This window comes from Phodopus roborovskii, unplaced genomic scaffold, assembly GCF_943737965.1.
Source record: "Phodopus roborovskii unplaced genomic scaffold, PHOROB, whole genome shotgun sequence".
Classification (NCBI taxonomy): domain Eukaryota; kingdom Metazoa; phylum Chordata; class Mammalia; order Rodentia; family Cricetidae; genus Phodopus; species Phodopus roborovskii.
In genome coordinates this window covers 23683747-23755835 of record NW_026126416.1, presented here as the reverse complement: position 1 = coordinate 23755835, position 72089 = coordinate 23683747, and the positions used below count along the sequence as shown (strand labels likewise).

Here is a 72089-nt window from a genome sequence, read left to right as displayed (position 1 = left end):
TGTCCAATCTCCCACTACCCTGAAGTGCCTTATGCAGCACTGACATCTGTGTGTGTGTGTGCTTACATGTATGTGAATGCATGTGCATGCATTGTGTGCTATGTGTGTGTGCTTGCGTGTATGTGAATGCATGTGCTGTGTGTGTGAGTGGGGGGGGTGAGAAAATGAACTGCAGTATCTTAAACAAAACCGTATCTAGACCAGCAAAGACAGAGAGCATGGCCACCTCTTTGTGATTCTTCTGAGCTTGACTTTAGCCACAACACTATAAATTAAAGAAATAAAGGCACTTTAAAAGAATTATTGGACTAGAAGGCTAATTCACTTTTGTTATAGCATGATTACAAATAAAGAGTAATTAATTAATAAGCACTAATGAAAAGAATGTGTTCTAAACTCAAGATTCCTGAGTTCTAATTTTTGCTACTTCCATTAGTAGCTTTGCTACTGCAAGGGCTGCTAAGTAGAAATAACTTGGATGCCCAGGATTCCAGGAAAAGCAGATTCCAGCAGTTCCTAGCATGGCAGTATAATTCCTCAAAAGGGTGAAGACAATAATTTCAAACCACTAATCTATTATCTATGATTCCTGGTCCTGTTGAGTCCCAGGGGGGAAAAAATCTTCATTCTGTATCAATTACAACTTCGACACTTCCGCTGGGTCTTAGAGATGACTCAGACCCAACAACATGGATGCTTAGGCTATCAGACTTGCTCTTCTCCAGGATTGTATCTGGGGAGCCACATGATTGAGTTAAGAATTATGTGATCTGTTTATAGAGATATTACCTGCTCTGATCCTTATCTGGTGGCATTTGATGGGTGCCTAGTTCTACCTTGCCTTCAGGTGATAATGTTAACTCCTAAGCCAGGAGGCTGTGGCTCCTTCCATGGACCTCTAGTTCTCAGTCTGCATGGTTTCTGTTGCAAACCCAGACCATTCTTAGTCAGCAGATATTTACATAGCATCTCTGTTTCCCCTTTCATGGCATGTGGGAATTTTTAAACTCCTACTTGCTGTGGACACACACATGCACATGATAGTCCTATGTACATAAATTGTTTATTGAGAGGATGAGGAGGCCCAGTGTGCTGGTACATGTCTGGAATCTCAACCCCTGGCAGGCCCAACAAGGAGGATCTTGAGTTAACATCAGCCTAGATGCATAACAAGACTTCTCAAGAGGATAAAGAGGACCCACAGATTCATAGATTCATCAGTAGCTCACAGCCTCCAAGTGATGTTCAGAACCTCAGAACTGGCCTGAAAATAAGAAACTAATAGCTGCTACTAGCCTTCCTGTCTCTGTTCCATCAATGCCAGTAGTACTGGAATCAATATCCTCTAATTACAGGCTTCTATATGGAATCCTGCTTACCTGAGCCTGATTTGACAAGTAAAAGTCAGCACCGGTGGTTCTACACACAAGAGAAGCTGAGTCCTAGCTTCAGTGTTCTAACATTGGGTAATGAGTCTAAGACTAGAAATGCATAACATCCAGCAAGAGTATTCAAGAAGGCTGGGCAGAGGCTGGGAGATGGCTCATTGGGTAAGAGCGCTTGCTTCTTGAGCACAGGAAGCTGAGTGTGAATCCCCAGCAGCCACTTGTAACCCCAGCATGGGAAGAGGTAAAGACTGACAGATCCTTGGAGCTCACTGGCCAACCAGCCTAGCTTAAATGGTGAACATCAAGTTCAGTGAGAAAGAGCTTATCTCAAGGCAATAAGAGAGAAAGTGATAGAGCAGGATACCAGATCTCTCTCTCTCTCTCTCTCTCTCTCTCTCTCTCTCTCTCTCTCTCTCTCTCTCTCTCTCTCTCTCTCAGGTTCAACAGCCTGCACCTTTCCCTGCTGAGCCATCACACCAGCCCAAAATATACATAGCCTAAGTATATTCACTAAACACATAATTATTGCCATTCCCTCCCACCTTTCCCCATCAACCCAAAAAAGGCAGCTACTACTCCATTTTTCCTAAATAAAAGTCCTCTGAAACTCTGCTATTTTCCTATCCCTGGGAATTTGGCCCAGAGAAGTGAAATCAGGCAAATAACTTGTCTATTTCTCCTCTTGGCCTCCTTTTCCCTTCCTACCATAATCAAAGATGGACTTCTCATCTAAGGTTGGTGGAAAGAACATTCATTAAATGGTATGTCCAAAGACCTCTGACTGTAGCTTATAGTTACATTCATCATTAAGTCTACTAAGCACATCTCTTGTTGTAGAATCTACTAAATCTTCTCTTGGCAGAGCCTACTTTTAAAGACAACATTGGCTTTGCCAAATGAAAACATGGAACCAAAGAGTCTATTCTGGGCAACTGTCCATTGTTATTGGTTCTCTTTTCCCTATCGCGAAGTTACTGAAATCTTTGACTTCCAAAGATAACCCTGTTAACAGGAGATTCTACTTTAAAAAAAAAAATACTTTAAAAAAAAAAAACAGTTTCCATCATGGAATGTATGAGCCAACATGAGCTAAGGAGAAGATTTAGAATCAGATAACATCTAGACACTGATAGAAAAGATGACACAGGCATTTTACGTTCCAATGAGTGACTCTTTCATGGAAACAGGAAAGTCTGTGTTAAATGGATTTGGGCAAGAATGAATAGATGGAAAGTGGATGAATCTATGAAAGATCATAGGAGTCTCCTAAGCATTCAAAAACATGAGCTTTGTAGCTACTATGGCTCCTTGAGGTTCACAATGATATTTGATAGCTGGAGAGATGGACAATCAGGCAATGCCTAGACACGGGATGGGGCAAAGCCACCTTTCTTCTCCTAACTTCTTCATAACTACCAACCCATACACAGGTCTTCTAAAGATGCTACAAGGTGGCTTGGCTTCCTTCCAGATGAACACCTCCCTCCCTAGGGTCTGAACTCTGGCTATCTCAATCACCCATCAGGGTCATGGCTCTCAGGACAAGGCAATAAAGAAATGACTTAAGGCTTCATAGTCTTTTATTAGTTATCCAGTGATTTCATCCAGTGCTGGTGAGATCAGTATCATCTTCATTTTATAGCTGGATTAGCAAAGATCCAGAGAGAGGATGGTCTACTACCAGACCAGTCTGGATGTGTTCTCTGACTCAGTGTCTTGTGAGGATGAGTCCCCAGGACAATTTAGGTGACTCTTGGCTGGAATACATATAGCAGCTGGCTAATCAGACTTTAGAGTCTTCTCATGAATAGCAACAGACCTATGGCTGCTAGAGCCTCAGAGCTAGGAAACAGAGCTCCCAGCACCCTGGGAGCATGCAGCGCTCCTTCAGGAAATAATGCCTTGGACTTTTCGGGAGTGATCTCATATTTAGCCTTACTTCCCATTCCTTGTGAGTTGGGTCAATGTGTCATTTTCTTTAGAGGGATGGCACTGGAGTCCCACAAGGGAACCAGGTTCTAGCCAGAAGTTCTAGAAATGTGTTGAGGGGCTAGAGAGATGGCTCAGCAGTTTGTCTGCTTTGTTTTGGTTTTTTATTGTATTGGGGTGGGCATTTTGCTTTTTACACATAGGTTTTTAAATGGAAGGCATAATTGAGGACAGCATTTCTATAAGAGAAGTCTCTACTCAGTTTTTTCCCCAATATTGCATTACATATAGATGCTAGAAAACTTCACTCATAAGAAAAAAAAAAAATCCGGGCCATGGTAGAGCTTGCCTTTAATACCAGCACTTGGGAGGAAGAGACGGGTGGAATTCAAGGCCAACCTGGTCTGCAAAGCAAGTTTCAGGACAGGCTCCAAAGCTATACAGAGAAACCCTGTCTCTAAAAACAAAACAAACAAACAAAATAAAGGCAAAAACCAAACACTTTGTTATAGAATTTAATAGTCTTAGGAATTTTAAGCTTTCTCTGAGGATAGGGCTTCCCAAAATTTAATATGTATGTTACTCATCCTATGAACTACTCAAATGAAGATTCTGGCTTAGCAGTTATATTAGGCAGCTTTCTGTTACTCTAACAAATACGTAAGAGAATGAACTTTTTTAAACAGAAAGGGACATTAGGACTCATGTTTGGGCCTTGCCCATCTATGATCAGTTGTTTTCCCTAGCTATAGGGATGCTACAAGGCGCCACATCACGCCAGGAGCACATGGCTGAACAAAGCCACTCACCTCAGGACTAGGACTGGTGAGGGCAAGAGAAGGAAAGAAGAGAGGCTGGGCCCTGTTACCTCCTGCCCTGAAAACCACCCACTAGACCCCACCTCTCCACCATCTCCCCACAGTGGGGACAAGCTCCATACATGGGCCTTTAGGGCACAAGAGTCAAGGGGTCTAAGACATGACCTGTATTCCTAACCAGCTGTCTGGAGACACGGAGACAGCTGGCTCAAGGACCACACACTAAAGAGTCACAGCCCAGCCTCTGACACCCAAGACAAGTCTGCATATCATGGACCTTGGAAATACTATATGGTCCAGTCTATAATTATCAAAACAACAGTAAACTTGGAAGTAAACTCAGGAAATTCTGAGTTTCTCTAAACTGGTTGCTTTGGTTAAGCATGTGAAGCCCCCATCGCTGGTCCAAGGGGAGGGCCTGTACAGGCTTCTTGGAAAAGCCATCTCTCATCTTCCATTGCCCATTAAGAAGTCTTTGTTACTCTCTTCTCAACAAGATGGAGGATTTTTGCACAAGCTGCTCTGAAGAATTGTAGAGTGGGATGTTGGGAGCAAATGGAAGGACTACACAATGGAGAGTCCTCGTACCAACCTGTAGCACGAATAATATAAACCCAGAGAGAAATACTGGAGCTGAAGCTGAGATCAGAGAAGCAAACAGCCAACCACTAGAGAGTTCTCCCCTCTGCCAATTCTCAGACCAAAGGGAGGATCCACCAAACTTCGGATTGCATCTGAAGACTGTGTGGTTGCTCACCAAACCTCAGACTCCTAGACTGCCATGTTCTCCTCTACGTGGATGGAAACTAACTGCCACATGAGACCTTTTGCTTCTTCCTTATATACCTCTCTACTGCTGGGATTAAAGGCGTGAGTTCTGTTACTCTTTTTGACTGAGTCACTGCCATGTATCCCAGGGTGGCCTTGAACTCAGAGATGAATCTGTCTCTGTCTCCTGAGTCCTGGTTCCACTACAGCACTTAAGATTAAATATTGATTTTGGAAATAGTTATTCAGTATCTTCATTCCATGGTGCTGTCAGGGGTGATATGGAGCTGCTGTCAACCCTATGTGAGGCAGACTGTTAACATGGAGAAACAAACGAACAAACAAACAAAAACAGTGAACATTAGATTTGTGCTATAAAAGATATTGAAGGCCAAGATCAAGGCTTTGAGGTAGACTCTAGGTGAGGACATGCGTGGAGCATTCAGAACAGGAGTGCTACATGAGAAATGGTGCTTTGAAAATCCGTGTGCACAGGAGAAAGAAAGCCAAGCACACCATGTACTGTTATCTTTCAAGTAATCTTTCTGAGAAATGGTATTTCTAATAATTCAAAACTAATTTCTACCTACTTCTGACCTTCATTTCCCCTCTTAACACCCAACTTGCTTTTTTTAATTTTGCAATGTACCTAGGACAATATTTCATATCAGTTTTTATCCACTGGTCTCCCTTTACTGAATGACTGTATTGCATTTTCTTGCATGAATACATCTGATGCAAAACAAAGGTATTTTCTCTTTCCATCATAATTAATGTTATATTAAATACCTTGTATGTAAGTGATCAAAATATATATCTGTCAGACAAATTCCTATATGTGAAATTGCTACTTGGAAGGATAGGGTCACTTGGGTCATTTTACTTACTAGTAGTTATTGTACTAATGAAACCTCTGGAGAGGTAGCTTAGCAGTTAAGAGAGCTTGCTGCTCTTCCAGCCGACCTGAATTCAATTCCCAGAACCAATTTCTGGGCAGCTCACAACTACCTGTAACTCCAGCTCCAAAGATTCTGAGGCCTTCTACTGTCTTCCAAAGGCACCTGCACTCACGTGGTACAAGCACATACACAGAGAGAGAGAGAGAGAGAGAGAGAGAGAGAGAGAGAGAGAGAGAGAGAGAGAGAGAGAGAGAGAGAGATCCTTGTCTTAAAAATACACAAAAACACATTTTTTTTTTAAAAAAAAATCCTACTTCTTTATAAGGACAGAAAACCAGGAACAACCTAAATTCCCACAACTAGGGAAGGGCTAGCTAAATCACATAAATAGACACAAGTGGACGCTAATACTGACGGTACCTGTCTGCAGCCTGGGCTTTCACAATGAGGAGGCCAGTATGTGATTAACTAAAAAGGTCATCTTACAAATAGCTTCTTTGTGCAATTAGGTTTATATGTTTGTGATGATATGTGTGCCTGTTTCGTCTATCTCCATATTACTTGAATTTTCTATGTGAATATGTGTTTCTTCATAGTAACAAGAATGATGAAACTGCTCTTAAAGTGTCTAGTTACTCCGTAAGCACGGATTCTAGCAAAGCATGCACCTGCTGTATGCTGGGTCTGTTCCAGGTGTTTGCACTGGGGTACTCTAAGCTGATCTCAGTCTTTGGCTACTGTTTCTCATCTCTAGCTTGATTATTTAGAACCAGAAAATGTTGGGATTGTAAAGTACAGCTTGGACCCTTATTTGACAAGTGAGGGCACCAAGGACAGAAAAAGGTAAATAATTTACTGAGGATTGCACAACCATTCGTCTCCAAAGTAACAGGCAAGCACTCTAAATCTGAGTGTGGATCCCTTCTGAACAGGCTAGTCATCTTAAATGCCTCGTCTCCTGGGAGACCTTGTCTTGGCAAACCCAGGATGAAACATAAAAGGGACCTGAGTTAGACTGTCATTAGTGGGGAGGAGCCTGACCCCGCCAGGCTGAAAAGCAGCTTCATTAGTGCTCGGACTTTGCCCAGGCAGCAGGCTGCAGGGCATTAACAGAGGAGCTTCCCTGGGCTAGCGCCAGGAGTCGGTTAATTATAAGGCAACATGGGCCTGAAAATGGCCCATTAAATGTGTTTGCATTGCACCAAGCAGAGCTCAAGCTCTTTGTCACTTTCCAAAAAGAAAAGAAAATGCTCTGACGTTTTATGCACTTTGCTGACTGCTCCAGTGATCTCTGGCATAGTCATGTCACATAGCACACGGACACACCGCTGTCACTTTACTCCTCCTTTAGCATCTCTCATGGACCCCACCCCTCCTGCCTTGGCTCAGCCCACACCAGAGCTCTCAGAGCTCAAGTCGTCCATCAAAGTGTTTCCCCTACAAAGAGAAACTTCCTAACCAGCTTCTATAAAAATAAAATCCCTATTTAATTGCATATAAAATTCTAGAGAGCTAGATATCAGGGTTCTGGGGTTCAGAATCTTTTAGCAAGAATGGCCCTAAAACTAATTCCATCAATTCTGTTTATAGATACAGAGATATCTTAAGGTTCTGGGAGAGGAGGAAGCTTGCCCAAAGCCACAGACATGCGAGGCTCAGGCTGGAGCCAGCTCAGAGAATTAGCAGATCCGCCTTGGCTTTTAATTATACAATAAGCTCTTTTCTTCTTATTTACATCCTCCTAAGAATCCATGTCATCAGCCCTCCTCCCAGCAGCTGAGCTGTGTTAAGGAAGCCTTGCAAGATGTTCAAAGTCAGGCAAAACTCTTCCCAGGTAGGCATACCAGATGTTCGCAACACTGTCTTCTCCCAGGAAGCTCAACACCCCCCCCCATAGAAGTAGGAATATTTGCACACATTGAAGGAGATGGATTCACTAGAGGAATGACCCATCTTCCAGGTTCCCAGTGGTGGGGAGAGAGCACAGTCTCTGCTACGAGAGTCCAGCTTCCAAAGCATTTGTCTCTGCCTATTGGTTATCTTAATAACCCCTTAGGAGCCCTAGTAACAAGGGAAGAGGGTATTCCCTTTGCTAAGACTCAAGGATGGAGAGGACCTGAGCCTCAGGGCAGGCTGTGTGGGTTCAAGGCTGTCCCTCCTGAACTCAGGGCTTCTCAGCAGAGGTACTGGATGTGTGCGGAGGTGTTGAGGGTGCAGCGTGCTGTGTGCTGCCCCTGTAAAATCACAGGCCCATGCCTCTGGACCTAGAGGGTAGCTGTTGTCCCAGGATTCTTCCCATCTTGCCTTGAGGAAATGAGATATCTTGGACTGAGCACTCTGGTCCAGACACTGAAGATTTTCTATCACATGCCTTCGGGTGACTCTGAGCTCCCAGATACTTCTGAGGGCTGTGAGTGGCAAGAATGGCTGACCATAGTAACCATTAGCTCCCTCGAATTCCGCTCCACTCCTCATTAATCTTGGGACCTTCCTGGGCCTGTTCCTCCTGTAGTCCAGCCCTCGCCTCCATGTTTCAAAGGCATCTTGGCTGAAGCCACACCCACACAGGACACCTTCTAGGTGCAAACCAAAGCAATTACTGGGTGATTATGTGTCTCATGAATGTCATTGCTGGGGTGAGGAGGCCACGCCTCTTCTGGGCTCTGACTTCGCTGCCAAGGAGTGCCCTCCGATGTTCTTTGTTAATGTAGATCTGACTGGAGATTCCAGTACACAATCCTGACAATCTACACACTGCTGCAGAGACGAAGAGTCCATCTCGCTGTTGCATGGCAGGTGAGTGGGCAGTGGCTGAGGACTCCAGGCTATGGGTGTCCCCAAGTGGAGCTTTCACACATGTGGGGAAGGGGGGTGCTGTTTGAGATGAAATTTTGGTCATTGTTTGTTAGAATTTTGGATTTGTTTAGTCCACAAGATACTCTCTCCTGGTCATGAAGAGATGGAAGAGCTAGCCCCAAACCATCCTGTGAATCATGGCCAAGGCTCAGCTAGAGTTAGACCTGCTCCATATGCTTTGATGAAGGAGACAGGAACTGAAAGGAGAGGGAAGGATTCACATCTACACACACACCAAACACACACATCTCACACACACACACACACACACACACACATCACACATCAAACATACACACACACACATCACATACATACACATACACACAACACACAAACATACATACACACCACCCCACACATACATACACACATACACACACACACCACACACACACACACACACCACACACATCACACACATACATACACATACACACAGCACACAAACATACACACACACCACCCCACACATACATACACACATACACACACACACACCACAACACACATCACACACACACATACACATCACATACATACACACAGCACACATACATACACACACACCACCCCACACATACATACATACACACACACACACACGTACACCACACACACACACACACACACACACTATGCAGATTCAGAGACATTCCTGGCCATACTTGGGGACCATGGGCCAGATGAGACATAGAAAGAACCTTCATGAGGAACCTCAAGAGCCACATCTTCTCCTAATTTGAACCTATGGACTTGAGGGAAAGAGCACTTCTCTCTGAGGTGAAAAGAATCATATGATCGTTGGCTGGGAGATTTGCCCTTCGTGCCTCATCTGAACCATGAGAGTTATAATACAAGCAACTTCACAGGCCTGCTGGGAAGGGATCCAGGGTGCTTCATGCTGCTGCACAATAGCTCGTGTGGGCCTGAAAGACAGTAGGGTCGGGAAATGTGTCCCCAAGGCACAGCTCCAACCCAGGGAAGAGGGACAGCAAACACTACTAGGTGCCGGGATCCAGTGGGACCAGTCAGAGGTCTCGAAGGGATGTTCCCAGTTTTACACCTGCTGTTTTCCACTCTTCAGTGCCATGGGAAGATCAACCAACTCTTTGTTGGATTCATTCTTTCAAATGCAGGTGACTTTTCCTTGTCATAGTTTAACTTCTTCACACTTCTTTGTGGTAGTGGATAACATTAGTGGACAACCATGCCTGCCTGGCTTCTAGATAGCTGCTGCTAAGTTGAGAATGCCTCACCATCTGTGCTGATGGAGAGAGAGCCGGCTTTGTTTCCCTCTAGGTTAGGTTTATTGCATTTTGTTTTGTTTTCATGATGTGTGCATACTCTTTCCCTAAACATTGGCTTAGCAAGAACAAATTTTATTCCTGGGGAAGGGCAAAGTCAATTATGGAGCTCCAGTGTCAGATTTGTAACTATTTTGATAGGTGACACTTGTAAAATATTGGGGTCAGGAGCTGGGGAGATGGTTTAGTGAGTAAAGGCTTGCTGTGCAAGCATAAAAGTCTGAGGTCAAATCCCCAAAAGGCATGTGAAGCCAGGCACAGTGGCATACATTTGTAATACAACATGGAGATGAGTATAGGAGAATCCCCAGAAGCTCACAGCCAGCCTGGGGTGCTCAGCAGTAGACAACAGAGACCCTGTCCCCAACTATTCAGAAGGTGAGGACTAGCATCTGAAGGTATTCTTTGACCTCCAACATAACAAATGAAAACATACAGGCACACATCACACACATACCCACAAATAAAATGAAATGTTGGAATCAGAGCTAATACGCTCCCGCCCCCAGCATATAAACTGAATGTTGTATTGAATTTAATTACCCATGCTTTCTGGGTCCCCCTAGCTTCCTTGGGATGTTCCCTCCTGGGAACATGGATAAATGAGGCACCAGAGTCTAATAGAGAACATGTCCATTACAAAAAAGACCCTCCCTCCTGTCCTGTTCAGACAGATATCACTAGTTGGTCCCAGAGCCCTTTCCCACAGAGCTTGGATATGATCAGTATTAGCAAATGCAATGAGACCCTTTAACCACCAACAAACTACAATAACCTTTCAGTTCTAAGAGATGGTGAAATATTCCATGTGGGATTGGCTCTTAGTAGCCATTGGTTGAAGTTGATGGGCCACTATCTACTTGTGTTAGAGACGCTGGCTTCCAAAAGAACCAGGAAGGAAAGGGAGATGAAGCAGTAACCCCAGGAAGGCCTTAGGCAACTCCCCAATAAATCATTTAGCTATGGAGCTCAGGTGCTCATGATGCATACTCAGGACAGAGTCATAATGGGGCCCATTAAAAAACAATTATACTGAGGCCCGGGTCTGGAAGATGCAACCAACTTCAGTGGATTTTTGTGCTCAGTCTCATTAGGTACTATGTCAGGCTGGGACAAAGAATTGTCCCTTAGTTCTGTGGTGTCACTGCGGTGTGGAAGAAGAAAAGTGTGAAAATCTGGATAGGTGTGGAGACCATGGCAGGGAGCAAGTGAATGGGACACAGCTTTCTATACATAGGGCTTCTCGTTCTGCTGACCTTTAGAGGCAGCTGGTAAATACAGAAGCTAGAAGGGGGAATGAGGTTGGCAGGGACAGGAATGGGGGTGAGGGCCAAATTGAGAGTAACCTGAAGTGCAATGGGCTGTTTCTAGAACTCTTGTCTCTGGAGCTAGAGAAATGACATGTTGACACTTTTGCAATAGAAGTCCCTTGCCCACTGTGAGTCTTAGTGTCTCCATAGCAACAGAACTAATTGAATAGGATGAGCTGAAAATTGTTTCAAGGCTGGCAGGGCAGTAACTTCAGCCAGGGCTGAAAAGGGGATAGTGAAATGAAAACCAGTGTGCATGCCTGGTGGAGTAGGAGGCCAACGGGAAGGGAAGTGCTTTGGAAAGGAGGTGACAGTTTAAAACCCCCATCTACTGAGTCCCCAACTGTGGATCCGGAACTAAGTGCCCCGTTCACAGGGACACCATCCTCTCTGGCTGGAGCCTGTTGCTCTCCACTGTTTATTAATGGCTTCCCCTTCCACTCTCAAAATCTCCTTGTCTAACTGGTACAGTTGGTCATTGCCTCCCTTACTCAATGCTTCTCAAACCATAGGAGGAAAGCTCTATAACCACCACTTCCCAGGGAAGGGCATCTGAACCTCAGAGAGGCCCAACAGTTTTCACGGGCCCACAAAGGCAGTAAGCACATGAGTCAGAATGGCTTTAATTGGCAGAACACTGGCATGGCAGCCAGGAGGTATTGTATAAATACTGATGATTGTAACATGATTAACAACATATTTGCTGAGTTCCTAGTATGTGTCAGGTGATGTTCTGAATAGTGCGTGTTATGTCATTTAACCCTCTAATACTCAGTAACAGGACTTATCAATGAACTGCTCCCACCAGGAGACTGAGCTTCAGAGAGCTTCACTCACACAGCCCGCAAGGAATACAACCTACACTGGTACTCAGCTGTGTACCTCTGAGGCTATGTTCATAGTGCCTGACCAGAATGCACAGAAAGGCCAAGAGGAGCCGCTGGGAGAGGAAAGGGAGGGAAATGGGAAACCCTGGGGTGGGAGGGGTGGGCACCGCTCATGCCATGCCCTTCTTTCTCTCTGCCTGGTGGGCACAGCCCCTGTGGGCTCTGAGCCCAGGACTGAATGCTCACCGTGCATATCCCCAAGGGAGAAGGCCTAGAGGCTGGTAATATGCTCTCCACATTGTCCTCAGACCTTAAGATCTGCCACCCAGAGAAGTTCCAGATCATGTATTGCCTGCCCCAGCCCCTCCCTGACACCAGGCAGGAGCCGTGTAACCACCTTCACACCTGCACACTGATTAGAAGACCAAGAGGAGCACTTGGGGGCCAGATGTAGCCACAGACTCCCCAAACTGAAAGGTCCTTCTGGGCCATTTCCCAGATAGAACCACTGAGGCCCAGAAGAGAGAGAACAGCTTGCCCAGGTCCTGCCAGAACTTGGCAGCAGGTCTGCAACTCTTAACAGGGTTGTCCTACTGCTTGACCCATGACTTTGCAAAAGTAATGTTAGGGGGAAGGACGGGGCTCAGCATAGGACTGCTTGAGTGGGGAAATGTGGCAAGCATGATGTGTGTGGGGGGGGGGTCTGGTCCACCAAGGGTGGGCCCAGATTGCTGGTAAACATTAGATTCCTTGTCATACCCATCCAAGGGGCAGAGAGAGGTTCACCCTTTATCTGAAATTCCCTGAGCATCTGTTAGGTCCCAAGCCCTAACTAACCCAGGCTGCCGGGGACCCAGGGAAGCAAGGAGCCAGGGCTGAACTTCACGGAGCTCTTAATACAGAGGAGAACATATAAGCAAACAAGTGTAAAACATCCTTGAATATGGGCTATGGACAGAAGCTTTTGTTTTAGAGACCAATGGCTGAGCTGAGGTAAAGGGTGTCTCTGAGTTCTCTTGACAGACTGTGACCTTCGTGTGTATCTACTTCCTCCTTTATATGCTTTATGTATAAACTTCCTTCCTCCATGCTTTTTGTCTCATGGTTTCCTCAACTAGGGAGACACCAGTTAGGATAGAACTGGGTGTAATCACCAGAATGGTGGCTTTTCCTTCCTCCTCCCTGCTCACGGAGTTCTGACCATCATTTCACACAGATGGCAAGTCAGGAGGGTGTGATGCCGATGGGTCTGGATGACTTAGGTCACCTCAGGGGCATCTCCAGGGCCAGATCATAGAGTGATGAGGTCTGTGACCCCCCCCTGGACTGTGAAGAGGTATAAAGCTGGGACATGAGATGGCAGGTCACAATTTCTAGGTTAATATCCCTGTAGAAGAGCAGTATTGGAGCAGACATGGGGAGAAGTTAAAGAATGAAGCTTTTAGCTTAGCAAGAGGAAGCGTTTGCTGACGTGTCTAGACAGGTAAGCTACCACTTTAAGAGCTGCAAGAATTTGGCAGAAGACCAGAGAGATGGCTCAGTGGGTATAGGCAATAAAGGTGCTTACTGTGCAAGCCTGGAAACCAAAGTTCACGATCCAGAACCCATGTAAAGGTGCAAGGGGAGAGCCAACCCGAAAAGTTGTCCTCTGCTCTCTACATGTGTGCTATGCTCACACGCAAACACACATTATGCATGTGCCTGTATGCCCGCACATACTGTGCGTGCACACGAACATGCATAATAATATGTTTTTAAGGGAATTCAGCTGAGGGAGCCTTGTTTGGTGACAGATGACTTTGCTGGCACTTAGAATGCAGAAGAAAGGGTCGAGTTCAAAGTTTACCTACAAATAATGTTATACAGACTAAGAAGGTTATATATTTATATATTTAGGAGTGTGTGTGTGTGTGTGTGTAATAATTAAAGACAAAGAGGCCATAAATTTGAAAGAGCAAGGGGTATATGGACACAGAGGGAGAAAATTGGAAAAATGATGTAATTATGTTATAATCTCAAAAAATAAAATATAAAAGGTATTTTTTTTAAAAAAAATCAAGATTGCCCTTGGCTACGTGATGAATTTGAGGGAATCCTGGATGGCACAACACACTATCAGAGAGAAAGGGAGAAACAGAGGGGGAGAAGGGAGGAAGGGAGGGAAGGAGGGAGAGAGGGAGGGAGGGAGGGAGGGAGGGAGGGAGGGAGGGAGGGAGAGAGGGAGGGAGGGAGAGAGGAGGAAGAAAGGTAGGTGGTAGGTCAGCTGAGGAAGCTTGACCCCGGTCTGGGAAGCCATGAGACAGATGGTTTCTGAGATTCAAGCATAATGATAATGGTGGTTCTGACTCATCCCACAGGAGTGGGAGATGAGGTTATTGGGAGGCAATTATCTCAGCCCTTGAAGAGGGAGGATCATGGTAGATATAAAGGGGGTGAGATTCGATGAGGGGCTTAGGCCTCCATTGGGTCTGTGCCTGTTTCCTGTTTCTTTGCACCGATCACACCAGCTCCTGTCACCTTCTGAGGCATCTGCATCCTTACCACAGATAGGAGGAGAGAGTGGGATGAGAAAGGGAAGGGGGAGACAAAAAGAGGGGGTGTGTCCCGACATTGAGAAATAGCAGGGTTAGAAGGAGACTGTAGCTGGGGGCAGGGAAGTCCATGAGCTGGAGGGAGTGGGGGGGGGGTGAAAAGGGCAAGGACACTGATGGAGACTTACAAAGGTGTAACAGGTACTTGTGAGCCTGGAGGCCAGCATGTACTTTGGTATACTCATAGCCACACAGACAGCCATTTGTCCCTTCTGCCAGTGATAAGGACAATGACTCCTTTTGGTAGTCACACATTCCTGAAGAATGTTGGCTTTCATCTAACTGCCAGAAACCCTACTATAGTCCAGGCTGAGTTCATTTCTGGATATTTTGGCTGCTTTTAGTAATTTGGGGGATTGGAGTCTCCTTTGGACCATCTCACTGTTTCTCTGAAGAACAGTGGCTTTCAATGTCCATTGCCAAATGTGCCTGCTTCCTAGGCCCCTAGCTGAAGACGCATGGCTTCCCTCTTCCTCTTCTCCATCTCTATCCTCCCAGCGCTGCTGAGATTTACAGCCTGCCTGCACTGTTATTTTTCTTTCAGATTCAAAGAACAAAATGGTCCTTGAGCTAAAAACTAAAATTAAAGATTCTAAAATCTTTAAAAGGGTAATCATTTTTTATCTCCTGTATTGACGACTTCTCTGCTGCTATTATGAAATACGGAAGAGTTTATTTGACTTACTATCCCAGAGGGATAGGAGCACATTATAGTGAAGAAACATGGCAGCCAGCAGGAGGTACGGGACCCAGGGCAGGACGCTGAGAGCTCATGTCCTCAAACCCAAGCACAAGGAAGAGAGGAAGCCGAAAGTGGGTGAGGCTTCTAATATTAAAGCCATCCCCAGGGAATATTTATGCAGACACGGCCACGCCTCCTAAGCCTCCCCAACAGTGCCACCAGCTTGGGACCAAGTGTTCAAAAGTCCATAGAGGACATTTCTCATTCAAACTACCACACTCCACTCCTTGGTTCTCATAGGTTTGTGGCCATATCCCAAGGCAAAATGTGTTTGATCTAATTCAAAAGTCCCCACGGTCTTTCAGTCTCAACACTGTTTTAAGGTCCGGAGTTTCTTCTGAGACTCAGGCAATCTCTTAATTGCAACCTCCTGTAAAATAAAAAAGCAAATTACATACTTTCAACGTATAACAGCAAAGAATATAATTACCGTCCCAACAGGGAAGAATGGGGACATAGTAAAGAAATACCAGACCAAAGCAAGGCCAGAACCCAGTTAGGAAAACATCAAGTCCAGTAGCTCTGTGGCCATCATCAAAGGGCTTAGATGGCTCCGCCCTTCCAGCTTTGCTGCTGGGAACACGCATGTCTCTCCTGGGCTTGCCCCACTCCCCAGCAGCTCTTACAGATATCTTTGATTTCCAATGCATCCAGGGTTCACTTTCTCAGCTCCACGCAGCGACTTCTGGGGGCCTCTTTCCCTCTCTTGCAGGGACTCCCCAGCCACATGCTCTCTGGCCTCAGCGCCTCTCTGAAGCTACAGAGGAATAATCCACAACCTCTCTACTCTTCCATCCTTTATGCCAGCACCATGTGGACAACACTGTCATGTCTGACTCCCGAATGGAATAGAGCCTGGCCCCCTTTATCACATCAGCGCGGTTTTTTGTCCAGTTCCCTTCTGGGAAAAGAGAACAGCTTGTGCTCCTTTACAAGTTGGAAGCTTAACTAGGTGGGTCTTCCCCTGAGGGTGCCCTTCCCTTTACTCCGGTGCAGAGCAGACCTCTCCTTAACTGTGTGCTCTCCTCAGCAGTCACAGCTCTCTTCTAGCACGTACCATGGCTGAACCGTTAAGCATCCCAGCACTCTTTTTCTCTCCAAACTGCACTTTGTATTTGCGGGGGCGGGGAGGGGAGACACTGTTTTTTTTTTCATTGTAGACTTGCATCAGTAATAATTACCATACTACAAATCCAACATCATGCAGTCTTGAAATGTCCTACCCTGGTGGAATTAGTCCTTTGCCGTTTAATTTAGCTTCAAGCAAGTTCTCAGGATACAAACAGAAGACAGAGATTCTTTGCCAAAATATCACCTGAGTGGCCTCTAGCCCAGTTGCTGTTCAAATCTTTTACTTCTGAAACCTCCTAGCTCTGTCTCCACAGTGCACATTACTTCCTGCGCTACTGCTTACAGGCTCCTAACAGAACAGTGGAAGCTCTTCTTACCACATCCAGTGGCGTTTCTAGTCTAAAGTTCCAAAGTCTTCCACACGCTTCCAAACAACAGCTTGCTCAGGTTCCCCACGGCAGCAGCACACTCTGGTACCAACTTCTGCATTAATTATTATTCAGTATTAGTTACTTTCTGTGCCTGCGCTTAAAAAGCACCATTACCAAAAGCAACTTATAGACGAAAAAGTTTATCTGACTTACGGTTCCAGAGGGATAGGAGTGCCTCACATCAGGGAGGGAGGGCAGCAAGCAGCAGGCAACCGCAGTGGAGCAGGAAGCTGAGCGCTCGTATCTTCAAACACGAGCACGAAGCAGAGAGAGTGATCTCAAAGTGGATCAAGGCTTTTAATCTCACAGCCTGTGCCCAACGACACACTTCTCCAGCAAGACTGTGCTACCTAATGTTCCACAAACAGTGCCACCAACTGGCAGCCAAGTATTTAAATGAGACTATGGGGGACATTTCTCACTCAAATCGCCACAGATCACGGCCCTTACTAAACCACTGTTATAATGGGCATGATGTAGGCTCCTCTTGTATGTCAGCATCTTGGACTTCTGGGTCTGTGATGCTTGTGGGATAAAAGTAAAGGTAGCAGAGTATAGGGGCTCTATGCAGGTAGACGCAAGCCAGCGCCAAGCTCCATTGCTTATGAGTTCTGTGGCTCTTCCTGTTCCCATTTGTAAAGCTGAGATAAACATCCCTCAAATGGTTATTGAAGACTAAAGAAGGCAGCATTTATAAAATACTTTAAAAAAAAAACCACTAGTTTCATAGAAAGTCTTGCTAAATAAAACCTATTCAGTGTCTCTGCCCACAATTAATGTATGCCTGCTGTGTACACCAAACAAAATAGAGGCGTCATCCCAGGAAGGAAATAACCATTTAAGGATATTTGTATGGGTACATTTCTTGTTGCTATGGCAAGATGCCTGGGAGAATAACTTAAAGGAAGGTCCTTTTGAATGATAGCTTTAGCAGTTTTAGGCCACAGCCACTTAGCTACCTACATTTGGGCAGAAAATCATGTACCTGAGCATGTGGTAGAGGAAGCTTTTACCTCATGAAGTCAGGAAACAGACACAAGAAGGGGCAGACTCTCCCAAGGACTCACACTCCACCCAGTAAGTGACCTATGACCTCTACCTAAAACCCCACCTCCTAAGGGTCTAGGGCCTTCCAAAATGGCACCACCAGCTAGGGACAAAGCCCCCAGAACATTGGTGGGGAGAACATTTTATATCTAACCCATAACAATATTATTTCAAGTTCACATCTCACCATTGCATTCCTTACCTTCTGTGTTCTTTTCAAAAGTATGAGTGACACGCTTTCTTCATGAGGTAGAATGTTTCCTCTCCTTGAACATGGCCAGACTTTTGTAATTGCCATAACTTATAGAACATGGAGGTGATGGCAGAATAAGATTTTTTAGGTCATAACACAAAAAGTTTTGCAGCTTACTCCTTGGTCTCTCAGATCACCTCCCTAGAGGGAAAGCAGGTGTTCCTAGTCATGGGATACTTGAACACAGGGAGGGTCCCATGTGGAGAAGTGAAGTTCTCAGCTTAGATCCTCTTCTCCAACCATGTGGGTCCTCTAGCCCCCAAACGGCCTGACAAGTACGGCCCAGAGGATGAATGACTGAACCCATGAGAATCCCAGATGTACATTGGCAGATGAGCACTGAGCAAGCTCCTCGCTCACACAAATGACACGTCTTAATTTGCTTTCTACTGCTGTGATAAAAACACTGGCTCAAACCAACTTCAGGAGGAAATGGTTTGTTTACCTTACACTTCCAGGACATAGTCCATCCTCAAGGGAAACTAGAGCAGGGCTCAAGGCAAGAACCTGGAGGCAGGAACTGAGGAAAATATCACAGAGAAATGCACTTAGGCTTGCTTCCCTTGGCTTGCTTAGCTACCTTTCTTATATAGCCCAGGCCCACCTAAGGATGGCACTACCCATAGTGTGATGAGCCCTAGTGTATCAATTGACAATCAAGAAAGTGCTCATAGACCAATCTGATGAAGGCAACTCTTCAATTGAGGTTCTGTTTTCCCAGATAACTAACTATACCTTGTATCGAGCTGACGAAAACATAACTGGCACACAGTGTGAGATGGCAATTCTGGTTTCCCTCAGCTTAAACTCTGAGGCAAGCAAATTGGCTAAATAACAATAGATTGCCAGTGCATCAGCTTTCTTGTCACTAACTTCTTGAAACTAATTTGATTTCTATTACTGGCTCCAGTTATCATCTCACAATTATTATATTCTAATTGTACTACAAAAGGTAAATAAGAAATCGATTTTTGTAGGCAAGCTTTCCTGTCTAGACCGCCAATCAGCTCTGTCCCACCAGCCACTCCCCAAATAACTACGTAGAGACTTAATATTAATTATAAAGGCTTATCCGATAGCTGAGGCTCATTTTTAGCTAGCTCTTATAACTTAAATTAGCCCGTTTCTATTAACCTATGTGCTGCGTGAGGTTCATTTGCCTCATGTATGTACTTCTCATCCTGCTCACTCTGCATCTCATGGCTTCTCCTCATGACTTCTGAGACTCTGCCCTTCATCTTCCCAGAATGCTCTCTCCCTGAAAATCCTGCCTCGCCAACGGCCAACCCGCTTTTTATTAACAACGAGAGCAACACATCTTCACAGGGTACAGGAAGATTATTCCACAAAGATTTTAGTTCAACATAGTTAAGTATATGATGCCTATCACAACTTTATCAGAATGCATGACATTCTGGTCAGGTGACGTGTAAGGTGCCATGGATTTATCAGCCACAGAGTCAGACTTACTCTTGTGGGATGTAGTGGAGCCCGAACTCAACCCAAATAATGTCACTATTCATGACAGAACATTTTGGAAAGCTCCAACTATATATATATATATATATATATATATATATATATATATATATATACACACACACACACACACACACACACACACACACACACACACCTGACATAAAGAAGGGAGGGTTTATTTTTGGTTCATGTTTCAGAGGATTCAGTTTGGCCCTACACGTGCCTGAGCAGAACATCTTGGTGACTGAGCATTATATCTTGGCGACAAGAATGAATGGCAGAAGAGAACTGTTTACCTTGAGGTAGACAGGAAGCAGAGGGAGGAATACAAGAAGACAAGAAGCAGTGTACCAGTACAACAGTGTGCATAGACATGCAAGAACCACGCCCATTCCTCATCTCCTTCTGAGTTCTGTGTTCTGTTGCTGGTAACAATCTACCCTTATAGCAGCCTTTCCTTAAATGCCAGGAGCACTGTAGACCGTTCGGTCCCCAGTACTCGGTATGACACACAATATCTAAACGGATGAGGATTCTGGGACTGAGGTCAAATCAACATTCTTCTCTCCCCTAGAGAGGCCCCCACTAATTGAAGACTTAGCCTCAATGCCACCTTCCCAAGGAAACCTTGTTTGTCACTCTTTAGGCTTCATCAGGCCCTCTGTCATTGTCCTTTCAGCTCTTGTGCTCCTGACAGGATGCATCTAAACAGTAATTAGCCATGTGGACTCAACTACTCAGGTGATGCGCCTGCTCATTTGAAACATAAAGATGAATATTTATTTATTTATTCGTTTCTCATGTTTTGTCCTCACAACCACTCCAGTGGCATCATTATTCCCATTCTCTAGAGAAGGAAGCTAAGATATAGAAGTTCAAGTAGAAAATAGTTTGTCCAGGTCCCCCACAGAAGGAAAAGGGGACAAAGGCCCTGAGCATATCGGGAGCGGGGGTGGGGCAGTGGGTGGAGAGGAAGTTGGGAGAAAGAGAAGAGGAGAAGAGGAGAGGTCAAGAGAACATGAGGGACCAGGAGGATTGAGTTGGGGAACAAATAGATGAGATCAAGAAAAGAGATACCATAATGGAGGGAGCCATTATAGGTTTGAAGAGAAAACTGACTATAGAGAAATGTCCAGAGACCTACAAAGATGACCCCAGCTGACAATCTGAGCAAAAGTGGAGGGGTTGCCTTAAATGCCCTTCCCTGATAATGAGATTGGTAACTAACTTATATGCCATCATAGAGCCCTCATCCAGTAGCTGATGAAAACAGCAGACACCCACAGCTAAACACTGAGCCGAACTCCTGGAATCCAGTTGCGGGGGGGGGGGGGAGTAATAAGCAAAGGGGTCAAGACCAGGCTACAGAAACCCTCAGAAACAGCTGACCTGATCAAGGGGAAGCTCATGGACCCCAGACTGATGGCTGGGAGACCAGCATTGTACCAACCCAGACCCCCTGAACATGGGTCTCAGTTAGAAGGCCTGGGCAGTCTATGGGACCTCTGACAGTGGAACCAGGACTTTGGGAACACAATCCCCATGAAGGGATACTCCTTTAACCTAGAGACAGGAAGGAGGGCCCAGACCCTACTCCAAATGGCTTGACACATTTTGATGATCCCTCCTGGAAGGCATCACCCTCCTGTGCAGTGGGTAGCGAATGGGATGAGAGGGGGGTCAGGGGGCATGGGAGGGTGAGAGGGTGAGGGAACTGGGATCAATATGTAAAATAAGAAAAATAATAAAAGAACACAGGACATATTTGTTGATGATTCAAGTGGCAACTTACATCATCATAATTTAAGTACTGTAGCTTATGGACTTTGGGAGCCCATTCTGTATGGAGGGATGCTCTCTCAGCCTAGATACACAGGGAGGGGGAGGGCCTAGGCCTTCTCCAAATGATGTGACAGTGACAGACTTGGATGATCGCCGATGAAAGGCCTCACCCTTCCTGGGGAGTGGAGGGGGGTTGGTGAGGGGCATGGGAGGATGGGAGGGAGAGGGAATTGGGATTGGTATATAAAATAAGATTGTTTCTAATTTAATAAAAAATTTTTTAAAAGAAAATAGTTTGCCCAACAGATGGTTTGGTCATTGTAGTTGACTCAGAGGCCTTGCCCATGAGCATTAAGCTTCCCATACCCTCACTGAAGACTATACCATGTCTCTCTTGTTCACAAATCTATCTTGGCACTCAGACACCCAGACATGCAAAAACTATGTCACCAATCCTCAACATTGGTCTATTCTGTAGATTTGGATTAGCCTACTTGATGAAATTTATTTGTAAAATTATTTTCTAGGCACTTTCTTAGCTATTCACAGACCTCCAGACAACAGCAAAAAAAAAAAAAAAAAAAAAAAAAAAAAAAAGAGTGGGGGGATGGGAGGGGAGGGTGGTCGGGGTACATGTGAGGAGGGAGAAAGGGGGAAAGGGAAGGAGGGAGGGAGGGAGGGAGGAAGAAGGAAAGGGAAGGAGGGAGGGAGGGAGGGAGGAAGAGGGAACTGGGATCGATATGTAAAAAAATAAATAAAATGAAAAAGTTTAAAAAAAAAGTTGAGGTATTACATCCATGCTTGCAGGTGAATCTGAACAAGAAACTGAATTCTACTTTCAAATTTCTTATTTTTGCAATTTTTTGTGAGTTTTTTTTTTTTGTTTTTTTTTTTTGTTTTTTTTTTTTGCTTGTTTTGATAGTTTGTTTGGGGCTTGGGATTTTTGTTTTTTGGATTTGGGAGGTTGTTTGTTTGTTTGTTTGTTTGTTTGTTTGTTTGTTTTGAGACAGGATCTCACTATGTAGCTCTGGCTGGCCTGGAGCACACTGTGTAGACCAAGCTGGTTCAAACTCACAGAGATCCACCTGTCTCTGGTGGATGAATAGTTGGTCCAGCACTGACGGCACGAAGCAGATGGAAGGCAGAGTCGGGGACAGATGAAGCTGCCTCACAAGCTTGGCCTCACTTCTCTCCTCTCCCTACTCAGGGGTCAGAGTCACCAAGGTGGACTGGCAGCATTCCGAAAATGGTGCTGCTCACCACACCCAGGATTACCCTTGCCCTGAGCTGGTGGTTCGAAGGGGCCAGACATTCAGTCTCACCCTGGAACTGAGTGGTGTTCTGGACAGCGAGGAGGCCCTCATCTTCACTGTGGAGACAGGTAACTGGCCTTGCCACAATCCCCAGTGGTCCACGGAGTACTTGTGTGACCAGTAGTTTGAGATTTTCAGTTAGCAGCCAGGCTTTGGAGGGAAGCGAGTCCCTGGGAAGTGGGTTGAATCCTGAACCCAGTTTCCAAGGGAAAGGTGAAAAACACCAACAGTACACAGCAGCCATCTGGGTGAGGTACTTTTCTGGAACCCCTTGTATATAAAGGAATCCAGAACTCTCGATGGGCATGGAACATAATCAGGCACTTTTGGAACCCAAATTATTCTTTCTTTTTCCAGCCAGATAAGAGGCTAGCTGACACTTTCTCCTTTGCCCAATGAATGGTTGAGAACCAGGGTAACTCAGAGGTGTCCGCTCTGCCCTGGGCTCCCTGAGCTTGCCTGGTCCTTCCCTTCGCAGCCTACTGGCATCTGGGGGATAATGTCTGGGCTTCTAGGCCTATTGCATTTCTGCTTCTGTAAAGCAACATTTTTAGGAGGCAGACTCTCATGGTCCCTTCTCCTCCCTGCCAGGGCCCCACGCATCTGAGGCTCTCCACACCAAAGCCATCTTCCAGACAGCAGAGCTAGAAATAGGTGACACCTGGACAGCAGCAAAAGGGGAACAGATGGAGAATACCATCACCGTCAGCCTGGCGAGCCCCTCCAATGCAGTCATTGGCCGATACCTACTGAGTGCCAGGGCCTCTTCCCGCCGGAAACACAGTGACCGAAAGCTGGGCCAGTTTATTCTCCTATTCAATCCCTGGTGCCCAGGTAGGACTCCCATAACTGAGATGAGGGTACCCTGGAAGCCGTCCTCAGAGGCAGGTCTATCTGTGGGGGGTGGGAGTAAGCCTCGGAAGCAAGATAAGGGATAGGAAGACAAACTCCCAAAGCCTGGACTGGGTAGAGGCCCCACAGTGTCAGAGATGACAATATAACTTGTGAGAGCGGAGGAGGAAGGTAGAGGCTTCTGATGTGAGCGGCCAAGAGGTCAAGAGGCTGAGAAAACAGGATAGGCTCAAGAAAGGGTAAGAGAGCAAGCATGTGGGGGCGGAGGGGTCAGACTGCTCTGAGCTGCATCCCTCAGGGAGGCTGTTTCCATACCTGTGAGGTGGGAATTACAGCAGCACCTAACTCTTGTAGATGTGGGAATTCGTCTGGCTAGCGCTGCAACATAACAAGCCCTCAGCAGGGTGTAGCTAGGACCTTATTAATGTTTAGAAAATATAAGGCTGCTGTTGACACCAAGGCGGGACATCTAGTGTATCGGGATTCAGGGGGTTACATACTGCTTGCGGGGAAGCCATCCAGAAAAGATAGATGTCTTAACAGAGAGGAGCATGGAGCCAGTACGCCACTTTTCTGGTCCTGATCATGTCAGCCTCCAGGCTCTCTCACACTGCTAAAGCCCTTCCCAGGCCAGTAGGGACAAAGCCCCAGCCCACATGGGACCTGCTGACTGCTTTTCAGAGGACGATGTGTTTCTGGACTCAGAGGAGGAGAGGCAGGAGTATGTGCTTAACGACAGTGGCATCATCTTCAGAGGCGTGGAGAAGCACATCCGAGCCCAGGGCTGGAACTACGGGCAGGTCTTCAGGGGCACAACCAGAGGGGGTGGGCTAGGGCTGGAGGGTACAGGTATCCTGGGAGATTTGTCTACCTACCTCTTCCTGGGAAGAGCAAGGTGGGCTGACTCTTAATGCAGGCAAATCCATTCATCCATTCACTCAAATACCACCCCCTGTGACAAGGTCTGGACCCTTGGAAAAGGGGAGCTACATTGGATAGCCTAGAGTTAGAAGTCAGTTCTGTGTGGAAATATAAGTGGCTTCAATCCATGATCCTCAAGCAAGAATATGCATCAGAATTATAGGAGATCTCCTAAAAGCACGGTGGCCAGATTCCTCCCTTAGAGGGTCTGATTTAAGCAGCCAGGCCTAGGAGTCCCCATTTTAAACAAGCTCCTAAGTCATGCTGACACTGTTGGTCTGGGACTCTGCTTTGACAGCCTATCCATGTCTGTAGAGATCTGATTCCACAGCCTACTGCAGACACCAAGACCCATAGATGCTCAAGTCCCTTCTCTAAGAGACAGATTTGTGTGGGGCCTCAACACCTGTGTGTGTTCAGTTCTCTCTAAGTCACTCCTAATACCAACACAGTGGAAATGCTAAATAAACTATGTATCCAATTCAGACACAAGGATCCAGAACCTACACACACAGGGCTGATTGTAGCTACAAGACCAGTCACAGTGGGTGAGGAAAAAGGGGGTTGCATGGAATGGAGCAAAGGCAGCTCAGGAGAAGGTGAAAGGGACCACATATGGTCCTCAGAGTTGGGCAAGACCTAGATGGGCAGGACAGAGAGCATCCCAAACAACCAGGGGTAGAAGTCAAAGGAGGCTACAGGTGCTACATAGGACTTGACTGCCCAGCTAAGGAGGACAGGCTGGAGGTCAAAAGCACTAAGGGCTCAGGGACTGGTCGATGATAACACACTGGAAGTTTAGGGTCCATATAAAGAGCTACCACCCTTAGCAACGACCTCTTCCTACCATGGGAGCCCAGCACTGCTAAATGTTATCAGTTGACTCAAATTATATAAGGCATGTAGAGGAAAGCAGTGTGTCAGTAAGGTAGGCATGTGGCTCAAGAACCATCAAGGGGAATCATGGGAAGGCTAAACTTCTGGTTCCAAGATGACCCTTTGAAGAAGGGGGATATTAGGTGGGACGGTGGGAGGGCCTAGAACATGGATAAGACTCTGGCCTCTGAGTACAGCTTCTCTGGGAGCAGTTTGAAGAGGACATCCTGAACATCTGCCTGTCCATCCTGGACCGAAGTCCTAATCACCAGGATGACCCAGCCACCGATGTGTCCCACCGCCACAACCCAGTCTATGTCACCAGGATCATCAGTGCTATGGTAAGGAGGCCACTACCATTCTTAGATAGCCTTCCATCAAGCATACCCCAAACTAGTCCCAGCATAGAACCCTAAGAATCTCAGAAGGTCACCTCTTACTTGCCACATTGCTGCATGGCCAACCACACCCAAAGTCTATTTGATCAAACCCTATGTTACATTCAATTCTATAGGTCAAGAATTTGGCAGGACACCATGAGACTGGCTTAGCCCAGCTCCTGGATGCTTCTTCTGGGGGCTCCTAAATGGCTATGGATGCCCAAGCTTGTTGGATAGAGTCATATATCTCAAGCCTTTAGCCCTGGTAGTCGGTAGCTCTTTGTTTCCTGCCCATGCCATGCCTACTGGACTTCCTAACTCAGGCCTCCAGGATGGTGGGGACCAGAAACTGGGAGTGGCCAGTGATCTCAGTTCTGTGGTCAAAGCAGTCCAAGGACACTTCAGGCAAAGGGATAGGGGCCCAGCTCCCACTTCTCTAGGGAGGTGACAGCACGCTGGAAGTTTTGGGTGCTACTCATAAGTTGGAGGCCACATACCACAAAAGGCCCAAAGAGAGTCTACTACTTTTTTATTTCTTTAATTAAAATACAATTATATCATTATACCATTCCCTTGCTGCCCTCCAGTCCCTCCGATGTACCACTCCCCCTGCCCTCTCTCAAAAGCACAGCCTCTTTCCTTCCATCACTACTCTCTCTCTCTCTCCCTGTGTGTGTGTGTGTGTGCGCGCGTGTGCAATGCTAGAATATATAATTTTTAAGTATATAAATACAAGCTGCTTAGTCTGTTTCGTGGTATTTGTGTATTTATGATCTTAGAACTGGCCACTTGGTACTGTATAACAAATCAGGGAGCTCATCCCTGGGGAAGACGATTTCTCCCTGCTTCATCCCTCCTTCCTTGGTTGTCTGTAGTTCTTTGTCTGAGGGTAGGGCCCTTGGTTGTCTGTAGTTCTTTGCCTGAGGGTAGGGCCCTTGGTTGTCTGTAGTTCTTTGTCTGAGGGTAGGGCCCTTGGTTGTCTGTAGTTCTTTGCCTGAGGGTAGGGCCCTTGGTTGTCTGTAGTTCTTTGCCTGAGGGTAGGGCCCTTGGTTGTCTGTAGTTCTTTGTCTGTGGGTAGGGCCCTTCCACATTAGCACGCCGATGGGTGTCGTACTAGTTCAGGTCCTGTTTAGGTCACCATACTGTGTCAAGGAATCATGGTTGTAGCTTCCCTATCATTTCTAGGAAACACAATCTCAAAACGGCTTTCCTGGTCCCCTGGGAGAGTCTATTATTAACAGCAGTCTCAACCCCATGTGGGTGTCAAAGTCATGTGATTCTAAAAGTAAAGCTGTATTTCCCAGATGCCCTCAGTTCCCCCAAGACCTCAGAGCGATGATGGAAGGATCCCAGACTGGGGCCACTGCAGCCCAGTGACAGCCACATAGGCTGCAAGTCCAAGTCCTGAACTCACAGATCACCCTTCTGCTAATCGAGTTGGGAAGGTCCTCTAATCCCTCAGAACTTCACTTTTATCCTGGCAGGAGAGGGTGTGTGTGCAAGGGGAATAGAGGAGGATAAAAGACTTTACACTGTATATTTAAAAGAAGTTAATGTCTAGTCATCAAATCCTTGGGACAGTGCCTGATACACAGTAATGTTTAACAGGCACCAGACTGCTGCTATGATACAGTACCACTGACAGCCCCAAATTTAACTAACATACAGCTATTTAAAGCGGGAAATGCTCCCAAGTCATAGCTAACTTTTGACAACAGACTATCTAAATCGAAGATGTTTGAAAATTATAAGTAGTGTAAAAATGGGCTTTATTTTAGTTTTGTGTTTGGGGAGGTGTTTGAGATCAAATCCCAGGCCTCTTGCATGTTAATCATGTGCTCTACATTTTAAACACACACACACACACACACACACACACACACACACACACACACACACACACACACGGCATTTTAAAAAAGCAAAGTGCCCTAATTTTCAGGCAACTTAAAAGGCAAAGAGTGACCCCATTGACTTGGGATTCCAAAGTTTGGAAATGATTTTACAGTGAAAGTGGGGATGCCTGCCCAATGAATGACTCACACCTTCTCTACTCAGGTGAACAGCAACGATGACCGAGGTGTGGTACAAGGCCAGTGGCAGGGCAAATATGGTGGTGGCACCAGCCCACTGACCTGGCGTGGCAGTGTGGCCATCCTGCAGAAGTGGTTCAAGGGAAGATACAAACCAGTCAAATATGGCCAGTGCTGGGTCTTTGCTGGAGTCATGTGCACAGGTATGAAGAATAGAGCACATTCACCCCTTGCCTTGCAAGTGTTTGCATAGATTTGCATATGCCTCAATCAGTTTTTATTAATGAACAGGAAATGGAATCCTGGTTAAAGAGAGAAAACAAATAGTTCATTTCCTTGGCATTTGGCCTTCTATTACGCACAAAACCTCCCTCTGCCTATATCTCATTGGATGTCATGGGTCAGCCCTGTGGTCCCTGGATTCCCCTCAGAAAGGTACATGGCATTGTCATGTGGACCCAGAGCTTGCCTACCCAGACGAGGGTGACATAGCATCTCCAGGAAAGCCCTCCGAGAGACTCCAGAGGACTTGGTGGCTCTGAGACAGAAGGGCCACAGTGGAGGGACTAGGGACCGAGGCAAGAGAGGCCGAGCAGCCTGCAGTGAGCTGGGTACCATCCTCTGACCCTCTGCTCCACAGTCCTCAGGTGCCTGGGGATTGCAACCAGGGTGGTGTCCAACTTCAACTCAGCCCATGACACCGATGGCAATCTGAGTGTGGACAAATATGTGGACTCTTTTGGACGGACCCTGGAGGACCTGACAGAAGACAGCATGTGGTAGGGTCAGACACTGCCCAGTCCAGTCCTAAGTACTGGGTCCTTCTCTCCTCTCCTCATACAAACCTTTCTTCCTGGTGTTGTCACCTTCCTCTAACCCCCAGATGTTTATCAATGCATTTTTAATGAGAGTGACCACCCCAGAGGAGTGCACTGCCCCTTAACAGCAGCCCAGTAAAGCAGGAATCTGGTTTCCCTCTGCTTCTTGTCTCCAGCGTGGCCTGGTGCAAGTAACACCCCTGTCCCAGACCTCATATTCTCACTGTGAACACAGGAAATTGAAAATAGTCAAGACCTCCTCACAATGGTCTACACAATGTCTACACAGCCTGCAACCCTACCTACCCTCCTGTTTATCACGCCCAAGATACTTACACTTTTCCTGGTTCTTGAGCACAATTTCCTGTCCCCTGACCTTTGCATATACTATTCCTTCCACCCAGAACACTGCCCCCTTCAGTCTTTCCCTAGCTAATCTATTTGAACATGAGCCTCATCTTAGATATCATTTACCTAGAGTAGGTTTCCAGCAGCCATTCTCTGGTACAAGCCCCTCATTTTCTGCACAGTATTTATTATAGTGTTTGAGGCTCCCTGTCTTCCTTTCTGTCTCCTTCATTAAAATAAACCCACACACTACAAGGATACACGCACAAATGCACATACTTACACATTTGTAAACATGGAGACACACATGAACATAAATACACAGACACACATACACATACATATATTCATGTAAACACACAGAGGCAAAACATATGACAACATACAAGTAGGAAGATATATATATATATATATATATACACACACACACACACAAACCCAAAAACATGCAAGCACACAGACATACAATTATATACCAACATATAAGCACACATACATACAAGGTCAAAAATACCCACAAACATGCAAGCATGCAGATACAAGAACATACAAGCATGCAGAAACATAAAAACCCTCATACACACAAGGGCATAAACAGGCAAATATGCAAGCATGCAGACACATGAATATAGAAGCACGCACATGCAAACATGCAAAATGTACACACACAAACACACTTATGCACACATGCACACACACATATACACATACTAAACACATGTACACATAAACATACACTCACACACACACATACATAAAGACACACATACACCAATTGTTACTATGATGTCCTGATTTTTTGCCTGGCATGGCAACACACGCTTGTCATTCTAGCACTCAAGGGGCTCAGGAAGGAAGATCTGGAATCTGAGATAAGCCTGGTCTATGTACAGAATTACAGACCAGCCTGGTCTACATTAACCAGACCACACGATCTGCATGACGGCAAGATCTTTGGTCTTACCTACAGCTGTATTTCTGGTATCTTGAAAGCAGGTTGTTGGTATGTGTATACACAATCATGCATACACAAATGTGAATATGTATCCGTCTGAGCAGATGACTAAGTAGTTCATGAGATGCAGCCCCAGCAATGGTTGGTCTGCAGTAGTGACATCCCTTCTCTGGGTGTCTGTATGCACACAGCTGCCTTGCCCATGTGTCTCTGGCAGGAATTTCCATGTTTGGAATGAAAGCTGGTTTGCACGACAGGACCTGGGCCCATCCTATAATGGCTGGCAGGTTTTGGATGCTACGCCCCAAGAAGAGAGTGAAGGTAGGGATCGTTGGGTGGACCCAGACCCCTTTGGCAGCACACTGCTCATGCTATTCCTCCTGCCCAGGCATGTTCCAGTGCGGCCCTGCCTCAGTCACCGCCATCCGTGAAGGTGATGTGCATCTAGCCCACGATGGTCCCTTCGTCTTTGCCGAGGTCAATGCAGACTACATCACCTGGCTGTGGCATGAGGACCAGAAGCGGGAGCGTGTTTACTCAGACACAAAGAAGATTGGCAGGTGCATCAGTACCAAGGCAGTAGGCAGTGACTCTCGTGTGGATATCACGGGCCTTTACAAATATCCAGAAGGTGAGGGCTATGGAGTAGACTTTATCAGCCTCCCCACAATAGTCTGCGGGCTGCAGAAGGTGCACGGAAAATCTGGAGCCAGATCCTCTCCAAATGTGAGGATGGCAGCAGTCACTCCAGGCAGTTCAGCATTGTTTTATGCTGCCAGTATCTGCCTTCTCTGCTTGCTGCACACCTCTTCTGGGCAGGCTTTCCCATATACAGTAACAATAGTGTTGTTTCCTCAAGCGGTTGCCATATGCCAAGGACTGTATAGGTATGCAAATGGGATAACAATTGTACATAGAGTGCTCATGGGAGCATGCAGTAGCAATGGCACAAGTAGGAAACAGGAGTAGGCACAGTACAAAACAACAGTAGCTGCCACTGGAATCTGTCACCTCCTAGGCCTCTGCCACAGCCCTGGTTTATGGAAGAACCTGCGTTTGGGGGGGAGGGCACAAAAACAAAACAGTATCCTTTTCCCACAGGGAAGCGGGTCCCTGGATAGGGTGGTAATCTGACCCAAAAGGCCAGTCAGTCATGCTTGCTGAGATGTGCTACCAAGTGATTAAGATCTGGTTCAAACTGGAATCAGAGTTTGTCCCTGCTGCTCCCTGAGCACAAACCAGAGCCGGGATGAGAATAGTTACAGGAGGGAGGGTGAGTCTGTGCTGGATGTTTCTGCCAGGGCTGGTGAGTTCCCCATAGCATGCCCTTCAGCTATCGCCCAAATAATCTGAGGCTCCAGAAGTCTGGTGAGCCTGCCATGGGGCCACCTCCCTTTTGAGGTAGGGTACTCCATGTGTATACCCCAAACCTCGTCTCTCAAGCATCCATACCTCACAGGTATGAGTATTGCCTTGGTTCCCATCTCTGTTACGGATCGCCACCCTTCTGTCCTCTTCTGATCTGCCATCTGCAGAGATTTTCTGGAATTCAGAAGGTGGGATCTTGGTATGTTTTTTGTTTTTGTTTTTGTTTTTTTTTTTTTTTGGCCTGAGAAGTCAGCATCCCATTACATGACAGCAATAATGAGTATCTTTTCACCCAGTTGTCAGAGATGCTGAAACCTGCATTTTTATGTGAAATTTCCTGACCTGATGTGTTAGCAACTATTGTAAAGTATATTTAAAGAGCGGAGAGAACATGGGCATTTGGCAAAGGGCTTCCTATGCTTCTTGGGCTTCCGTTTTGAGCCCTTCAAGAGCCATGAGAATACACAGCGGTAACGAGTGCTCAGTTTGCCAAGAGCCACGGAAGCTGGACCTGGGTTGAGGGAGAGTGTGCTGCCCGAGTCTGATGCAAAGATGCCCTGCAGGGTCCCGGAAGGAGAGGCAGGTGTACAGCAAAGCTGTGAAGAAACTGCTCAGCTTAGAACCCTGGGGGAGGAGGAGGCGGATCCGCAGGGCCAGTGTGCGTGGTGCCTGGCGTGATGACCTCCTGGAACCGGCCACCAAACCCAGCATCACTGGCAAATTCAAAGTGCTGGAGCCACCGGTACTCGGGCAGGACCTGAAGCTAGCTCTGTGCTTGACCAGCCTCACTGCCAAGGCCCAGCGGGTCAGAGTCAATCTGAGTGGCGCCACGATCCTCTACACCCGCAAGCCAGTGGCAGAGATCCTGCGCGAATCCCACACGGTGAAGCTAGGGCCGCAAGAAGGTAAGATCAGGGTGGCCTAGCGGGATCTGGACAATAGACCTCCTTTTCCAGGTTGACTGGGGAATGAGCAGCAGTGAGGGAGATTCCGACTGACGTCCATCCCCAGGAAGGATAGCTCTAAGCTTTGATGTCAGTGCCTGTCTCTTGTCCCCACTTTACAGATAAGAAAATTGAAGGTTAGAGGAAGAAATCATGACCATGTGGCTCACTTTACTATAATGGCAGTACAAGTCCACAGTCTTCTGGTGGCAAACTGGCCTGAGGGTGAGGTGACTTATCACTAGTCATCACGACCAATGTGATTATTTACAGACCAAACAAGCACATGCTGGGAGCATGTCAGCATACACAGGACATGCTATGCGTCACTCTTCTAAAGTCCCCAGACACCCTAGATACCAGCAATGGCTCCATCCTTCAGAGAAGTAGACTTACACACAGAGTTCAAATTCACACCTGGTACATGTGGTGGCAGGACCCAAACCCAGGCAGCCAGGGTAGAGAGGGGCTAGGGTTCCACACCCAGAACACTGCACTCAGTCATTTGTCCCCAGGCTGCAAAGTGGATGATTCATCCCATGCCAGTGATGCTCACTTGATGGGGGCATTTGCCTAAAATCCATTCTTGGCATTTTACTGTAAGATGGCATGGCCCTAGGCCTTTAGAAAAATGTTTGAATAATTTTAACTGGGCTTGTTTTTCTTTTCATCAGTCAGGTATGTTTCTCTTAGGCTTTGAACACATCGCACGTCATACGTGGTTTCCCTAATGGACCCCTTTTGTTTACTCTTCCTTCCTTTTCCTAATTTGTCTCTCTCCTCACACATACATCCCTCTTTCTGTCTCCTTAGCTATGTGTCGCTGGTCTCTCCATCTCTGTATGTATCTGTATGTATGTCTCCCACTTCTGTCTGTCCTTACACATCTTTCCCAATTCTCTAAATACATGCGTGCATTCCGTGTGTGTGTGTGTGTGTGTGTGTGTGTGATCTGTCTGTCTCTGACACCTCTCTCACACGCTGTCTAAATTCTAAGGATACAGCCGAACAAAGTTTAATTAATGTCACCCCTTTGGACCAGTTCCTTGCAAATACACCTTGTGGGCTCAGGCATAAAAACGCATGAAGGAGGTACCATACATTTTTTTAGCTCTTTTTGTCATTTCTTATCACAAAATCTAAATCACAAAATAACACTTTGTAATAGAATAAATTAACATCTCCTGATGTTTTTAGCATTTTTTTCATGTTCAAAATAATACATATTCATTAAAGAACTCAAAAGCAAAAGAGAAAAATCCCTCTTATCTCACCACCTACCTACAAACTGTTGACAGGTTTTCTTTCTAAATGCTCACTGCCTGTTTGCCTTTTGAAAGGCATAGTCCTAATTAAATATTGCCATGCTGTGCACTCTTCATGGTATATTATAGCTCATTTTATAAGCTCTTCGTGGGCATCCTTTTTGCTTGGTTTAAATGTTCAAATAAATTCAAGGTAATTGCTTTTCAAAGGCCAGCTTTAGGCTTGGTTGATTTTGGATACTGGTTTTTATTTATTTTATTTATTTATTTTGCTTTGACTTTCATTGACTCCTGCTCTTAATTGGTGCTGTTCCATTCATCTTTCTTTCGTACTGTGATCTACTCTCTCTGTCTGCTTGCTTAGTTGCTGTTGTACTGCCAATTGCGTGTGGCTTTGTGCTTTGAAGGCACCTTGTCACTGAGTACCACCCCTGCCCCTCCACATTTTTGCTTTATTTTGAGACAGGGTCTCTCCAGTTTGCCCAGGCTACCCTTGACTCGCCCTGTAGGCCCAGCAGGCTTTGAATGTGCGGTCCTTCTATTTCAGCCTCCCAAGTAGCTACAATTATAGACCCATGCCACCAGACCCAGCTCTTATTACTCTTCTTCTGATATATGTTGGCTTCAACTTTTCCAGTTTCCTGTGGATACCTGGGTTAATAATTTTAAATCTGCCATAAATATAATGATAACATTTCATTCTAATAATACTTTTGACATTCCTCACAAAGTATTTTCATTTTGGTCAAAAGATTTAAAATTTTATCTTGACATTTCTTCTTTGGCTCATATTCTTTTAGAAGTGTATCGAGCCAGGCATGGTGGGACAAACATCTAATCCCAGTGGTCAGGAGGCTTAAGCAAGTTGAGCAGGAGTTCAAGGACAGCCTGGGTTAAGTAGCAAGGTTTATCTTTTTATTTAAAGTAGCATACCCTCTAATCTCCAAGCATTTTGGATTTTCCAGTTCTCTTTGTTATTGTTTTCTGCTAGATTCCCTATGGTCTGAGGGCATACACTGCATTTTCTATTTTACAGTTACTAATATGTTATTTATGGCATAGACTATGATCTCTCTTGGTGACTGTTCCATGTGAGCTTGAGAAGAAAGTGTATCTGCCATGTTGAATGGATATTCGGTTGCTGTTCATTACTGCCGGCTGACTGAGGCGCTGTGGAGAATTGGTGTGGGGGAATGTCTCAACCTTTCCTAACTGAGAATGGAGTCCATGACTTGGGGTCTGCACTTTATGAGACACCAAAGCTCTGCCCAAGCATATCACCACTAGCACACATATAGTTCTTCACGATGGAACTCAGGGATTTGCATTCCAGTGAATTCCAGTTGATTCTGATGACACTGGTCCCAGGACCACTCTTTGAGAACCATGGCTCATAATCATGAAGGAAGTAAATGATAAATATAAAATATTTGGCATAATGCCTAAATCTAATGACTATATATTATCCATATCTTCATTATTTTTGTGTTACTATCAGTTGGGAATAATAGTTATAATATCTGCCCATGAGCTATAAGGATTTTTTTAGTTCATCCATAAAAGTGCTTTCAGGTTCCCAGCACACCTTAATCCTTCAATAAAAGTTTGTTTCCAAAATCACTATTAATTCTGTAACAAGGATTATTCTACCCAGGGAAGTAAGAGAGCCCATCAAACAAGGGAGAATCTGTTTTGTGTGGTTTAGGGAATGATCTACTGTAACATGGTTTCTGTTTTAATGAGTGAATTTACCTAAGCAATCAAAAGAAAGAGTTATTCAAATTAGGCACTCAAAAAAAAAAAAAAAAAAAATCCCAGCAAAGGGGCTGGAGAGATGGCTCAGCAGTTAAGAGCATTTACTGCTTGCTCTTCCAGAGGACCCAGGTTGGATTCCCCCCACCCACATGGTGGCTCATAATAATCTATCACTCCAGGCCCAGGAGATCTGATGTTATGTGTCCTCCACAGGCATGCAATTCGTGCACAGATACCCATGCAGGCCAAACACCCATATACATTAAATAAAACTTTAAAATAAAAAGAAAATGTTTTAAACATCCATTAGAAACGAACTGGGAAAGCTCCTTTAAGTCAGCCAGCTAGAAGTTCCGATTAAGAGAGTCAGAGTCAGGATAGAGTACTGTCCCCTCTGATGGGGTGTCCAACAAATAGCAACAGCTAGAGATGTCATCGACCATACAATAGAAACTAACAGGGAAGCTGAGGCTGAAAACTGGAGTTCCCAAATGAGCTTTCTCATTTCCATGGCTGAGTGTCAGTCACATGGCTGAAATTACAGCATCTCTTTCCCATTTCAGGCTCTTTCAGACTGTGTGATAAACAATGGTTCCAATGTGTGTTGGAAATGCCTTTCCTTCCAGCTCCTCTCAAGGACATGTTGCTTTCTTTTTTTTTTTTAAGAGTTATGTAGTGTTCGGCGGCCTGCATGTATCCCTGCAGGCCAGAAGAGGACACCAGATCTCAATACAGATGGTTGTGAGCCACCATGTGGTTACTGGAATTGAACTCACAACCTCTGGAAGAACAGTCAGTGCTCTTAACCCCTGAGCCATCAGCCTTCTGGCATGTAGGAACATGCATGCTATGTGCAAAGCTCTGAGCTAACGGGAACATTTAGCGATCTTCTCTAAGTAAAAACTCAAATGCTTTGGGGGGTCAGGAATAAAGGGAAAATAAAGTGGCAGAACAGTAGAATATTACGAGCCTTGGGCAAGCAAAAGAGAACACTTTACACATGGGTGCATGTACACACACATAAGATGTATAGAGGTTAAAAAAAAATCCAAATAGAACCAAGTGCTAGCCATGGCTTCCAGTGAGCTACACATGAAAAGAATGCCTAGGCAAGGTGTGTGTGGCTGGAGAGAGAGGGGGGACGGGAGAAGAAAGGGAGAGAGAGAGGAAGGGAGAGAAGGAGAGAGGCAGGGAGGGAGGGAGGGGAGAAGGGAGGGCGGAGGAAGAGAGAAAGAAAGACAAAAGATCTAGGCCATGGGGATTCAAGTATGAGAGTACTGGCAAGGAACAGCAGTGAAGCCTGCCCACAGCTGGAGGAGCTGACTAAAGCCAACCCTTCATGGCCAAGACATTCATTACAAGGAAGTTGCCCCTATGAGCTTGGAAGTTGAAGGTCTTTGTTTGATCTACCTCTCCTTTGGACCTGATATATAATAAGCACTCAATAAACAGTGAATAAATCCCAGGTGGGATGGACAGATTGTGCATCAAACATTCCCATCTTGAATAACTTTTGAAGAGTTTGTGTGGATGTCTGGGCATGGTTGGGGAGACAGCCTAGTATCCTGGTACTCACTGGCCTGCCTCTGAACCCTATGTGGATCCTTCAGTGTACTCGTCGTCTGACTTTGGGTGAGAAAATATTCTCTTTGAGCCTTGGGTTTAGCTTCCCATCTGCTCTACATTTCAGAAAAAAAGATCCCAGTCACAATATCTTACTCTCAGTACAAAGAAGACCTGACAGAGGACAAGAAGATACTATTGGCCGCCATGTGCCATGTCAGCAAAGGAGAGAAGCTCCTGGTGGAGAAGGACATTACTCTGGAGGACTTCATCGCCATCAAGGTGACTCCTGTCCACATCTACCACACTGTTTCTGACTGGGCTGGTAGAGGGTATCCAAAACTGGGGTCTGAGACTTGGGTATCTGCTTCATCTCTCAAGGGTGGGGAAGACTGTGGCATTCTAACATGGTATGTGGAGGCAGAGATGGGTATGACTAGTGCCACACTCTCTGGTCCAGCCAGAACCCTGGGCTTCAGGAAGCGGGGATGCAAAGGATGCTGGGTGACTTGTGGGTGCCTCCAGGTGCTGGGCCCAGCAGTGGTCGGAGTGGCAGTTGCTGTGGAAGTGTTGGTGATGAACCCCCTCTCGGAAAGCGTAAAGGACTGTAAGCTGATGGTAGAGGGCAGTGGCCTTCTCCAAGGACAGCTCAGTATTGAGTAAGTGATGGACTGTTGATTGACAAGGACAGGGCCAGGTCAAGAAGAAGGTACTGAGCGGGTAGCAGGAGAGACTCTAGGATTCAGGAACACACCTACAGCCCGCAACACCAACCCTTATCCATTTAGCCATTACTTCACTTGCCTAGCAGATCTATCATTCACACATATTGCTCACATTTTCATTCATTTACCTACTTATTTAATGTCCACTGCCGTCTTTGCTTAATTTTTGTATTTATATATAAGGATGTTGTGCTACATGCATGCCTGTGTACCATGTGTGTGCCTTGTCCCCACTGAGTCCAGCAGAAGGCATCGGGATCCCATGGATCTGGACTTACATTTGGTTATGAGCCATCATGTGGGTGCCAGGAATCAAACCCAGGTCTTCTAGAAAGCAGCCAGTGCTCTTAACCTCTGAGCAACTCTCCAGCCCCATTTGCTGTCTTTCATTCATTCATTGCCACTCTTTTATTCAGATTTTCACTCTTCAGGTATTCATTCACTCAGCTCAGTTTTGATTGGCTCATTCATCTAGCCATCCACTGTTTCTCTCTCATTTACCCACCCTTTCATTCATGCATCCATTTATTTTCTACTCAGACAGTCCTTAGTCATACTAATCTGTGCTCTGAGCCATATGGATGTTATTAGGGACACTAAGATGACTGTTGCCATGAGAAGCGTATGAGGGAATGCATCTCCATGCTCTAGGGGACCAGAGATAGTCCTTAAGAGAAGGTAGGGTTGAGTTAGGGAGAAATTTTGATGTCACTTGCATTTGGGCTAGTCCCTAAATGGTAACGTGAGGTGCTTTTCTGGCATAGAGAAGGAAGACATGGTCCCCAGGTAGAGGTCTCTGATGCAAAGGGAAGGTCTCCGTAAAAAGAGAATCTGGTTCTCGGCTCCTGATGTGTCAGGAAGGAAAGGGCAGCAAGGTGGAGGGAATGCTAGAGCCAAAGCCAAGGAAGGAAATGCAAGGCATGCTGGGAGGAGCACCAGGGAGGGAAGAGAGTAACGTGGCTGGGGGGGGGGGGAAGAAATGTGAGCCATAGAGGTTGATGCCCAGGATCTGGGGTGCAGAGCCGGGCAAGCTAGACTGAAGCAGAGACTGACAGTCTGCCTTTTCCCCTGCTCTTGCCTCCAGGGTGCCCAGCTTGCTGCCTCGGGAGAGAGCCTTGATCCAGTTCAACATTACCCCCTCCAAGAGCGGCCCAAGGCAGCTGCAGGTGGATCTTGTCAGCTCGCAGTTCCCAGACATCAAGGGCTTTGTGATCATCCACGTGGCTACAGCCAAGTGAGGGCCTCGAGTGACTTGGGGAGGATTCTGTCCACCTGCTTGATTCTCCCATATAAGAGCCAGGAGTTAGCCCTGCTTCTGACTTTGCCCTCCATGAGTTGAGTCAAGGCCCTTCCTGGTACATTGAGGTGCTGGACTCGGTAATCCTTTCCCTTCGGACAAGTGGGTGATGTAAGAGCTCAAGGATCCTCTAACTCTCATCACCTTTCTGCTGGGAGAATGGCATGGCCCAGCTCCCAAGAGCCCTGGCCAGCCTACTTAGCTCTGCCAGCTCAGCCCAGGCAACTCACCACTCCTTGCTTTTCTTTTATTTCTTTAAATGTCCTGGCCATATTTGGGCCCAAGAATTCTCCAGGCCAAAATGCTGCCATTATAGAGGAGCCTTCCTGAAGCCATAAAGCACAGTAGAAGCAGGACTGAGGATCATGCCTTTCACCCAGCTGTTACACCAAACTCATGCTCTTAAAGAAGCATTGGATCTTCAGCAACAGGGAGATTTTCCCCACAGAGGAGACACTGACTCTGGATTTGAGGGGCTAAAGCTGCCTGGGAGCAGCTGAAGAAGACAAGGGAGTTCTCCCCCAAACTCATCAGCATGGATACGCTCTGGCTCTGGCCGTTCTGAGTGACCCCGGACCACTCAGCCACTCTTTCTTTGAACCACTGTGCACTGTGCAGAGCCTACACTTGGAGTCAAAGCAGAACACAGATACCTGGGATAAGGACCAGCAGTAGTCACCACTGGGCCACGAGGAATATGGTACTAGATATGAAATCTAGCACTGAAATTTTCTGGACAGCCAAAGAAATTAAAATTAAGCTACAGTTTAAGAACCTTTGAAGAACACAGCAGGTGCGTCTGCCATCTGGTCCCTCTTGGATACAAACGAAGATGGGAGAACTGGAGAGATGGCTCAGCAGTTAGGAGCACTTTCTGCTCTTCTGGAGGGCCTGAGTTTGGTTCCCAGCACCCATGTCAGACAGCTTACAACCTCCTGCAACTCCAGCTCCAGAGGTCTAACACTTCTGGCCTCTGTGGGCACCTGTACTTACGTGCACATATACCCTCCTCCCCAAACACCTGCCATTGAAATAGAATAAATCTTTTTTAATACAGAGAAGAATAATTTATGTTGAGTCAAGCAAATACATAGCATTTGCTAGATGATTCTTGTGGTGCCCCCATACAAGTACTTCTGTGACAATTCTACAAAATGTGAGATCAGACTTGAAGATCAGATGAGTAGATGTGTCAGAGGCTTGAAGCAGGATTGCTATGAGTTCAAGGCCAGCCTGAGCCACAGTATGTGACAGACAAGGAACATGGGATCAACACTGGTAGAAGTCAAGAGAGCAGGTGTAAATAGAGGGAGCGGCCTAGCCCTGTTGAAGGCCCTGGGGGGTGCCAGGATGGTGGGGGCACGGCACAGCTCTGCAGCTAAACTCAGTGGGACAGTGTCTGTGTTTGGGGCACGGAGACAGCCTGCCAGGGAGCTGTTTCCCATACAACTCCTTTTCCCTAGTGCTGCCCAGATGACCTGAGATAGAACTGTAATGGGACCAAACTGGCTTAGTCCTGACTGGCAGCACCCATGGGAGTCAGGCTTTGTACTTCCTTTAAGTCACTCCAGCCCCTAGAGACTATCTGCTTTCATAAAATCTCTAAACACCAATAGGTGAAGGACCTGGTCATCTACACACCTAAGTTTCCCTTCCCAAGCCTTTAGTGCAAGGGTTGGTAAGCCAATGTCAAGACCCAGCATAAGTTTTTGAGGCTTTGCAAACCAGGATGCCTCTGTTGTAACTGCTCAACTCTGATTATACAGCATTGAGGTTAACATAGATGGTGTACAACCAAATAGGTGTCAGGATAATCATTATTTAAAACAGGCTACAAGCCAAGTCTACTCTGGGTTAGAGTTGCCATCCTTACAGAACAGCAGGCGAACTCAAACTAGCGTCCAGCTCCACCCAGGGCTAAGACAAGCTTTGAGGATCCCCAGAGTGCAACTAGATAAACTCCCAGCCTAGTACAATGATTCTAGATTGAGTTGTGATTCAAACCAGGGCTGGGTCATAACCCTGATATTAAATCAAATCCTAAGCCTTGTCCTCAAACCAAGACCTGGATTGTACCAAACTGAACCATATTAACACTGCCCCTGAACCAACTCTCCACAGACAACTCTGAGGCCAGACTGTAGTTCCCACCCGACACAAGGATCTGGTTCTAGTCTCTTGATTGAATCCTGATCCTAGACTGACCCCTAACCTCACTCAGATCTGGCTCTAGGCCTTGGCTCCAGCTGTTCTTTCCAAATCTGTGCTTCTCAAATGGGACCCATACCTGCTGTCCTAGTCACTGAATGAAAGGACCGTGTGTAGACCAGGTCTCTAAGCATTCTCTTCCTTTCTCTTCAAGGGCTTGGAACAGAAATATTGAAGTGTGGTGTGGCCCCACCCCACCCGCCCCCATCCTCACTAGGAGAAGCCACACCCAGAGTGCAGTCCTCACAGAGTGTCTTAGTCAGGAGTTCTACTGCTGTGGTAAACACCATGACCAAAACAACATGGGGACAAGAGGATTTATTTCAGCTTACAGTTGCACATCATGGTCCCTCACTGAGGGACATCAAGGCTGACAATGAAGAGAACAAAAACCTGGAGGCAGGAAATACAGCAGAGAACATGGAGGGTATGCTTTCTTACGCAGCCCCAAGACCACTGGCCTAGGATTAGGGGTTAGGGTTAGGGGTTAAGGGCTAGGGATTAAAGGTTAGGGGTTAAGGGTTAGGGTTAGGGGTTAGGGTTAGGTGGTACTGTCCACAGTGAGCTGGACCCTTCCACATCAATCATTAATCAAGAAAATGTCCCACAAACTTCTCACAGAACAATCTGATCGAGGCAATTCCTCAAGATTCTTACAGGCGATGGTAGCACAGATTTAACCCCAGCACTTGGGAAGCAGAGGCAGCCTGGTCTACATAGTGAGTTATACAGAGAAACCTTGTCTTGAACCCACCTCTCAAAAAAAAAAAAAAATGTTCTTTTCCCAGGTATGTCTAAGTTTGTGTCAAGTTGACCAAAACCAACCAGCTCACAGAACATCTGACCAGACCTGTCTCTGCTGTCACATACATGTCCTCAAAGAGAGAAACTGACAGCACAAGACCTGGACAGGTCACCTGCTACTTCTAGTGAAAGGGACACTCCCCTCCACAGCAGGAGTCATTGCAGAGCAGGGAAAAGGGGTCTGGGAACCTCCAACAAATCATCCTCAAGCTCAGGGTTGAGCTTCCCAGGAAGCCACTCAAAGGTGGAGTTTAAGAATACAAGATACTGACTAAGGAGTAACCTGGGGTCCAATACCCATGGCTAAGGTTGGGAGAGCTGGAGTGAGCAGAGGGAGGAGTTGAGCCCTGACAGAGGCCCTGTAACAGCCTTGGGCAATGTGTTCCCCTCTCATCTCAGGTGGCTCCAGAGTTGGAATGGCCTGTCAGAGTGTCGAGGTAGGACTATGTCTCTCTGACAGAAGCCATCACAGATTTGCCTAAGAACATGATGCTGATCAGGGGAGGGCTCTACAACTGCGATGTCCCTAAATGGACAACATCTACTGGCAGGGCTCCGACCAGTGAGCAATCAGCCCCCGCCGCTGAAGGGGGAGTCTGGGCTGTCTGGTCCCCATGCTGAATGCTATGTAAATCCAAGGACAGGACTGTGCTTATGCCCCTCACACACTCTCTAGCCAGTGAAGACTGGTGTCCAATCTGCACGTTTTTTTAACAGCATGACACACAAAGTGAGAAATAGAAGTAAACACATAAACGAACTATTGAATAAATCAACTAATTGAATTTAGTGTTGAGTGCCAAAAACAAAAGTGACAGTCCCCTCCCTAAAAGTGATAGCCCTATTTTTAGAGAAATACTCTAAGAAGGCTGGGGTTTTAATTATAATAAAATAGTGCTTAAACGAATGTGCATGCTGGGGGCTACTTCAGGATCCTTATAAATATTCATCTTTCCTATATAGCAACTCTGCAAGGGGACCTTCTTATTGTCCCCTCTTTACAAATGAGAAAGACAGGGTATGAGAAGGTTAAGTCACTTGCACACAATCTCACAGCACCTTTGATGGCTAACAATAACTTTTAAGTTTAAATTATTATACTTAAGAGATCTATAAAACAAAAATGCCTTTAACCTATAAGCCCTACTTGCCCAAGGACAAACAACTTCCTGGAATGCTGGGGGCTCTTGTTAATGTAAGATAACAAGCCAGTATTTTTATGTCTGTAAACAAGTTTGGTTGCCCAAAGACACAGTATGTGTGACTGATCATACATAGGCAGGAAGTACATCAGGGTGTGTGCTTGTCTTGGATTGCACAAAGGCAAGAAGTAGGAAACCTTGTGAGTTTTTCCTTCATAAGCTCCTGACTAATGCCATTTGGTGACATATTCTGAGCATGAGTCTCAGGTATGGATCTGGCCAGTATCCATGGTCCTGGCCAGTATTTAATAAATCCTCTTATTTGTTGAGAGAGAGAGAGAGATAGAAAAGAAATGTGTTGGACAGATGCTCAGTGGTTAAGCACTGGCTAGGTTCAATTCCTAGCCCCCACACAGTGGCTCACAAATATCAGTAACTCCAGTGCCAGAGGATCAATGCCTTCTTCTGACCTTCACAGGGAACAGGCACATACACACGGCGTACAGGCATACATGCAGTCAAGATACCAATACACATAAAACAAAATAAATAAAAATTTAAGGGAGTTGGACGTTGATGGTGCACGCCTTTAGTCCCAGCACTCTAGTGGCAGAGTAGGGTGGATCCCTGTGAGTTCAAGGCCAGCCTGGTCTACAGAGCTAGTTCCAGGACAGGCTCCAAAAAATACAGGAAAAACCCTGCCTCAAAAAACAAAAACAAAAAAATTTAAGGGAATGAAATGCTGGCCTTGGCTCATGGTTTTGGAGATTTCACTGGGATTATTTGGTCTTGCTGTTCTTGGGTCCATGTTGAGGCAGTGCATCATGGGAGGGAGCCCATGGCGGAGCAAAATTCCTTATCTGTGGTGACTAAGAAGTTAAAAATGGGGTAAGAGGAGAGGCCAGGTTCTTACCCACTTCAAATGTCTGCCCTTGTGGGACCAGGTTTCCAACAAGGCCCCTTAAAAGCTGATGGTCCCAGGGCAGGGACCACACAGGCCTGTGGGTCCTATCAAAAGCATAGCTGGGCTCTCTGGAGAGCAAGGACATTTTTCCCAGAGTGACTCTTGGTTCCCATCTCAACAGACTCTTCCTCTTCCCCAGGCTGAAAACACTAAGTCTTCTGTAGTATTCCCCCAGCACACACCAGGCTTCCCCAGATAGCCATGTCCTGGAACTTTGCCCTTAGAGATTAGAGCAAAGGAAATGTACAAAGGTGTTTCTGGTGATGGTAGAACCCTCAGTAATGTCCCAGATAGGTAACTTCAACCATGGCACATTTGCTGTTCCAGGTACCAAGGACTGTGTAACAAACCAACCCACAATTTAAGGCTTAAAAAATAATGACAAATTGCTCATGCTTCTGCAATCTGGATGGAGTCTGGAGGGGAGAGCTGCTCTAAGCAACCAGGGGCAGGTCAGACTCCCCAGGGCTAAACACACACCCACAATCCCTCTGACAACTGGTTATCCAAAGGCATTCTTTCAAGATGATAACCTCTTATTCAGCCCTTTTGTCCTACCCATGTCTTAAACCCATCAGATAAAACCCACCCACCTTGAAGAGGGCTACCTATTATTTAGCCTATGGGCTCAAATCTCACCCAGAAACATCCAGAATGTTTGGTCAAATTCCTAGGCACTCCAAGACCCAGTCAAGTTGACCCTGAACCACCACAGTGCTAAACTGGCTGGTTATAAACAGAGGCAGAGTTTTTCTTTTGTCCTGACCACCTAGTCCCAAATAAACACACAAAAGCTTATTTTAATTACAGAATTTTTGGCCTATAGCTCAGGCTTATGATTAACTAGCTCTTACTATTTAAATTAACCCATTTCTATTAATCTACATTTTGCCACGTGGTTTCATGACTTTACCTGTTGTCTAGTACATCTTGTTCCTCTGGCAGCTGGCTTAAATCTCCTCCAACTGAGCCCTTCTTTCTCCCTGTATCTCCATTTGGCTTTTCCGCCTAGCCTTAGTATTCTGCCTGGCTATAGACCAGGTCAGCTTTATTATTAAGCTATATTATTATTATTAAGAATATATTCACAGCATATGGAAGGATTATCCCATAGCAGCTGGCTGCTGTGTGGGCCTGTAGAGGGCTATTTAGTCTAGACAGACTTTGGAAAGCTGGTTTGAACCAGCAGAGGCATAGGAGGTTAGGAGTTCAACAGCTTGACAACAGCATTTCATGCTTACCATACACAAAGTAGACAGGTTACCTCCATTTTATGTTTACAGCCTGTGTGGTGTTGTGTTAGGCAGATTCCCAGAGGTTTAAGTTCTCAACCAAGGAGCAGTCAGTGAATTCAGGCAACCTATGCTCAGAACCCATGGGCTTCCCCAAAGGGCACACATCTTTATCTCTTCTTGGGTGCCTGGAGTGAGCTCCCCTGATCACCAAGGCTGGGTGGACATGCCAGCCTATGGGCACATGTTGAGATGAATGAGGTGGGGTGGGGTGAGGTGGGGGGTTGCTGATACCACAGCAACGTGTGACACTTGCACACTGTACTGGTTGTGACTTCATTTTCCTTCTTCCTACGGCATTCACATTTTCAAAGACACCAGCAGCTGCAAGTGCTTAATTTAGGTTAGTGGAGTACATCTCAAATTTAGAGTTATCAACAATGGAGCCCCAAGAATCTCTCAGACTTAAAGCGCTTCTAGATGAGGCTAGCTTCCTAACTCCTGTTTTACTAGGACCAAGTCAAGGGATATAGCTCAGTGTCCCTGTGCACTCTCTCCCCCCTCGGGAGTTGTCAGGAAGATGCCTGTGGGAATGGCTGCTGCCTGTGAGCTGTGTGAGCCTCAAGATGGTATACCAGGGACTTGAACCTTTTCATTTAATGTCTTTTGTTGCCACAGGCCTGAGCTAGCCCAATGACAGTGGTACTATGATACATTTCTGTTTACATTCTTGGGTACCCAGGATTATTGAAAGCAATGGTAAGCTGTACATTAGCATTACTGCTCTTCTGCTTTGTACAGTAGCCCCCAGGGCAGTAGAATCAGAAAGCACAACAGCTACCCAGAGTCAAAGTCGACAAAAATCAGACCAAAAATCTTGAAAGAGAAAAGATGGAAACTAGCTGATTATAGGACACTCTGATATGCTCCAACACAGGCTTGGGATCTAGGGAGCCTGCCTAGCACTGCACACAATCCCAGGACTGGGCACTGCCCAGGAAAGAATAGGAAGTCCTAAGCAATCACCCCACCTCTAGCTGACTTTGCAGGTGTGTAAAAGCAGGAAGTAGGGGACAATGAAGAGTGGCAAAATTCCTGCCAAAGAATGAAGGTGTGTTTTATTTAGCATATAGAGAATCCTTGTAAAGCCTGCGAGTTTCCCATGCAAGGAACTTACCAGCCAATACACCAAGGTTCCAGTATCTACACACAGCTCTACAGAATTAGGTCAAGAAAGTCACTAACAAACAATATAAACCCACAGCGGTACACACTGGGGAGACAGATTCACCATGATATATTAGCTAAAATTTGGGGGCAGAGGTGAGGTTGCATACAAGGAGAAACAAAATGTGGCACATGTCCAAAACAAAAATTTGTGAAAGAAGCTGTCCCTGAGGAAGCCCAGACACCAAACCCACATAAAATCAGCTGTTTTAAATATTCTCGAAGAGCTAAAAGACGACAAAAGGATAATGCAGTCAGTAAGGCACTGTACAGGCATGAGGACTGGGAAGCAGGAGCCGGTAACTGAGTTCTAGCAGCAGCTCCCTGGAGCTCTTGCCAGTCTAGACTAATCGTGAGCCTCAGACTCAGTGAGACCCTGCCTCAAAAACAAGGTGAAGAATGATTGAGGACGACACCCAAGTCAACCTTTGATTTCCATACATACACATACATGCATTCACCATATATACACAGAAGAAATATATAAAAGGCTATAAGATGATGGAAACAATATCTTAAGATAAAGACTACCTCCAAGGAGTATTGTATACTCTATAGAAAAATTAAAAGAAATTCTGGAGTTGAAACATATTAAACATAATGAAAACTTTGTTCCAGGAGCTCAACAATAGATCTGAACTGCAGATGAAAGACCCAGATCCTCTGGGTCTGTTTCATTTATAGCACCCTATAAAGCCAAGTCTTTGGTGGGGGGAATTAATTCTCATATCCAGCCAAGACCCTAGAAGTCCCAACTTCATACATACAGTTTATTTAACCCAGAGAAATGGTGTTCACACAAAACTCTCTATGAGGATGCTTACAGCAGCTTTGTTCATCATAACCCCAAAGAGGAACATGTCTGTCCTTCAACTGGCAAGTATTTAAACACCTTGCAATATACCCATGCTGTGAAATACTACTCAGCCTTGAAAATAAAGAACCATTGTCATCAATAACACCTGGAAGAATGTCATAGAATTATGTTAATTTCTGTTTTAAAAGACAACCTTGGGACTGGTGCTGTCACTCAGTTGGTAAAGTACTACCTAGCATGCACAAATCCCTAGGTTTACTCTCTAGCCCTGCATAAACTGGGTGTGGTGATGCATGCTTATAATCCTAGCACTTGGGAAATGAGAAGTGTAAGATCACGCTTGGCTATATAGTAAGTTTAAGGCCACCTTGGGTACTTGAGGCCCTGCCTAAATAAATTCTAAAATGTCCATCTTTTATGATTCCACTTAAAACAGTCTTAAAATTAGAAAATAATAGGAAAACAGAACAGATTTCTAGGTTGCCCAAAGTGTAGGATATGGTAACAGTGAGGATGGCTATAAGGAAAAAGCAACACAAGGAACCTCATGGGATGGACCATTCTGCCATGACCATATCAAGTATAACATCCTAGTTATAATATTGCCCTGCAGCTTTTCAAAACGTTAGTACTGGGCCAACATTCCTGAAGGATACAGGGGATCTCTCCCTGTACTGTCTTTTGTTTGTTTTTCAATTGCATGTGAATATATAGTCATTTCAAAACAGCAGGTTTAATTTTTAAAAGTAATTGGGACTTATTTTACTGGCTAGAATGATCTATTCTCAAGAATGTCCCATGTGTCCTTTAGAAGAATGTGTTGCTATTGTTGGGTACTATAGTTTTGACAAGACAACACGTTCATAACTGAAGTTTTTGTCTGCTAAATCTAAAATTTCAGGCCATTCAAAGATTTATGTACTGTTGCCAATCATCTTTCTGTTGCTTTGACAAATGTGCTCACAGTAATAACTTATATAGGCAAGCATATAAATGAACAGGGTCAGTAAATATAGCCTTTGCTAAGTTTCAAGAACATATTCAAAGGAGTTTCCAAGCAGATATCTTTCCTTCAAGCTTTTAAGACCCCATAGTAGTCTACTTGATCAAGGTCTCTGGGCTAGTACAGCATCTCACTGGAAGAGCTGGATGAGGCCCCATTTGTCACCAAGACTTCTTCGGCTTTCTTCTTCCAGCTCTTTGAGATAGATGACTGGTCTATCTGGTTGCCCCAGCCAGCACAGAAACCTTAAGCTAGCTGGGATGTCAGCTTCTCTAGTTGTGTCTTAACAACTCAGCATAGTGTACTGTGGCCTGCTCTCCTCATAGCCCATGTTCAGTGTGCACAGGCAACTGCAGCTCTGGCCTAAAATTCCCTGAATTTTCATTGTTTTTATCAGTCAAGTGGTTTCCTTAAATGAATGCTCCTGGTCTCCTATGTCAAATGTCAGCCAATGATCCTCTACTTGCATGACAAGTACAACCCAAGAAACTCACTGCAAAAATATCAGGAGGTGATACTCTCAACCCAGGAACACTCACTTTTAAATCTGTTGGAATTATTCCAACTTTCCTTCAGTTCTTTTCATAAGTTAAAAATATAGTTAATGCCCTAACCTACAAAGCACAGACATGCAGCACAGAGCAGTGCCATGTGTGACCATTTGTCTTAGTGATGGCATAGCTGGAGACTGTAGCTCACAGCTGCTGCCAACACTCCACACAGCTTACCACTAGACTAGGAACAAGTCAAAATTCAAAGTCTGAAGAACCATTTATAAATAAACACATGGCTATTATACAATAGTAAAAATCCAAAACTCCTACATCAACCCATTTTAAGTTATAGCCACTTAACATGTGTTTGTATACACATACACACACACACACACACACACACACACACACACACACACACACACATATCCAAAACTTAATCCCAGATTCCTGTCCCATCTGAATACAAATGGAAACTCTATTATTTCATTTTCACCTCATTAAACCCAACTGTAAATGGTGTCTGTATATTTTCTCTTCAACAAACACCCAGAATATGCTTCCCACCATCACCAACTCCACCCTGACCCATGCTGTCACCTTGCTGGGAATTCTGCAATGCCCTCACCAGTCTAATTGTGTTCCTCAGCCTGCCCCCTCCCCATCCTTCCTCCAGAAATCTTTACCTCTATGGGCATCCCATCCCACACAGTGAAAGCAAATGTCCTTCAGGGTTCCCTGGCTCCTCTAAATTCATCTTGCATTATCATTTTACTCCTGTGGAACTGCGTGTCTCCATCAGTCAGGTCTCCTTGGAAGGCAGAAGATCTGTAGTGATTTGTTAGTAAGAAATGGAGAGCATCAAAGAGCAGAGGTACAAATTTTTAGAGCAACTACCACTTCTATAGCTGAGACAGACTGTCCAAGGAAGGTCATATTCCCTGTCTACCCTAACAAGCCTGAGGGCCAGGCCTTGTTGAATAAGGAGGCTGTGGCTCAGCAGAGAAGCTACTGAGGTATCATCTTACCAGAACTTGCAGTAAATCTGCCAGGGGAAAGCATTGCTGAGGAACTACCATGTGACACCACCACCCGAGAATGCCAAAGGAAGCTGCTAAGTACCAGTGTCCACCATGCATTACAAAAGCCATTTTTTCTGCTGAATCTTGGTGCTAGAGAAATCAAGCTTCAAGAGAAAGCCTTGCTTGACAATGTCTCTCCAGCACCCTCTACTGACAAACCTGAACAGCTGCCCCTGACCACAAATACATAACAGTGCATGGAGATGGAGCTGACAGGAAACCTTCCTGGTGTTTTATGAAAAACCAAATACATTCTCAAGCAGCACTGACACTATATGGAAGGCTCTCTCCGCTCGCACATACCCACATGACCTGTTCCCTTGCTTCCTATGGGCTTCTGTTCAACTTGGTTTTCTTTTTATGAAGAGGGCCTTTTCTAATCACTCTAAAGAAACAGAACCATACTCCAGACATGGGCCATCTCTACCACCAGCAGTTATCACCACTCAGCATCATTCATTTACATACCCATTTATTTTCCTACCCTTCCCTTCTGAAATGCAAGTTCCTCGGGTACAGGGAATTCTACCTTGTTCACTCTTATATACCCAGCAGAGCTGACTAGAAAAGAATGGTGTCTAACTCACACAGTTGGTGTCCAAAAAATACGGATGAATAAATCAATTATTTGATATTAGAAGCAAATCGCAAGAGAGGACAAATACCAGCCAATGTCATCTGGACAATACCGCACTTCACATGCCACTTTACAGTGCCTTCAAGAGCTCTGGGCTGTTTTGCCCTTCCATCCTTACAGGGCAGATGCACATACAGAAATTTATTCATGTCAAGAATATGCAGCACTCCCCTTATCAGCAGGGAGTAGTTTGGAAAGAACAACGCCCAAATTCCCAAATATTGTCTATGTTTGTTTTCATTTAAATGGACTTTGTTATATAAAATAAATTTTAAAAAAACGAATATGCAGCACTCAGGAGGCTAGAGCAGGAAGATCACGAGTTTAAGGCCAGCCTGAGCTACATAGCAAACCAACCAACCAAAATACAGCTCACTAAATTGTCAGACTAACACACTCACACACACAGACACACACACACACACACACACACACACACACACCTGGGGGAACCAGCACCCTACCTGTGCTGCCTATGTGACCCACCAGTGTCAAGGATCCTCAATTTGTTAGTTCTTATACTTTGTGAATGGAATTACATTGTTTCAATGTTTTGAGTTTGGACTTTGACATGTTACTTAACAACTTGTATAGAAAATTCAAACTGCCATGTGTTACTGCAGATCACTGTACATTTCCTTTGGTGTGACATGCTCCACTATACAAATATACAAGTTGTCTAATTTAATGCTGACATGTACTCATGTCTTTTTGTGAATGTCACATTTCTATTGGGTCTATGTTTTAGTATTGAGATGCTAAATCATAGGCTATGTGTTATACTCAACTTTACTAAAAATCCCCACCTAAGATTGACTCTGAGCCTGTCAGTTAATGCATTCTGATCCAACTTAAGTGAGGCAACCAGCAATGTTCACAGCCCTTAGCAAGGAATTCTGGCAATGGGTGTTTTTCCTTTGACACCCAGCTGAACACTCGTTTACTAAACAGAAAGAGACAAAGGTACAACAAGCACAAGAAAACCAAACTCTGCAGCTAAGTCCGCAGCTACAGATTTCACTCATAAGGGGGGGAAATGCTTAAGGGAAGGGAGGGAAGAGAGAAAAGCGGAAGACAGATAAAGACTCAGTCCTAGTGTCCAGATGTGAGAGCCCACACATGCCATCCCAGTCCTCCTGCACAGAGCGATGCTGCCTCCTGGTGGATCTGAACCTTGCCAAGTTCATCATTTTGAATATATATGATTTTCAAATCTAGGTGATGGACATACTTACAAGGCTCCAAATGATATTCAGTATATTTTCTCTTTCATTCTTGTTCCTCTCAAAGCAGATGATCTTCTCATATATAGGTTTTCCTGGCCAGTTCCTTAGACAGTGATTATTGATACATGGCCCCTTTTGCCTTTAAATCATAAACACTGTGCCTAAAAACTTGGAAAATCTGAAGTATTTCCACCCAATCTAATTCATTACTGATTTGTGGTCATCGAGAAAAATCAGGGGTATGAATTCCCAAAGTGGGAGGAAATGACCAAATGTGTCTACCCACTTCCCACCATTATGAAGATGCGCATTGGTCCAGTGATTGTTTCCACAATAATAGATGAAATACTTCCTCTGCACAGTAATAATGTAGTTTCACACTATGAGATAAGAACAATACATATTTAAATGGTATACCATCTTTCAATTGTCAGATTTTTTTTCTTCTTGATAATTACCAATTCTTAGGATCAACTGTTAAGTGTGTCTAATTTGTAACAGGGCAAGTAGACTCAAACTTTCAGGATAATTAACTTTAATCAACTTTCTTGATAAAATGTTTACATCCTTTAATTCAGAAATTTTAATTAGCTAAATATAAAATATTTATGCAAAATACAACCATCACACTAGTGAAGTTTAACCATCTAATCACAGAGAAGGATCAATAGAGATATGTTCATCATTATTTTTAAAGATTTGAAGATGTTTTTGATAGCAAAAGCCTGTAATCCCAACTACTCAGAAGTAGCAAGGGAGACTAAATTTAAGGGCTGTCTGGATTTGAGTAAGTTCAAAGCCAAAGTGGGCAACTTAGACAATTGCCCAGTATGGTCAATGTCCTCAGACTCAATCCCCAGGACACATTTTTTTTTCTTTATAGGCTGTTAAGATGGTTCAACAGGTAAAAGCGCTTTTGTGGTGACCCTTTGTTCTCTGAGACCCACAAAGAGTGAAACGGACTCCCTGAGTTGTCCTCTGACTTCCATGTGCAGAACATGGTCCATACACTTTATCATATACACACTAAATTTAAATAATTGAAGGGGCTGGGCTAAAGAGATGGCACAATCGTTACAGTACTGGCTGCTCTCGCACAGGAGTTGGGCTCCATTCTTAGCATCCACATGGTGACTTACAACATGATTTGTCACCTTCTCCTGGCCTGAGGACCCTGAGCAGGCAAGAATGCACTTAGGTACACACAGCCAAAATACTCATCTATCTTTAAAACAGGAAAAAAAAAAATTTAATTACATACAAGGCAAACAAAAAAAAAAGCAACCAAAATGCAAACGACAAGCATTGAATACTTGACTCCACTTTCTTTCAACAGTTGTTCTACCGTCTACTGCTTCACAATTCAGATGTTGCTTGTCGTCAGTGTCAAATCTAAAATCCACCATCGTAATAGTGATAATGACTACTTCCTTCTCATTGGTCTATATTTAATAACTTTTCTAAATTGTTGAGTAATGGGAGTGAGTAGAGGTGTGTGGCTCTTCCTGTCTCAGCATTACTGGTTTTCAGATACTCCTTAATGACTCTCAACTTTATGTCAGGGGCTTCTCTCAACCCCATTCTCACAGGTTTGTGCCTAGATGCCACTAATGAACTCTCATTGCTTTGACAGCTTAAACATCGTACTTTCAAGGTTCTGGCTACTCAGGACAACATACAAAATCAGCATGTTTCTTCTAAATAGAATTAAGAGTACTGAATTCATTTATGTGGTACAATGAGCTTAATATCATGTTCCAACCCATCTTTCCTCATTGCCTTTAATTTCTCATTTTTAGAGTGAAACCATAGGCCTTTGATTCCTATCCTCTTGTAATGTCTATCCTTTGTTGTCAACTTGTCTACATCTAAATCAACTAAAACCAAATCAGCTGGGATGACAGGGTTTCTCTGTATTAAAAAAAAATAGTCTTCTCCATCCTGGAACTTGATTTGCAGACTAGTCTAGCCTTGAACTCAGATCCACCTGCCTCCCAAGTGCTAGGATTAAAGGCGTGCATCACAGCATCTGGCTGATTTTTCTTCATTAAATCATTTGAAGTGGAAAGACCCACTTTTAATCTAGAACACACCTTCTGCTGGCAGCTGATATGGCTATGAAAGAACAAAGTTTGCTCTTTGCTTGGACTTGCTGGCAAGTCCATTCCTTCACTGGCATTAGAGCCTAATTCTTCAGGACTCCAGCAAATACTAAAAACTTAGCCTTGTGGACTAACCTTCTGGATCCTCTGACTTCCCAATGTTAGACAGCCATTATTAGCTAGTTGGACCACAGCCTGTATGTAAGCCATTCTAATAAATCCATACATATGTACACAAAAACACACACAAATTCTGTTTGAGAGAACTTTAATGTACTATATCCCAAACAAACTCAATTTCCTTTTCAGACTGACACTGGTATAGTTATATCGGCTTCCAACCTACAATTTTGCTGAATTCATTCACTACTTTTTGGGCTTATGAATGACTTGCAACTTCCTGGACACATGATCCCATCACTTGCATATATTTACTAACAATGTTTTCTTCCCAACTGCCACAGCCTCAGCTTGCAACAAGAGGAAGGAACGACAGTGAATGCAGGAACTTGTTATGCTGCTGGCTGTACAGCCACTCCTCTCATCTTCTCACAGTGCTGAAGATTTAATCCAGCTTTGCAGATACTGGGCAAATATTCCCTCACTAAGCTACAGCCCACTGTGCCACCAGGCCCTAGCTGAGGGACTCCTATTTAGAATTCCCTTCTGTTCCCAGTTTGCTCATGGAAGGATAATGGATTTAATCACCTCTGTGTTATTGAGATAACCCTGACCCTTTACCTCTGCTAATGTGATTTTCTGGAACTACCACTGCATGCCAAAAAAACCCCATCACTTCCATGGTTCATCACTAGTCTTGCTATCTCACCATCTAAACAAAGTGGGTAGAAAAAATCATGGCAATCCATTTAAGTTAGGTATGTATATGTGTGACCCTGAGACTAAGTTCTAACAGTAGTACCCCCATCCCACCTTAATAGTGCTTGCTTCATAAAGATCTGCCTTTGCAAGTGATACTAACACTTAACACACATGAACGTTTATTTCCTCAAAGTGACCTTTACATTTGATGGATAAAGACTCATAGTTCAGTTTTGCAATTTTCTTAATCCAAACAACAATAAAATATTATAGGGAAGCAGCTAAGAGTTGGGTTAGTTTTTCCAAGGTAATTCTTTAACTATTAGGCACTCATCATAGGCTTTTCTAAAGACAAACGGATATATCTACTGCATGTATGAACAATCTCTTGGGAGTTTATTATAAACCAGGGCACGGGGGGGGGGGGGGAAGGACTATGTACAGCCTTTTGGGAAACAGGCAAGGAGCTGAGGAGGACCAAGATGAGCCTAGGGCCTTGCAGGGCACATTCCCCAGGGAGGAGGCCCTGAAAGGAAAACCAGACGATCCATGGAGACTCCATGAACAGCATTAACAAACAACAGGTCTGTGCTAAGTTGGCCCTGGGGAATAGGGCCCACACCTCAGTGGAGTTACTGCCATAATGCTGTGGGAGGAGGATCAAAGCAGACCTGAAGCAAGAGAAAGTTTAGTCAGAACCTGATCTGAACTCAAGCCCTCCACACTTCCCATACTCTGCAGGTAGCTATCAAGTGACTACAGGGGTGGGTTGACTGGGCTATGTCCATAAAAAACACAAATGCAAAACCAGAGAAAGAACTAAAATGGTCATGAAACCTAACATTATTTATCTTAAGACCTGTTATGACTTCATGGGAAGAACACAGAGCTGGTAGTCAGGATGCTCTCTGGGCTTTCTGTTTGTTTTGACAGAGACTCAGTGTGTAGACCTGGCGGTCCTCAAACAAAGAGATCCACCTGCCTCTGGAATGCTAGGATTAAAGGCATGAGCCACTATACCCAGCAAGAGACTCTCTTAATTAGTTAAGTGCAGACAGTCTCTACTGTGATCTCAGAGACGCTCATCTTACATCCAGAGCTGTTGGACACTGAACACACCTCTGTTCCACTAGGGAGGCAAGGACAACCTGTTCTCACTCCCTCCTCCTCTCTACTTTATGGACACAGCTATCCTCCAAGAGCTTACTTCCCTAAATTTGAGGCCCAAAAACAGATCTGGTCTAAAGCAAAAGTCACTTTTGTAGGCACTTACCTCGCATCCCTGGAGGAGGAGGACGCATCCCAGGAGGGGGCATTCCCATTGGAGTTCCTCGGCCAGGAGGGATCCCCATTGGAGGACCCATAGGAGGCCTCATGCCAGGAGGTGGGCCCATCATACCTGAAGGAAAAAAGCCCAAGAGACCTCTTAAAAGCTGGGCGGAAACAAACAAAACTGTGTATCAAGTCAAATAGCCCAGTCTATCCTCTCAGCCTCTACAAGCAAATGGGCCCTTGAGTCAGATGGGGCTCCTAATGGCTCTTGTCCAGCTGGTTCCCAACTCTGTCAGCCAGGCTGGATCTCAGAGTAATCCTGCTTAATTACACAAACTCATCATTAGGCTCAGTCAAGGATCTACTTCATCATGAATCCAGCTAAGGCATTTTGTAGTATTCAGTGCTGGTTTCCTCTGAGGATATTTACCTGGAGGTGGCGCCCCTCGGCCCATAGGTGGAGGAGGACCTCCACGACCAGGTGGGTACTGAGTTGGGGCTCCTGCAATACTGGCTGTGGCTGCAGCTGCAGCAGCTGCGACAGTGCCTCTTCCTTGTGGAGTCATCACCTAAAATGATAAATTAAACAAAACAAAGGTCAGCACATCCATCTTCCCACCCTTCTCTCCAGTTGCCTGATGGGAGATGTCATTCTGTAAATGCTTTTCTTACTGGTTAATGAATAAAGCACTGTTGGCCAATAGGAAAGCAAGATAGGCGGGACTAGGAGACAAGGAGGATGCGGGAAGTAGTAGGGAGATTAAAGATGTAGGATGAGGAGAGCAGAATGCCAGCCCCTCCCTCTAGTAAGATAAGACGACGTGGTGGAAATACTTAGATTAATAATAGAAATGGGTTAATATTTAAGACAGAGCTAGCCAATAAGAAATGCTAATAACAGGCCAACAGAATTATATCAAATAGAGTTATCTCTGTGTTATTTGGGGCTGGCACAGCTATGGGACCAGGCCTGCAGGAAAAACTACTCACAACAGCCTGAGCCTGAAGTCTCCTAACACTACAACTCATGCCATCAGACTCCCCATGTAAAAGCAAACTATCAGGAAAGGAAGCCTGAATGCCCAGTTTACAGCCTCTTAGCCTGACGTTAATATTAATATTAAGGGCTCCCAATCCAAACTGGAAAAAGCACCTATGGTTAAGACCGGTGACACGGAAAAAGTACACTTACTGTCGCAGGAACATTTTGCTAAACTCAGTTGGCTGGAACACCTTTTGTACAAATATTTCTTCAGACACACACTGAGAGCCTGACAACTCATTATGAGACTGGCGAATCTGGAGTCTTCCTCAGGCTGTGGACTCTCCCCTATCCTTTTAGCTACCAGAAACTGGTAGCACTCCCCCAGTGCCTCACCTGCTGTGATGGGCCTCCAACTCCTCGGACTGGCCCAGCAAGTCCTGCAGGGGCCTGGGGCATGGGGACACCAGCTGGGATTCCTCTGCCAGCAGCCCTGCCGATACCTGGCCCACCAGCAGCTCCAGCAAGTGGCACTCGTGCAATGCCAGTCTGAAAGGATTAAAAAAAAAAAAAAAAGAAGTTATAGATTATTTTAACTAGGGAAAGATGCATTACATTTGTTTATGCTAAAGGTGTTACTTTTGTTTATGCTGAATTTGTTTAACAATGTAAGGATGTGTTTAATTATGTAAAAGCACCTGACTGACCTAATAAAGAGCATTGCTAAGAGCCTACTGGATTTATAAGGCACCTAAACAGTACTAACTATATACACTAGCATACATACTAACACCATTCTCCTTCCAGACAAGACCAAGAACCTGCCTATCAACCCTTAAAGGGACTAAAACTTAAATCTAAAGGAGCATATCACTCAATACCTCCTATTAAAATAAAATAGCACTTGACCTTTCAATAGACATGAGATCCATTGGCTCTGATTCTCCCTTGCTAAGTGACAGCAGTTAAATAATATTTGATACATATTTACAACAGAAAAGGGCCGTACAATTCAAAATAATGAGATAAACTACTGTCTACTCAGCTGAGAGGCTATCATCAGCAGGACTAAATCAAGAGGATAACTGAAGGATGTTTACAGACTGAAAAGGCAGAACAAACTGTTTGCCGTGTTACAAAGAAGCATGTGTGTGGGTGAAAATCAACAAGGAGAGCTGAAGAGGCAGCTCAGTGGCAGAGGGCTTGCCCAATACACACAATGCCCTGGGTCTAAACAAAGCACTGCAAAAATTAAAACAGACATATGCATAAATAAATGCAGGCTAAGAATATTCTCCTGATTAACAATGTCTTAAAATAAAAAGGGAAAACAAATTTAGTCAGGTTCTTTCTAGACAGCTCTATTTATAAACATACATTGGTGTTTATAGAACCAAGATCATTGGAATCAAATGTCAGGGTTGCCATTTACTAGCTGTGACATCTTAGGCACGCTACTAAACAAGTTTATTTCGTCCATAAGGTGAGAATAATTTTTCAGAAGCAAACTAAAATAATTAAATAAAACAATCAATAAATACTACTCTGTAACTATCAAAAAAAGCATCCATAAATTCTATGATTTGGAGCTGTTTTTGTTTCTCTGAGATGGGATCTTACTATGTAGCCCTGAACTCAGATTCACTTGCCTCTGCTGGGATTAAAATTGGGTACCATGAGGGCCTAGGCCCTGCTCCAAACGATATGACAGACTTTGAAGATCCCCCATGGAAGGCCTCACCCTCCCTGGGGAGCAGAAAGGGGATGGGCTGGGGGGGATACAGGGGAGGAGGGGAGGGTAGGGAACTGGCACTGACATGTAAAACAAGCTTGTTTCAAATTTAAATAAAAAATATTATCATGAAAAAACTGTATCACCACACCTAGCAGGAGCTACTATTTATTTAAAATTATTTCTTTTTGAGATAATTAATTTTCCTTTCCATTTTCCATCATCCAAACCCTCCTTTTTCAGTATTTGTTGTTACATAAATCTATAGCTGTTAATTTTTAATAAGTGACCAAATGGCCTCAAGTGGCTCCCCTGCTGACTGGGATCCACTGAGAAGATTAAAGTCACAATTTCTAGCTCTCTCCACTCATTTACTATCTGTAAAGGAGTGCACAGCCAGAGTACCTAAAAGACCTTGCTCCCATGAGGGCCTCCCTTCTATAGGTTTCAGGAGGGACTTACGTCTTTGGGAGGAGGTCCTTCTACTGTCATGGAGACCAGGTTCTCCCCTCGAAGCAACACCAGACCGAGAACTCGCTTCTCTTCCCTTTCTGCTTGTTTGGAGTTCTTTGGCCTAAAATTAAATTTTTAGATTACAAAGTATTAGAAGGTAGGGAACATTTTGGTTTACCCAACTAGGAACCACCAAGGTTTGCTTTATATTCTATCACCTGACAAAAAGTATATAAACTTTCTAAAACAGGTCTCTGGACAGTATCCCAGGCTAAGTGATAGATGGTAGGCTATTTTCTACCAAGCCAAGAAGATGCACAGACCAGAACACAGTACAAGCAGCAATAAAGTCCAGCCCTATCAAAGATACATAGTCAACCGAAAATGCCTTTCCTGGTTTTCTTTGACATTACCTTGTTCCCTGTCTTCAGCTTAAAACTTCATAGACAAGAGCTGGCTAAACAATACCTCAGCAAAAGTGCATACCATCCACTCCACATCCACGCAATGTCCTACCAGGAACAATTCAACTTCAAGCTACAATCCACCCTTCACCTTACATGAGAAGCAGAAGGGATAGAGGAAAAGATAGGAAATTTCACATACAAAGTAGTTGGATTTTTACAAGAGCCACATAGACATTTCTCATGGGTAATCTCAAACTAGAACCAACCCCAAACACCAACAACTGGAAAAGGTGAATGAAATGAAAATATAAACTAGGAAAAGTAGCTGCAATATGGAAACAGGAAGCCAAAGCTAGTCTTTTTTGAAACAGGGTCTCTCTGTTTAACAGTCCTGGCTGTCCTGGAACTCAGAGATCCACCTGCCTCTGCCTCCCAAGTCCTGGGATTAAATGGGTATGCTACCACCACCAGGCTCAAAGCCTTTAAAGTAAAGAAATAATATCTTGATTTTTAAAAAGCTTAACTTTTTTTTCTTTTTTTAGTTCATACTGTCTTGTTAAATAAGCCTGTATTTGCCTTTCATGGTGAAGAAAAAAAAAAAAGGTATAAATTTTTTTCTCATTAATTTTATTTGAAAAAATATTTACCAACACTTTGTTTTTAATTAGAAAATGTTTCATTTTTAAAATGGAAATTCCATAGATCTACTCCCTACTCTAACACTACCACTCAGGCATCTCTACATTTTTATTCTATATGTGACCTTGGGCCACACAAAAGGTTCTCAAAAGAATTTAGGGGAATTCAATCAGTACATAATACAAATGCTGCATGTCAGAGAGTGCATATGACCACACTCAACATATGACATGTTGAGTCTCAAGATGTCTTGAATACATAATAAATCAGGACTGAAAAAGACCACACTGCTTAATGGTTCTGGAAGGAGTTAGCTAATAAACTTACAGAATTGCAGCAAATGAGATGAGAAAACATCTCCAATTTTTTTGGAAAATGCCAACAAAAATGACTGGCCCCAAACCCACATGGGGAACAGAGCACTTACCCTGAAGAGGGTCAGAGGCTTCTTAAAGCAGTTTCAGACCAGGCTGCAATAGGAGAGCCCTGTAGGCTACAGCTTTACAAATAGGTAATGAGGCCAGAAAATCAAGCTCTCCCCCCTCACACACCTGTGGGGAGAACATGAGAGCCCTTTACCCCAGTAACCAGGGGCATGCAAATTCAGAGAAATTAAAAGCCTACAGCCCTCCTCACCAACTTCCACTCTGCCAGAATTAGAGAGCAAGGTTTTCCGGATTAAGGAAGAGAATAGATTCCTTAGCAGCTAATGTTCCCATTTAAGTTTCTCCCTTCAAAAGCAGGGAGCAAACAAGAGCACCCAGCTGAACAGCCATTCCACACTTGGCCCACCCATCTCATCCATCCAGTACATCCCAGATCCTTCTCCCTCCCAACAGCTCTCGCCTTACTTGATCTTCCGGAATTCATCACAATCACAGAGGATCAAATTCATATGCTTGTCAAAAGCTTTGAAGGTCCCGATGAAGATGCGGCCATCTTGCAGGATGCATCTCATCCTGTAATCGATGTGCTGCAGCATCTTGCTGCTCTTACCCACAGTCTGCAAGAGGGAGCAGGGAATCAGTCAGGCTCAGTTCTTTTGGATTCACACTCTTCTGGCCCTCCCCCATGCCTTCCACCACAGCCTAATTTTCTATTTCCAACTTTCTCAACAATTTCCAGCTGTCTTCCAAACAAGGCCCTTTCCTGAGACCCTTATCACCCAACTTTCAGCCTTGACTTCTGCCCATTAACGTGCTACTTTCCTGTCCTTAAAACAGGCAATCCCCCTAAGACTATAACTGACTTTATGTTGTAACTGTCTCAGGAAAGTTTGAAGTGGCCACAAACTAATCAAATCCACCCATACTAGACCTACTGAACATTAAGCCATCTACCACTATATAGACTCAGTGCTACGAACATCTAAATCCATCTAAACTAAGAACTGGAAGCACTAAAAATCCACTTCAGGAAAAGCTTATTACCAGAAAGTGAATCAGCTCTGAAGCAAGAACAGGAGTAGGGTAACTTTTCTGGGCCAGAGTGCTAATTAGTTTGAATACTTAATAGTCTAATATATAAATTGTTACCCTTAATTTTTAATTAAGGCAAACAGTATTTTATATACTATTCCCAATGTAGCTTTGCAAAAATAAAGGAGCCTATACACACCCCTAAGTGAACAGAGTACCCATAGCAGTCTCTCAGAAACGTATCAGTTCCCAAGTCTAACAGATATTATGTCAATTTTAACTACCCAAGAGCCTTCTCTGACCCTGTGACCATTACCCAGCCCTAACCTGAAAACCAGATTATGTGTTCTCTGCTAAATAATAATCTCAGCCAGGCATTGGTGGCACACGCCTTTAGTCCCAGCACTCGGGAGGCAGAGGCAGGAGGATCTGTGAGTTCAAGGCCAGCCTGGTCTACAGAGCTAGTTCCAGAATAGGCTCCAAAGGAATACAGAGAAACTCTCTGAAAAACCAAAAATAATCATCACCATCATCATTTCAAAGAGCTCTGTTAAGAGGATCAGCCTTTATCAATCCAATGATCCAATAGCTAATATTTTACTGGGTACTCCCTGTGTTGCTAGGCCCTTGAAAAGGATTTATTTAATTTAATCCTCAAAATTGAGTTCACTGTCATTCCTTTTTACTGATAAAATAGACGACCCAAGCTGAAGGTTAAGTAAGGGCTTGTTTCAGTCAGCTCTCAAAACAATAACCTATTTTCGCTACCTTAGGTTTCTTCAGCTACTCAACTAGAGTAATATTTTTGGAGATATTAGAGGTATTTATTGCATTTGCTCTGTTGCCAAAACTGGCCTCAAAAACCAAGACCTGCCTCCTATGCACAGAAATTACAAACACATTTCAAGTACTGGCCACTTTTCCTGGCTGACCTTTCTAAACCTAAGTCCATTAAGGCTCTGGAAAATCTTTCAGCGATGTCTTACTACCAAGAGGGTAAAGCAAGGTGCAAAGACTTCAGCAACCAGTTTCCTGACAATTCCTTGCCTTCTATTTGGCTCGCTCAGTTCTCCAGATTTCTAACCCACACTCCCACGGGGGAGCGGGGCGCTCCTGCACCCGCCCACTGGAGGAAGCGTCCCGCCTCTCCCCCTGCCGTTACTTTTAGCCTAAAGCCGAACTATCACAGTGAATAGCATTAGCCCTGAACGGAGCCAGAAACTGAACCAACACAGAACTGACTTCAGGGTGCAGTCCCAGCGCCGGACATGCCCCAACGTAAAAATACGCGTAGCAGGGTCGCGCTCTGCAATGCAAACACTCTCCTCCACCCTCCCGCTCCTTCCGCACTAGACTCGGGTTTCCGGCAGTGACCTCCGCCACTTCTCCGTCTGGCCCGGTGTCCCCTAGTCGGCCCGAGGCTCGCGTCTGCTCCAGGAGCCCGGGCACACATCGACCCGGCACAAGTTTCAGCCACCGAGGCCCCGGAACTGTAACCACCGTGGCACCGGGACACCCGCTTGGAGCGTCGCCCACACACACGTCAGCCTCGGTCCCCGGTGCGGCCTTCCCCTCCACCCGGGCCCAGCCGCAAGTGCAGGCCTTTGGCGCCCGGATTAAGCGGCTTGGGCCCCGACCTTGTCGGCCACGGGCGGCTCCAACCCACGGACGCCGTCGCCACCGCCCCACTCCGCACCCCTGAGCTCCCTGCGGCCAGCCCGTGCCTTCTTACCATGGTGGCGGCTCCGATGTCTCAGATTCCCGCCGGATTCGCTTCCACAGAGGCCTAGTCGCCAGCTAGCAGCGCGATTCCCGCCGCCGCTAACGGAAATGCAGCCTATAAAACACCGCCCCTAGTGAGACTACTTCCGGTCCAGACTCCGCCCTGGAGTTCCGGTACCTGGAAGCAGATTAGGGCGTGGAAAAGTGTTATCAGCTTTCGGCTTGTTTGGGCTTTTGGTTTTGTTTTGATTTTTGATGTTTGTGTGGGTTTTTTTTTTTTTTTTCTTCGTTTTAATTTTATTGAGTTCCCCCTCTCGTTTTGTTTTGTTTCGTACACTTACTGTGTCGCCCAGGCTGGTCTTGAGCTTCCAATCCTCCTACCTACAGTGACAAACATCAAACTGAAAGCCTTGGATCCCATTGGACATACACCTCCCCATCCTACCCACTTTAGTCTCCGCGGGGGTGGCTTGTTTCACACGCTGCTGCCCCGGAACCTCCTGCCTACCCCAGTTCTTGAAGTCAGCACTCTCGAGAACTCACTCCAGGAAGCCAGTGTTCTTGCCCCTGCACCTTTGCGAGGAACACTAGACCCTTCCCTATCCCCCAGGAATGTGTACAAGCTCACGCCCTTACCTTCATGATTTACACTGAAATAACACTGTACTGGTGAGGACTTCCCTGATCATTGTTTCTAATTAAAATAAAAACAACATTGCATCCTGCCCAGGCACCTAACGCCTACACTTTAGCTTGTTTTGGTTTTTCTCTTTAATGTTGATTGCTATCTGACATGCTAAACCTTAGTCCCCTCATTATTGGAGGGGTATACCTTCCAAGGATCCCCATACCTTCTCCGAGTCACAGTACCAAACCCTGAACATGCTATATTTTTCTAGATATGTATACTTGTGGTGAACTTGTACTTTTTCATTTAAAGAAAGCATATTTGGGTGCCTTTGAATTTCCGGCGTCACTAATCAAATGCTTTATGACTATTAACAAACCAAGAACTACCTGAACATAAGCACTGGGACGCAGGTCAGCCGACCCTATGACCACTGAGCCAACACATGCAGTGTGGAAACCTAAACAAAGAGAAGATTTGTGGTTATGGCAAAAAAAAAAAAAAAAAATGGTATTTCCTCATGCTACTCACAATGGTGCATGACTTAGAATTTTAAATGTTTATTTGCCATTTAATAGTTTCAGACAGATAGACCAAAGGTAACTGAACTGGGATAAGAGATGGTTACTGTATATATTCTTAAGTTATTTAATTACCCCATTAGAATGTAAGATCCACTAAAATATAGTATTTTATTTGCTTAGATCACTGCTCAACATAAAAGGCTCAATAATTGTTTTTTTTTAATGAATTAATCTTATTCACCTCCATGACTTCTAATTATTGCCTATATGCCCAGGACTTTCTAATTTATTCCTCTAACCTTGTTTTTTTTTTTTTTTTTTTTTTTTTGGTTGCTTGTTTGTTTTTTCCTAGCTTTTGATCTTTTATATAAAACCACTTGGTTAATTGCTGTCCAGCAGATATACTAAATTTTACATGTTGAGAACTGAATTCTTAACCTTATTACTCTTCCTCCAAACCACTTCCCCATTCCAGAAGTTTTGTTAAGAAAGCAAGGAATGGTGCTAGGAATATGTTGCATTTGGTGGAGTGCTTGTGTAGGACAGACAAAGCCCAAGTTCCATCTCCAGCACCACATAAACGGGGCGTGGTAACATATACCCATAATCCTGGCACTCAGGCAATGAGGTGGGTGCACAAGGAATTGGAAACTAACCTGGGCCTCACAGGTATCTGTCTCAAAACAAACAATGAAAAAAAACATAATAAAGTAATGAGAACATGAAGCATAGTTAATTCCTTCCTTCTCTTTCATAATCTGTCAGTAAGTTGTATGGACCTCACATTCAAATTATCTTGAATATAGCTATTGTTATTTATTCCATAGCTACCACCACTAGTTCCAGCCTCCAGCATCTCTGACTTGGATTACTAAATGAATCCTTTGGGGTTTCGTTGTTGTTGTTGTTTTGGTTTGGTTTGGTTTGGGTTTTTGTCTTGTTTGTTTGTTTTTCGAGACAGGGATTCTTTGTAGCTTGGAGACTATCCTGGAACTCACTCTGTAGACCACGCTGGCCTAGAACTCGCAGAGATCTGCCTGCCTCTGTCTCCCAGGTGCTGGGATTAAAGGCGTGCCCCCCCCCACTCTAAATGAGTCCTTTTAATTGGTTCCTTTGCCTTAACCTTGCTCTCACTGCAGCCAGGGAGGGCCTAAAATATACTGGGATTTTCTCAGAGGATGGCTCACCCTGCTGTCTACCTCCCTCTGACTTCCCAGGACTCATGGGAAAAATGCAGCCCATATTCTCCTCCACATCCTCTCCTTCAGCATCCTGTTCACTCATCAGTCTCCAGTTTGCACTGATCTCTTTGTTGCTTCTCAGACCTAGCAAGGGGATGCTACCCCCTCAGACCTTTGCCCTCTTCACACTATTCTAAGACAATTTCCATTGCCCCATATCTATCAACCTATACACAGAGAAATGGAGGCCTAGCAAGATGAACTGGCATGCCAAAGTTGGCAGAATCAAAATGAAAATATAGATAGGTACCTCTGACTCAGCTGTTTAGTTGTCCCCGGGTTACCCGTCACCAGATGCATAATTCGCTGAAGCATTTTTAAAAAATATTTATTTGGCTGGGGAGTAGTGGTGCATGTCCTTAGTCCCAGCACTTGGGAGGCAGAGACAAGTGGATCTCTGTGAGTTTGAGGCCAGCCTGGTCTACAGAACAAGTTCCAGGATAGCCAGGGCTACACAGAGAAACCCTGTCTCAAAAAGCAAAAGAAAATAAAAATTGAGCCAGACGTAGCAAATGTTTACAATCTCATCACTTGAGAGATGGAAACCAAAAGATCAGGAGTTCAAAACCATCTTCAACTTCATAGCAAATTCATGGCCAGCCTAGGCTCCACAAAACCTTGTTTAAAAAATAATCAAAACAAAAATTTATTCAGCAGCTACTAATACCATTAATTGTTGTAGGATAAAAAATTCTTACCTCAAGAAGCTTTGTTCTACTGAGAAAAGCAATAAGCCGGAGGGATAGATGTATAATGCAATATTACAGTGACAGGAACTGGGAATACGGGAGTGATGGTATACAGCTTTGGCGAGGAGATCAAGGAGAGGCCTTTTCACCAGCAATTAGATAGAGCTACTGTAGCTCTGCTATAAAAAAGACAGACAACCACATGACTTCTGACTTCCCAAACTCACTCTAGTCCAATGCTGCTCATCACACTCTCTCCCTTGCATCGAGCCTCTCCAAGGCTCTGCAGTGTCTCGTCCACATTTCCACCCTATCTGATTTCTTTGCCAGTATATTCAGTGGTAAAATTCAACCTCAATGTTTTTACTTGCTAGTTTATTGGGGTGCATTGCCAATGTTGCAAAATGTATTTATTCTAAGACTTCTCACAGGTTGCCCCACACACACACACACACACACACCTCAAAAATCAAGTAAGCCTCTGCTAATGACGGTTTACTAGACTTAAAGTTCAGCTCTCTATTTTCCCCTAAGTTATTAAATGACAAAAATCTCTCCTTTAAGTGGCAATAAAATTCATACATCTAAGCATTCCTCCTTATAGCCAAAAGCAACGCTGTCTAAATCCTAAAGAAGTAGAAATGTGGGAAGGATAAGAACCATGACCACCAGCAGTGAGCAGCACCTAGCCAACATTGTTACAGCTAGGAAGCAGAGTGACTTGGGAATTATCTGTGGTCTGCACGAGCAGTGCCCCAGAGTGTAAACTGTCTGTTCTAACCCAACTTTGTAGATCTTGCCAGTCCTCAGGTGTGCCCTAACACTAAAAGAAAGGATGCTTTATCCTTTTGAGAATACTAGTAAGTAAATGACACTAAAAATTTGGGGGGGTTCATTTAGTTTGTTTCTTTATTAAGGACCCTAGACTATCATGTCTCAACCTGTCTGGAATTTCTCTTTAATTAAAGAACAATTTGTATTTAGCTGGTCTCTCAATTTTTGTATTAAAATCCACGAGCAAGACACAGTTCTATATACAAAATGGGAATATGGAATTAACCTCTTGTGTACATCATTCCTATCTGGAGGATATATAAAAGGATAATAGGACACTTATGGGTGGTAGTGATTAAGCAGTGAGAGGCCCTCAGCTTGCTAAGAGTCATTTGCCATCTCTTTTAGAACAAAACTAATTTTTTAAAACAAAATTGTGTTGGGAGAGAAGACAGGAGAGGGGTGGGTTAGTGGGTACTGTTAGAGAGAGGGCTGGGGAGAGTGGATTAGACGGCACTGTTAGATGAAGAAAAGGCTGGGAGAAGCGGGTTCATAGATACCGTTAGACAGAGGGGCGGCTAGGGAGAGGTGGGTTAGTAGATACTGATGGGAGAGATGGATACTGTTAAAGAGGGGTTGCAGAGGGGTGGAGTAGTGGACACTTAGATGGAGAGAAGGCTGGGGAGGAGGGGTTAGTGCACATTGTTAAAGGGGGGTTTGGGGAGGGGTGTGTCAGTGGACACTGTTAGATGGAGAGAAGGCTGGGGAGAAGGGGTTAGTGCACATTGTTAAAGGGGGGTTTGGGGAGGGGTGTGTCAGTGGACACTGTTAGATGGAGAGAAGGCTGGGGAGGACACTGTTTGAAGAAGAGAAGACTATCAACATGGTGGGGATGGTGTTATAGTGGGTTTTGTTTTGCCTATCTTATACTGATGAAAAATATTAGAACTGTCAAAAAAATTCAGTTTAAATAAATTAAGCTATTCTCAGGGGAAAGGATTCCTTCCGGCTATCATTGTGGTCCACCAGGACATTGCATCTGGGAGTGCCACGGGGAGGGATCTGGTCCTCCCTTATCTGCAAGGTGGGTAACCACTGGAAGTAGGGTGTCCCTCTCTCTTTTGTGATGGAAGGACAACCTCCTCCCAGGAACCCAGACTCAGGTCAAGTTTTCAAAAGGACAAATGCCCTGACTGTCCCTGGACTGTGAGTAAGGCAATGAGAAAAGAGGCCTCCTCCCCTTGAGGACTGGTGAGGTCCTGAGCTTGTACAAACTCCTGTCTTTTCCATCTCTATGGATGAGCCCCTGGTGTGGCAAGCCGCAAAATTACTGGTAATTCATCATCAGCCCCAGCAGCTTCCCTGGTATGGCCTTCCAATCCCCAGTTCTCACTGGTATTCACAGCACGCCTCAACCAGCTTCGCTTACTCGCCTTTTCACCTACATGACGGACAGAGAGCTTTTCACTCATCCTTTTCTGATCCCACCGAATTGCCCCATCCCCCTCCTATGGAGAACTAGTGTAGATTCTACAGCACTCGGGAAATGTCATCTGAAAGCATGGCATATCTCCATTCCTGGCCACTCTTGTCACAACTACTCTTAAGGACCATAGTCATTACTTTTCTATTGCTATGATGAGACACCATTGGTAAGAGTGTCACCTCACAGTCTGGCCCAATCAGGTAATGGGTACAAAGGGAAAAGGTATAGTAGAAAGTCTCAAGAATGCCTAGGGGTTACCAAATGGTCATAAAACAAGACCAGAAGATTTATAGAATATTGGCCCTTGGTGGGCTAGCTTGATAGAAACAAAGGTTTCTCACATTTCCTTGGTTTCCCTAACTAAACTCCTGGCTGCTTGCTCTGCTGTTGTGTCCCACCTGATTTGTCTCTTTCGGAAGCACAGTAACAGATGGCTGCAGACATCTAGAGAAGTGGAAAGCACTGTTGCACAAACAGGGAACACCACCAGGAGGTTTAACCCAGACGTCAGGGCCCAGCTGTTTATCTCTCCAGTCTTTAGACCTGGCGGCATGGGGCTTCTCCTCCTTGCCTCTGTCCACTGGCAGCAGCTGTGGCTGTCTTGGTTGGTCTGACAGCTTAAATGCCTCACCAGCTGCTTTAAACTCAAGGGGTTCCTGTTGGAGTCTCAGCTTACAGAATCAGAAACCTCCACTCTTCTCTTAGGAACTCCAGAGATTTAACCTCACCACACTTGAAATCCCAACACCTTCCTGCCAGGTCATAACCCTGAGGTCTCTCTGTCACCTTACTGCCAGATCATGACCTTAAGGTCTCTCTGCAGAATTCTCATGTAGAGACAATTGACATTACATACTGTGTGCCACTATGTTTACAAGAGTGTCCACTCTCCCAGCATAGAGCCACCAGGTTCACAGATTGATGGCAGGACACAGAGGTCATAGAGCTGGACCATTTGAGGTACATCAGTCCAAAAATATGAATTAATTGTCCTCACTGGGGTTTCCCAACTAGAGACAAGAATGAGGCTTCCTATGACACAGTTTCTGCCAATTCTTCCAATGTAACCCATACCCAGTCAGTCAGCCATCTTGAGTTCTCCTGACTGCCCATAGCACCATGATAGAGCATGCTCAACAGAGAGCTTGGCTTCCACTCCAGGATGTCATTATCCTCAATCCACCCTCCCTTATCCTCAACCCTTTAGGATACTCAAACTTTATATGAAGGTTTCACAACCAACCTGGGGGAGTGATTGTGGAGTTCAGAAAAAGAAGCTGTTGTTCTTTGCACAATGGAGACCCTTAACAGTTTTTAGCAGCAGGCCACCCATTCAGGAACGATTTAGTCCTAGTACTCTGTTTCCAACTATAGTCAAGCTACTGATGTAGAAGAAACTCAAACTAATAGAATTAATGTTACAGGATGTTTTAATGGACTCACTTAGGAGACATTACATCACACAAGTGGAATTTAGCTAAGGGAATCTGCCTCCAAAACACTCCAAAGGTAAGTAGTATGCTAACTTGACCTTCTAAAGATAAGGAAAATTTGTGATGTGCTATGAATGTTTGTTCACTGGGATTCATCAGCCATTAGGTCCAAAGAACACGCCTCCAACAGGCAGCTGGGAGGGGGCAGCACAGGGTCACCACCAATGCAAAATCTTGGCCTGCCGTAAGGCACCCAGTTCTCTAGAGAAAAGTATAATCCAAATGGCAAACTGACCCCAGGCAACAACTATTTGAAAAGAATAGCACTGATATACTTAAGAAGTAACTCTAGCAATATCTTTGCTGTGTAAATCTCCCATCTGCCCAAGTGGCCAGACTTGCAGTCTCCTGTCTGTTTAAATTGTTCAGAGTATAACCTGGGGTCATGACCTGAAAAAGGAGATTGAAAAATGACACCATATGTGGAATGCACAAGCCTGGGGTGTATATAACTTAGAAAATCTTTTATTCAAGTCTGGCTCTTTTCTGACCATTATAGCCCAAGCAGGACAAGCACCATTAGAGAGCTTTCCCTTCATTAATCCCTGTGCAGAGTGATTCCTCATTGGGAAGGCACACTGTTTCTACCACACTACAAGTCTGTACTGTGATTCATCTGTCCAGAGTTAGGACTCCATAACCAGAAGCTTAAAGCGCCTCTTTCTTTGAGCCTTTTGAAAATCTTGTGGTAGCACCCAGGCAGAAGCCACCCACAGATGCCTCCAGGTTCCTGCGAGTAACCAAGATACTCTTACTTTTTGAATTCTATGATACAATTTTACAAGCTCTCTCCTCTTACTCTCCAGAATTCCAACATGTTCTGAAATAACCTGTTTCTTCAAGGAGACCTCTAAGACTATTTCTAGACAGAGGTCTTCACATACCTCAAGATATAACCCCAGTTTATATGTATGTATAAAAACCAAATGTGATTGCACTGGGGCCTACCCAGTGTCATTTTACTCAGATACACCTATCTTTTGAAGCTGACCTACTCTCCAGAAGAGCAACTTCTTTTACTCACTCCAGCAGTGTCCATGAATGCCTTGCCATCCCAGCATTCCAAGTGAGCATGTCTCATAAGGAAGAGAGAACTATAGGAACAGAGCATGCACAGAATTCAGAATGCCAAAGGACACTTCAGTGGAGGGTCTGTCCTGTGACAGAAATGACAAAGAAACCTAAAGTAGTTAAATTGTCTCTGCTTGGGATTTCTGTCATGGTCTCATCTACAATTATACCAGATTATCTCAAAAATTACTTGTTATCAGTGATACTTACAGCTTGGTCTAGTGCTACTCTGTGGGATGAAATTATAAAAGCCAGTCCCTCCTAAAGCCAAATAGATAAAGAGAAATGGGATAGGGAAGCTTGCCTGTGCCCTCACAGGATGGACCCAGACATACTGTAGAAACCAGAGCTGTGAACAGAGTGACAGAAATTCCATAAAGGCATCTTTAGTGAAAATTTGATTCCACCAATAGTTTCTGGTCTTAGGGTGAGGCTTCAGTGTGGGAAAGGAATTCCCACTACAGGCATCTATCTTGAACTTCGGGTTTGCGATTTTTATAGCCTATTTTATATTGGGTGGGCACCTTATTGTGGTGCATAATAACATAACATCATACGCAGAAGAGCAGCATATGGCAAAGAGGCCAAACATGTGGGATGCTCTCACTTTATAATGACCTGCTCCTGCAGCAGCTGATCTAGTCCCTCAGACACAGCCTCTGTGACCTTACACTCTCCCATAGAGCCCTACCTCTTAACAACTTCACCATCCCACAGTATATTATACCAGGGATCAAACTTCCAATACATGGACCTTTGGAAACAAATAAAACAAAACCATATTGGAGATATCAGTTATGGCCACAGCATCTCAATCTCTGAAAGACCCTTGTAGATGCCATAACAGAATGGCACCCATACAAAGCTGAAGACACAGAAATCTC

The 72089-nt window shown here is 44.8% G+C and overlaps 2 protein-coding genes across 2 annotated transcripts; one reads left to right on the top strand and one right to left on the bottom strand.

Moving 5' to 3' along the window:
- The first annotated feature begins 15416 nt into the window (after nt 1–15416).
- On the top strand, nt 15417–38941 carry Tgm6 (transglutaminase 6). The gene is made up of 14 exons (XM_051183155.1): nt 15417–15510; nt 19484–19564; nt 22709–22882; nt 23406–23648; nt 24348–24466; nt 25676–25804; nt 27902–28079; nt 28517–28655; nt 30215–30318; nt 30386–30628; nt 31929–32270; nt 37020–37174; nt 37418–37551; nt 38702–38941. Exons 1-14 carry the CDS (start codon nt 15417–15419, stop codon nt 38853–38855), a joined length of 2289 nt encoding a protein of 762 aa, XP_051039112.1. The 3' UTR covers nt 38856–38941.
- Nucleotides 38942–55099: 16158 nt separating this feature from the next.
- On the bottom strand, nt 55100–63453 carry Snrpb (small nuclear ribonucleoprotein polypeptides B and B1). Its single transcript, XM_051183403.1, has 7 exons — nt 63310–63453; nt 61011–61162; nt 59123–59234; nt 57325–57477; nt 56377–56515; nt 55948–56073; nt 55100–55345 (listed from the first exon to the last, which is right to left on the bottom strand). Exons 1-7 carry the CDS (start codon nt 63310–63312, stop codon nt 55335–55337), a joined length of 696 nt encoding a protein of 231 aa, XP_051039360.1. The 5' UTR covers nt 63313–63453; the 3' UTR covers nt 55100–55334.
- Nucleotides 63454–72089: the final 8636 nt, after the last annotated feature.

Bases quoted from the DNA above. Each gene is read 5' to 3' on its own strand.
- Tgm6 (XM_051183155.1), top strand. From the start codon at position 15,417: ATGGCAGCCAGCAGGAGGTACGGGACCCAGGGCAGGACGCTGAGAGCT. The intron at 32,271-37,019 runs GTAAGATCAGGG...TCTACATTTCAG, and splicing joins GAAGCTAGGGCCGCAAGAAG to AAAAAAAGATCCCAGTCACA. The intron at 37,552-38,701 runs GTAAGTGATGGA...TCTTGCCTCCAG, and splicing joins CAAGGACAGCTCAGTATTGA to GGTGCCCAGCTTGCTGCCTC.
- Snrpb (XM_051183403.1), bottom strand. The intron at 57,478-59,122 runs GTAAGTCCCTCC...TAATCCTTTCAG, and splicing joins AAGGACCTCCTCCCAAAGAC to ACTGGCATTGCACGAGTGCC. The intron at 56,074-56,376 runs GTAAATATCCTC...TTTTTCCTTCAG, and splicing joins CCGAGGGGCGCCACCTCCAG to GTATGATGGGCCCACCTCCT.